Source organism: Euphorbia lathyris, chromosome 5 (genome assembly GCF_963576675.1).
Source record: "Euphorbia lathyris chromosome 5, ddEupLath1.1, whole genome shotgun sequence".
Lineage (NCBI taxonomy): Eukaryota > Viridiplantae > Streptophyta > Magnoliopsida > Malpighiales > Euphorbiaceae > Euphorbia > Euphorbia lathyris.
Genome location: NC_088914.1, coordinates 9,619,202 through 9,691,290, shown reverse-complemented (window position 1 = coordinate 9,691,290; position 72,089 = coordinate 9,619,202). Strand labels below are relative to the sequence as shown.

Below are 72,089 nucleotides of genomic sequence, written 5' to 3'. Positions count from 1 at the left end.
CATTGGACAATTTTGCCCTTGGCATAAAAATTTTGTCAAAATTAAAAAAAAAAAATTGAGAGAAAATTTAGCCTAAACGGATGCGGCATACCATTCCCACCATGGTGGGAACGGATGCGGCATCTGTTCCCGCCATGGGTCGGGCGGTACGCCGCATCCATTCCCGCCATGGGTCGGGTGGTATGCCGCATCCATTTAGGCCAAATTTTGAAATATGCAAAATCGTAAAAAATTTAGTGATGAAAAATACTAGATCATTCAATTTTTTGTGACGGAAAATTAAAAATTATCCTATTTTTTGTGACGAAAAATGCAAAATCGTCATGAAAAATATGTATTATTTTCATGAGTTCTTTGATAAAAAGATGTAAATCTTAATGTTTCCGACTCGTAATCATCCATTTTCGGGGTTCGGATTGTCACACATCAATTATTTTCATAATTTCAATTATTGTTGTTCGGGTTTATGATTTTGGAAAGAGAATTTTCAGTTTTTGATCAAAATTATGAGAAGGGCAAAAAAGTCCAAAAGAGGCGGTGAAAAGGAATTTGATAGCGGTATTTAGCAGCTCACTTAATTAATCGGTTTTTTAAAATAATTATATAGTTTCTAAATTTTGTTTGTCGTCAACTATATAATCTTTCCGTTAGAACTAATGGTCAAATTAGACTAAATAAAATTTAAAATGAAAAAATTATTGTTTACACTATTTTGCAATGATATAATATTGGGTCAATTACATGAATATCATAATTAAGTACAAAATTACAACTAAGTCATATCACCAAATTTAATTCTTAATATGTCATTATTCTTTATATATTATGATTTTACACTATAATTTAAAAATTCCAGACTCTAATTCATATATCATAAACTCTAAAAAATATATTCTAGACTTCTAATTGATAAATTCCAATTCTTAAAATATATTAAAAATACTGATTTTACTAGCTTGATATAATCTAAAATTATGACTTGACATAGTTGTAAATAGTTTTTAAAACATGAATTTCTGTGTAATTTTCCCATGAGGAAATTACACACAAAATCATATTTAATTTTTTTTTTACAATTAACTATGTTGTTTTTTTTTCTATTATCATAGGAAGGTTTATTAATTTTGAAATATCAGATTCTGAACAAATATTTCTTATTTTGTCAAAATTACAGTTATCAAACATTGATTATTTAATTTTAAAAATTTAAATTCATAACCAACTCCTACTTCAAAGGTTGTGACGTATAAAAATAGTTTAAATTTTAAAAACTATGATAATTTTAGAATTTTGTTTATAAGTTTTATACATGTGTAATAAAAGCACTAATTCTTGTCAAATGTGTAGCTTTACCCAGGGAAAATTACACAGAAACTCATTTTTCAAAAACTATTTACAACTATATCAAGTTATAATTTTTGATTATATCAAACTAGTAAAATCAGTACTTTTAATATATTTTAAAGATTATCATTTATAAATTAGAAGTCTAGAATATATTTTCTAAGGTTTATGATTTATGAATTGGAGTCTAGAGTTTTTAAATTATGGTGTAAAATCATAATATATAGAGAATAATGATATTTTAAGAATTAAGTTTGATGATATGACTTAGTTGTAATTTTGTACTTAATTATGATATTCATGTATTTGACCCTATAATATTCATCTTTTCTATTTTCTTTTTTTTTCTCACATAATCTTAAATCTCTCCAATTATTATATTGATTTATTAATTTTTGTAGGATTGTAAAACTTTAATTTAACCGCGTAAAAATTATTTTATTAAAAAAAAATGAAAAATATTTTAAAAATTATACCATCAACAATAGAGCTATAACTATGAAATTGATTACCTCATAACACAAAGGTTTTATGATTTGATACTTTCAACTAAAACATTCCTCTCTAATCTCCGAACAAATCATTAGAGATTTCAGAAACGTGCTAATCTTTGTGCCTTTGACAGGATGCTCGAGGTTCGTAATCATTGAAGGTTTTACTTCACGATATCGCTTTCGCTGAAGTTTCAATGAACAATTGTATGTGTTTGCTCTAGATTTATAAAGAGAAAATTACATGGAAAAACATATCTCATAAATAATTTATAGTTATGACAAATTTTATTTCTAATTTTGTCAATTAGGAAGTTACCAATAATTAGTTAATTTGAAGAAGGTTATCCAGGTTTAAATTTAAAAACAAAAACTGTTTTTCTCTGACATTTTCAAAATAAAAATTACAAATATGATCTATTTCATATAAAAGTTAATCATTTGACTAAAAACAAAATATTATTTTCAGTATGATTATTGTGTAATTTACCCCACTTTTGCCAAATAGGATTGGAGCCCATGTGTCGATGTCTAATTACTGGAAAGTTTGGGCTTCTTAATTGAATCCATCAGACAGTTTATAAAAGTGTAGTCTTATATTGTTGAAGTTTTTCTTTTTATAGTGTTTTGATTCCTAATCAATTTTATAGATAAAAAAAATACAATTTTAAAAAATATCAAAATTTATAATAATGTTCAATATTAGTTTAAAAGTTTTTAAAAAATAAATAAATAATAGACCTTTTTATACTAATATGTACAAATATAAAAATGTTGGTATATATATCATTACAAATATGTTTATTAAATTTAAAAACTAAAAAATTATGTTTTCTATTTATATAACTAATGGTAATTTTGCATTTTCATATAAAAAACAAATAAAATGACTAAAAGTTAATCATGACAAATGAATTATTTATTTTCATAAATAAGAACACAGACTAATAAATTATTTAGTTTTTTTAGAATAGAGTTGTGAAAATACAATTTATGAATGAAATAAACAAGCTACAAGAAATATAACTAAAATATAATCTAAATAGTAAATCCCTTGAACTCTTCTGAATAAACAAGTCTGGATCGATCTTATTAAAATCTCACGAACTAACAATTTACGATGCATTAACCATGAGTAGTCATATTCTAAAAACATTAAAGGTAAAACATTTTCTTACGAAGAAATTAGACATATTATTAAGATTTTACATGCATTTAGAGGTATGAAGCATGAAAATAGGAGAAAAACGGAGGAAAGACAATAGAGAAGATGAGTTAAATAATGTTGGTTAAAATGGAAATTTGGAGTTATTTCATCTATGTTCAATGGATATGGATCTTATCGTCTGAAAAGTTTAGTTTTATTGTTCTTTGACAAGTTTCTTCTTTTCTTTTCAATTCTTACATCAAAATTTTTATTTTTCCATCCATAGCATAATCAAGTAATCAGTCTGTAGAATGCATTCTAGCTAAGATGGAAGCTTTTTAAGGAAATCTTAGTCCTCAGCTAGCTGAGACCATGACTATCAAATAAGCTTTAAATTAAATTAAGATGCATCGGCCCAGTGAGAAAATTCGAATTCAGTCGGATTGTCTCGTCATAACCAAGGCAATTCAAATGGATTTAGAAGATCCTTCGTATTTAATTGACATTATTCCTGATCATATTAATTTATATTCGGGGTGAGTGGCCATGTCCACCACCATTTCTTAGCAATATTCTTTCATCTGATTTAAGTTAATAAAACTTAGCATTATTTCAAAAAAAAAAAAAAAAAAAAAAAAAACCATGAATAGTCTTAATGATTCGCTTCAGTTCATGCTAAACATGGAAATAAATAAATTTAAAATGTTGTCAAAGACAGCTTCAAATCCAATGAGTAGAAAACTAAAGGATACAGATTTCAAGCAAAGTAAATTAAAAAAACATAGGGGAGAATAATATATAGGAGGAAGAGTCTAATAATGTGTTTATACCATGTTTAAATTGTAAAGTTTATTAAACACTAAATTGTACAAAATCAGGTAATAATTTATAAATAAAATGGATTTTCACCATCAAAAATGAAAAAATGGTGTTCCATCAACTCTGGAAATTTCATTTTTATTCAAGTATGGTTAAAAATGTTTTGTATTAATGCCTAAAAGAGGAAATAATTGGTTGAAAGAGGAACAGTGGTGGCAGCAGCACAAGTCAAAACCTCACCATCTGCTGTAACTGTATATGTTTCTGGATCAACTTTGATATCTGGAAGAGCATCATTTAACTTCATGTCCAGTTTTGTTAGTTTCCTAACATTCCCCACTGCTTCTACTCTTTTATCGAGTCGGTACTCCGCTTTTACTCCATTATCTGCAGCTACCTGTTCGCAGTAAAACAAAGCATGCTAAGATTAGACCTGTTCACTGACCCGGATCCGTCCGGGTTCATCATAAAAAGTTCGAATTTGAACAACATTTTTATGTTGTCAATCTGGCCCCATACTGAAAACACAACACACATATGGTAGTTTATCATCTATGAAGGCGGTGTCGGACTCTCCAGACACGGGGACTCGCCAGGGACACGGCCGCACTCACACCCAACACGGAAAAACCCTCGTCAAAGGGGTACAAACGCTCTCTCAACAACTGTTTTCGCCTTATAAAAGACTGGAACGTGACACTTTGCTTAACTGGAACGTAACACTTTGCTTAACGGAAAGGAGCTCCTAACAGCTCTAACCAATAACTTGGTGTTATATGACAAATATACTAGTGCTTTAATTTTAGAATTCTTATATCAAAATACATAAAGTTTTTTAAAGAAAAAATAGGGATAAGGATCAATTTAGACTCTAAAGTTTTTGAAGAAGTTTAGATTTAGCCCTAACGTATGAAAATATGCAAATTTAACCCTAACTTTTCCAAGCAAGATCAGTTTTAGTCATACATTACTGAAAATTTAATAATACTGGTTTGACTGTTATTTAACTGTCACACTAACACATTAAACATTTTAGTGACTTTGACAAAAAAAAGTTGTGGCAGACTTAATTATTAGCATTTTAACACGTTTTTTGTAATCGTGTTAGTAGCACATCAAATATCTTAGACATAGATGTGACAGATAAATAACAGTCAAACCAATATTTTCAAATTTTCGGTAACAGGCTAAAATTGATCTTACTTGAAAAAACGTATCGTTTTGTAAGTTAGGGCTAAATCTGCACTTCACTAAAAACGTTAGTGTCAAATTTGGCTCTTATCCCATAAAAATATCATATAGGTGGATTAGATATATAGACTTGCATAGCAGGGCTGAGCAGGGCCTACTACCAAGCATTTTATGAAAACTCGCCCGCTCAAAACTCAGCCAATCCAGCCCATGAATAAGTCTAACTAAAATAAATGCACACACAAACATTAGAGAAAAAGAGAGATGAGGGAAAATTCTGAATGATCTCGGTCCATATGAAGCCGACCAATGAAAAGTGGACACATACTCATATTGCTTACATGTCCTGTCCATTTTTCATTGGTTTTGTCCATGTAAATCGGAGCCATTGCAGAATTTCTATGAGAGAGAGAGAGATCATGCCTTGCTGACAAAAGCAATGGAGTTAGCACTTCCAGCCTTGCCAAATGCTCCAAACATAGGCCTTGAAATCACCTGCAGCAGCAGCAGCAGCTCATATGTTTAACTGAAGTTGAAGATAATGCTCTTAAGTTTTGCATTTTCATGTAAAAGAAATATGCGAAACTCCATATCTCGTCATGATCCACAGAAGAATTAAAATTTAGGTTTAATATATCAAAAGCCCCCTATACTTGGCTAAATAATCCGATATTGCCCCCTGAACATTGGAGATATCTCATTAGCCCTTTGAACTTGTTTAAAATGACCTATTAGTCCTGAACTTGCATGAAATGATATTCGCTTCAGCTTAAAATCTCCACTTTGCTCTTCCACATAGGACTTGGGGGGTTCATCATGTTACTTTAAACAAGTTTAGGGACCAATCAGATTATTTGGCCAAGTACAGAGGCCCTTTGGCTTAATATATCAGGAGCTCCTGAACTTACAGAGTGTCTCATTAGCCCCTGAACTTACTTAAAGTGAGATGATTAACTCCCTATGTTTACGTGCCAGAACAAGAGTGGATTTTGATAAATTGAAAAGTATACCACTTTATGCAAGTTCAGGGGCGAATAATATATCACTGTAAGCAATTTCTATAGGCCAATTAGACATTTTAAACAAATTCAGGCGCAGGTCACTTTAAGCAAGTTTAAAGGGTTAACAAGACACTAAGTAAGTTCATGCTGCTTTTTGGACCAAGTTGAAGGGGCTCAAGATGCATTAAGCGTAAAATTTAAGAGAAACTAAGAACTATCCTGATGAGTTTTTAACAAAGCCAAATGGGGAATAGTAAATTACCGGTTCAGGTGTGGGGATGCTTGCATTTGGATCACCCATGTCTGCCCAAGCAATTACACCACCTTTAATCACCAATTCTGGTTTTGCCCCAAAGAAAGCTGGCTTCCATATTACAAGATCAGCAAATTTTCCTTCCTGTAGGAGTTCATATATTAAAACAAAGCAAGATGCCAAATCGGTTTTTGTGTCAGTTATAAAGTTTGATGAATTAGACATTAGTAGCTTCTCAATGCTATTATGAAGGCCAGAAATACAGACTGTCCCCAAATTTTCGAGGTTCGTTTCATTACTGTCACTATCACATAGTAAGATGAGTGTGTGTTGTACATGCGTCAAGTGCGTCCAAAAAGCTCTTCAACTTCAATTAAATTTCACAAAAACTAAATTCGGCTAATTCCAGTCAATTACTCTCAACTACTGACCTGTCATTCTATTTCTAATAAACGTTGACACTCCAATTAGTCCGAATTTGAACTTCAGCATTCTCAGCTAGTGGTTCTTAGGCTTTAAGTATCTTCATTAGTACGCCAAGTCAGCAATCTGATGAGGAATTGACCGAAGTTAGACACATTTAGTTTTTGTGAAATTTCAAAATTTTTGTTGCGTGACCTGAAATTTTGAGGCTAACAATCGATGCTTTTAAGTCGCACTTTTAAGAATTTTAATCAGATAAACCGAGGCACAAAAACAATGAACGTCGGACAGTGGCATACCTCAACTGAACCAATCAAGTTGGCAAACCCATTTGCTAATGCTGGGTTTATAGTGTACTTAGAAATGTACCGTTTGATCCGGAAGTTGTCATTATCTGATTCTCCAATGCCAATTGTTCCCCTTTGTGATTTCATCTTATGAGCAGTTTGCCAAGTTCTGCATATGACCTGGTAAGGAAAGAAGGCCTTAGTCCTGAATAACTACTGAAATATAAAAAATAAAAACAATAAAAGTTAGAAGATGGAGATTAAGAAATGCTCTAATTTCACCTCTCCAATGCGGCCCATAGCTTGTGAATCAGAGGAAATGATACTGATTGCCCCCATATCATGCAATATGTCCTCTGCAGCAATCGTTTCCGCCCTTATCCGTGACTCTGCAAAAGCTACATCTTCTGGAATGTCTTTATCAAGATGATGACAGACCATCTGCAAGCATCAACCTAAATAGATTGAGAAAAACAATATATGTATTGTCAGAGATTAATATAAGATCTATGATTGGGCCATAACTATCAGCTTGAGCTTTTAGTTCAATTGGTTCCATGACATGGTATCAGAGCCTCTAGGATCAAACGGTCGAGGGTTCAAGTCCTGACAACCTCATTAATGTGTTATGAGCCTGTGTTGTGCACCCTACAAGCCCAAGGGGCATTTGCGTGTGGGGGTGTGTCAGAGATTAATATAAGATCTATGATTGGGCCATAACTATCAGCTTGAGCTTTTAGTTCAATTGGTTCCATGACATGTATAGATTATAAAGCATCATGTGTCATACATTTGGGATCGTACTTTACCAGCATATCAAGATGTTCATCAATTGTATTGGAAGTAAAAGGCCGAGTAGGATTTGTTGATGACGGTATGACATTTTTTACACCACATACTCTGATAATATCTGGAGCATGACCACCTCCGGCACCTTCACTGCCAAATAAGGCACCAATTTTAACAGCAAATAACAATGAGATTAAAAAATTTCCCTAGAAAGGGAAGTAAGTACAGATACTTCAGCTAATCATATTGGCAAGTTATGACAAAAATTCAACAATATTTAGTTGGCAAGACATGTTATTAGGTCCTGAAAATTTTCGCATTTTGATGATTGAGCCTATGTATTCTTATTTTTATTGATTGAGCACCTTCCACAGATGAAAGTATACTAATAGTAAAATAAAAATGAGCTTATATACTTCAAAATAGACCAATTCAAAGTGAGTGATATTACCTGTGATAAGTATGTATAGTTCTCTCTTTAAATGCAGCAATTGTGTGTTCCACAAATCCGGATTCATTCAAGGTGTCAGTGTGGATATTAACCTGCCAAAATCAAACAACGAAAACAAAGATATATCAAAGCTTCAAGTGTTCAATCAGACTATCCGTTTTCCTTTTCAAGTAACAGACCTGCACGTCGTATTCTTCTGCAACATTTAAACAGTTGTCTATTGCAGCAGGAGTAGTTCCCCAGTCCTCATGCAGTTTTAGCCCCATTGCCCCAGCCTTGATTATTTCATATAGCTCATCAGGTTTGGAAGCATTGCCCTATAAACAAAAAGATAAGTATAGCAAATTAGGTACGAGGAGGTAGGGTCTATTCAATTCACAACTTCAGCCGTTCGGCAAAATTGCAATGTCCACATAAGATACCCATTTGTAATACTAATAATGAAGGAAATTATACAGATGAAAACATGTAAGCATACTTTTCCAGTGAACCCAAAATTTAGAGGCAGGTCATCAGTAGATTGCAGCATCAATTTCATGTGTGATGGAGAAGGAGTACAGGTAGTTGCACGTGTCCCATGAGAAGGTCCTGTTCCGCCTCCCACAAGTGTTGTAATGCCTACATTTGTACGAAAGCTTTGGAATAAATATGTGCTACATATTTGTTATAGTATACATAGCTAGCCGTAATAGAGGAATTCTAAGGAGCAATTATAGGATTGGTATATTTGTCCATTTCCTACCCTCATTCTCATATATAAACTTTTTACCTTTCAATACATAAAATGGAGCAGTTTTCTCCCAAAATAACATGCTATCGGAGCCTAGTTGAGCTTCTGGGTTTCGTTGTCTGAGTTGAGTTTCTCATATTAAATATGTTTTTCCTATATTTTTTTTTTCTTTTTTTTGGGGGGGAGGGGGGTTCTACCCCCAGAGAGCAGGCACTTTTGGGTCTTCCCTAGAAAGAAGGCACATTCGGGTGTGCCACATTCACGTAGCCAGTTTCAGGTTACCCTAGAGAACAGCCACACTAACTCTACTTTTTCTAGAGATGGTGTTTAGTCTCTCACCACATCTCAGCCTTCAGTCATTTTTGGTCTCGTCTCTGGATTCCTAGTGTTAATCTCCAGTTACTTCATTTGGTCTCATCTCACCTAACAACTAGTTCATGTCTTTACCAAAGCTTTGTCGGGTTACCTATATCTAACCTGTGACAAGCTAGACATGATTGTTGTCTATACTCCAACTTGAGGATGAGTTTTATAGGATGAACATATGTGAACATAGCTAGCTGTAATAGAAGAAATTTAAGGAGCAATTATAGGATTAGTATATTTCCTATTCTCATTCTTGTATATAAACTCTTTATCTTTCAATATATGAGATGGAAAAAATTTCTCCCAAAATAGCAATATTTTAGTGTATATGTTAAATTATATCTGACCCGTGCAACTTGTTAAAAGGTTGTTTTGTTTACAAGTAAAAGTGGTAAAAAGTACTTCAAGTTCTGCAGCTCACCACTTGATATTGCCTCATAAGCCAGTTGAGGGCATATGAAGTGCACGTGACAATCGATAGCCCCTGCCGTCACAATCATTCCTTCACTAGCAATAACCTCAGTGTTGACCTAATTGCACGTATATCTCATTAACTCAATGTTAACCCAATAATAAAAAGAAGACGACGAAGCATGTTCAAAATGCACTAATAATTTAACATTCAAACTACCCCAATAATCATATCAGCATTCATGATATCTGGGTTTCCTGCTTTTCCAATGGCAGCAATATAACCACCTTTGATACCTATATCTGCCTTGTAGATTCCGCTATAATCAATGATCACAGCATTTGTAATGACAGTATCAAGAGATTCGCCCGGTCGGTGTCCGCTCGACTGGCCCATTCCATCCCTAATAACTTTCCCACCTCCAAAAACGCACTCGTCCCCATATATAGCAAAATCTTTTTCAACTTCAGCATAGAGATTGGTATCACCTAGCTTAATTTTGTCACCAGTAGTAGGGCCATATATGTTAGCATATGCCTCCCGAGAAACAACAGTGGTAAAAGCAGGATCTTCTCCAGCTACACCCTCTCTGCAAAAGATCAGTTCTAAAATTACACTGATTGATGAAGTATCCAAAATCCTCTTCATGACACATGATAAGATTGATGAATTTTTTATTTGAACCTAGCATTTTCTTCTTCCTGATGCCCAAATCTTCTCACGTCTATAGTTTCTGCTACTGCTGTATGATTGGCGGGATCAACTGGACCATCAACTATGCCATTTCCTCCCCTGATCACCTTTTTTCCTCCAATACTTACAAGGATAACACTTTTGCATTCTCCGGGCTGCAAAAAAAATGGATATGTTGACAAGAAGGTAATGTACTAAAATGCAATCTACTAACGTTACTACTCGATATACCATCTTACGAAACCAGAATCATATTTTACTTCTTTGCTGGCACCAGAATCTAATATATCGAGATATATAATATCTAATATAATAGCAGGCTAGTAAAGAAAAACCGGTGCGACACATACGTACAACATGATGGAACAATTGCACTTGAGTGGGAATCAAGAAAATGCTATAATTAGTAAGGTTATAGAGTTCAACCTCAAATCGTGTAGCTGTTCCTGCTGGTATGTTCAGGCGCATGCCATATGCTTTCATTCTATCAAAATGCAGAGAAGGGTTTGTTTCAATGAAATGATAGTGGCTGCCTACCTGAAACAATGCTAGATTATAAAAACAACAAATTAAGAAGGGGCCATTAAAGCCACACATAACAGTTATTGTGTATAAGAAGGATTTTCAGGAAAAAAAAAAGAAAAAAAAAAGAAGAATGCTCAAATTAACAAGTTAAAAAATAATAATAATAATAATAATAAAAAGAACACCTGAATTGGTCTGTCTCCCTTGTTAATGACTTTCAGAATTACTGCCTTCCTTCCGCGATTAAGTATAATATCTCCATTTCCAAAGATAATGACACCTGGAATTTCATTGTCTTGTATTCGAGAAAACTTGTCGAGTGAAGGAACTGCAAAATTTATTGATTCCCATCATTTTTTGTTGGATGCTCTGTTTAAAAGACTTCCTTATATTTCTTACTTTATCCAACCTTCATGCAAGAGGTGAACTAATATACCATACCATAGAAATGTAATGCCCTAACATTGCAACCTAAGGTAAACACTTACTAGGAAGAAAGGAACCATGTAAAGCTAGCTCCAAGTTTCCATTTTCACTGGCAATGGCGTCATGAACCGTGATCAACTTGGTCCCATCAGGAAATGTCCCTTCAACCTACATATAATTTCAAATGATAAATCAATTGCAAAACCTTTTGTGTTAAAAAAGAGAATTGTTAGAAATTGGATCGATGTTGACTATAACAAGCTTGACATGTGATAGAGAATGTGATTGATAATGTGAACATGAGAATTAAGGGCAATAATGGAATAGAAGTGATACATAGACTAGGGTTAGCTGGAGTTTGTTATATTAGAAGCTTATATATAGATCAGTTAGGAAGTGGAAGGGTATTCAGGAATTCAGTTTAGGAATCGGCATTTGGCTTGGGAGGAGAGGTTCTCTCCTTAGGCTAGTACAGGAGAGAGTTCTTTTGTATTAGATCATCCTTTTCATTGTTCTTTAGTTATCAATTTCTCTATTATCAATAATATAAATTCTTATTTCTTCATATTAGTGTTTATTGATCTGAGTTTGTGTTTGAGTTTCCATTTACATGTGGAACATCAAATCAGACATGAAATCACAAGAACAAGAGATTTATGTGGTTCGACTATTTTTGCCTACATTCACGGGCGAGAAGGAGCACATTATTCATTAGTAATCGGCAAATTGGTACACCAATAAAGAAATCTCATCATTTACCCAAGTCCCTAACTCCCAAATCCATGAGACCTGACAATACCCGAAAGCTCACACATATGCATATCCCAAGAGCACAAACTCCAAAACTCTCACCGCAAAAAAAAAAAAAAAAATTTAAAATAAGCAAACAACCCTTGCTTATATTGCCCTAAAGTTATAAACCTTTTCCAATTACGATTCACTTTAAAGAGCAAATTTTCAATTCCTATTCTAATTAGGAAAATCAAACTAAATAGGATTCTAATCATACCTTTAATTGTGTACTTTTACAGTAGTCTGCAAATGGTATAGGTGTGTTCCCCAAAGTGTCATCCACTTTTTGGTTATAGTTTATACTTGAATTGGAAAAAAAGGAAAAGAAACGAAAAACACAGGAATTTAGCCTCTTCGAAGTAAATTCTACATCAATCTAGCACTTCCTATTCACATATCTATGCTTAAAACAATTTAATATTAGCATTATACATAAAAGGAACTGCTGAGTTAATAACAGGGATTCCATACTAGCTACAATAACTAACTTATAAAGCTTATTATACCTGCACAGTATCCAAAAGGTGCCGAACGGCTGGAAGAACTTGTCTCCTGCCAATGAAAGCAGCCAGTTATTTTAAGAAAACTATAAGCTAGCAATTCCGATACTCCTCCCATCAATTCAACATAGAAACAGAAATGCAGAATAATTCGATTAAGCACATACTCATTGTAATCCAATCATTTCAAAAACATAAACAGCATTAAATTCATCCAAGTTACATCATCATATAAAATCTGTACCTTCCGAGAAACTGTTTCCCAATATTCATCAATTCTGCCACTGATTTATCACCATCACGAACGAACTCCAAAATCTAGATCAAAATAAGCAAAGATTAAGTACAATCCCTAAACGTTAAGATGAAAAACCACAAATCTATGACAAGAAAGCTAACCTGAGTCGCAATAAGAGCAATAGATTCAGTGTAATTGAGCTTGAGTCCACGAGCGAGACGCTTCTGGGCAAGAAAACCAGCGTTGTGGAGACCTAATTTCTCCACCTCTCTCGGTGCTAATTTCATTTTTTTTTTTCAAATCTTCTGAGCTTTTAAGTCTCGCTCTTTCAAATCAAGTCAAAGGAACTATGACATTCACTAATACTGAAATCGATCAAAATGATTGATCGGAAAGGATGGAGAACAGAGGAAGGGAAACTGGAGATAGTAATGAAGATGAGAGCTTATACTGTGTTTGTGTCTATGGAAGTTGGAATCCACGATTCAGATACTTCATAATTTATGAAGTCACTGTACTAACAACTTTTGTCTTTCTCTCTTAAAACATATTTTATTGGGAAAATTACAAAATTGGGTAAAATGTGAGAACCATTTACATATTTAGACCATTTTTCCAATCAATTATCTATCTAGACTATATTTTATAACTTTCCTAAAATACCCCAATCTTTCATTTTTCCCTTCCCCTTCATCTTCCAAATCCACGATTTCTCTTCCCCTACCAGACCCGTTAACGATTCAATCTCGGTTTTACCAGTATCAGCTCGATACCCATTTCGCTCCTATACGCAGCAGGTTGCACATCAGTATCAGCAAAAACAGCAGATAAATTTTCAGGCAGGATTAGTGGATCCGAAACAGAGAAAAGGAACAATACCAGGAACAACATACTTCCTTGGAGTCTATTCCGTAAGGCTCGAACTTGTAGAAAGCTTCTAGTTTGAAAATGAAAGAAAGTAGAAAGCGGAGCAGTTGCAGTAATGCTTTCACCATTGTTATGATCTGAATGTTACATCTCACTTCGCATATTGTGCAATATGCGAAGCATATTGCGAATTTGCGAAGTAAAATCATTCGCATATTGTGCAATATGCGAAGCATATTGCGAATTTGCGAAGTAAAATTATTCTTCTAATTAGCATATTGCGAATTTGCGAAGTAAAATCGATTTTGCTAATTAGCATATTGCGAATTCGCGAAGTAAAAGTCATATATGCGAAGTCATACGGAATAGAAAATGAAAAAGACTAAAAATTTTCTAAGTGTCATATATACATGAAGGGTATTTTTGGAAAGTTACAAAATATAGTCTAGATAGGTAATGGATTGAAAAAATGGTCTAAATATGTAAATGGGTCTCCCATTTTACCCAATTTTGTAATTTTCCCTATTTTATTTTATTAATAAATTGGAGTAAATTACATCCATAGCCACTTAACTTTACACATTTTAACATTGTGGCACTGAACTTCAATTTTTAATGATATAGTCAGATTCATTATGCTCAAACATGAGCCGATCGTTCGTTAGGGACGGTTTATAGATCATAAAATTCCCACAAATGGAATGAGAAGTGGGTATTTTTTAACACCAGTGGTCATTCAACGTCTCAAAATAAAGAATTCAATGAGTTAATAATATTCTAAGAAATTTTGATTTTTAAAAAATTTTGTTTTAAACACATTTACTATGAAACTACATTTTTTATTTTCCAAAATCATAATTTTTTGCAGTTTTCCCTCTAAAAATTTACTTTATTTTCTAACCAAACAACATCTAAATAACTTTAAAACAAAAAATTTCAAGAATTAAAGTTCTTTAGAATATCATTAACTCTTTGAATTCTTTATTTTGAAACGTTGAGTGGCCACCGGTGTTAAAAACTGTAAAAATCAGTGGTAATACTGTTAAGAAATAAAATTCAGTGGTCATAATGTTTTTTTTTATAGTAATACTAATATTTCATTAAATCATAACATTGGAAGTACATAAGAGACCAGTAAGGAATAAAACCTTACATACATATAGGCTAAGCCTAATACAAAGTCCACGTGGGCAAGAAAATGACTATTAAAAGCAAAAAAATGACTATTAAAAGCAAAAGAAGCCATTAAAGGTACATTAAAAACAACCAACATTTGAACCATACATAGATCGTAACTCCAAATTCGCTGCAAAGCAACTGTAGTCCAATCTCCAGTCTTTGAACCATTCTGAAACTTCGGATCTAAGTCATTTCTTTTGCAACCACGTAGATCCAGTGATCTACGGATAAAATCTACCGTTTCTGTCCTTGCTAAAACAGAAAAGGTTACAAAAACAAAGAGATTAGCCAAAAGACGCAGTTCAAACGGATTCAGATCTACGATAAACTATATAAGATCCAACTAAACAAACTGACACAAACAAAAGAAAAATAACAACGAGAACAGAAAATAAAACACGGTGGGAGGAGGAAGAAGGAAGACAATCTTCCTTCTTCCTCCTCAACGAGACAGCAGCGGAGAGGAAGGTAGACGAGGTGACGGCGGTTTAAGAAGGGTGGGGGAGAAGAAGAAACAGAAAGTGGAGGAGGAGGGAGGCGAGATCTGGAAAAGAGAAAGGAAAGGAGCGTGTTCAGTGGTCATAATGTTAAAATGAATAAAGCTTAGTGGTCATGGATATAATTTACCCTAATAAGTTGAATCCTCGGTAAAATTGTTTTCATGGACTCTGGAATTGTACGACTAGGATAGTGTAATGTTTTGGACGAAGTGGAAATTCTAATAAATTGATTAAATTTAATTTTAATATTTTCAAGTAAAATATGGAAAATTTGAAAAAAAAGTAATTGAATAATCATTATATGGACCTTTTAGTATGTTTTACTTATTGTTTGTTATTTTGAGTTGGAAAAAACTGTTTTTCAAATACTACTTTTCAAATGTAAAAAGCAAACAGCAGGTCACTTACCAAACACTTAAAACTTTCTTTTTTAAAGTGAAAAATGTAAACAACATCATGAAAAAGAGCAACCAACCCTCCTAAATTAAATAAACTCAAATCAGATTTTCAAATTTTCGATAATATAAGATTAAAGTTGATTTTATTTAGGTTCCTATAGTCTATACAAACCCTCCAACCGGTGGTGGTTCGCGTAGGTATTAATTCACCTTCGTCATTCCTTACAACAGTTATGCCTCCCTTTTTAGGTACACAATGGATTGGACTAACCCATTCACTATCCGAGATCGGATAAATGATTCCATTGTCTAAAAGTTTAGTAATCTCATTTTTGACTACTTCTTTCATGTTGGGATTTAAACGTCTTTGCCTATCCGCTTTAGGTGGCTTATCTTCTTCTAAGTGAATTCTATGCATTATGATGCTAGGATTAATTCCTTTTAAGTCTGAAATTTGTCAACCCATACTTCCTATCCTATTTCTAACAACTTCTTTCAATTTTTCTTCTTGATCATTTGTTAATTTGTTAGAGATAATTATAGATAGAGAATCGCCTTCGCCTAAGAAAGCGTACCTCAAATGACTGGGTAATTCTTTAAGTTCTAATTTAGGGGGTATTACAATCGAAGGCGGAACTGGTCCATTTTCTCGAATCAAAGGCTCTGGGTCCTTATCTTCTAATTCCTCACCCATTATAGGTTCTATTATTTCGTCATTTTGAATAACGTCATTGACACATTCTTCAACTAAATCAAGTTTCATACAAGTGAATTCCTCCATAGGATATTTCATCGCTTTGTTCATATCAAACTCGATCTTATCTTCTCCTATCCTCAAAACTACTTTCCCTTCCGACACATCAACTAGAGCACGTCCTGTGTTCATAAACGGTCTACCAAAAATTAGTGGACAATTAACGTCATATGCAAAATCTAATATAACAAAATCGGTAGGAAAAATAAATTTATTGACTTTAACTAAAACATCCTCAATTATACCATATGGTCTCTTAGTGGTTTGATCCGCTAATTGCAAAACCATATTGGTACGTTTGATATCTTCTTCTAAACCTAACTTGTTAAAAATAGACAACGGCATTAAATTTATACTTGCTCCTAAATCACAAAGACAACTTGGGAATTCAATATCTCCCAACTTACACGGAATGGTAAAACATCCGGGATCTTTGAATTTAGTGGGCAAATTACTTGACACAATTGAACTACAATCTTCAGTTAGCGAAATAGATGAAATTCCTTCCCAATTGATTTTCTTTGAAATTAAATCCTTTAAAAACTTACCATAGTTAGGAATTTGCGCGATTGCATCCATGAATGTCAAGTTAATGTGCAAATTTTTAAGTTTATCCAAAAACATTAAAAGTTGTTTGTCATAGTCCTTATTTCGGACTTTGTGCGGAAAAGGTGGTTTGGGTACAAAAGTTTTTGTACTTAAGTCAATTGGTGAACTTTTTGTGTTTAAGATATCTTCTCTGGACTTTGGTAAATCAGTTCCTGGTAATGTTGCATCTCCGGGCATTTCCGGACCTAGATAATTTTTCCCTGAACGAAGAGTGATAGCCTTTACCTGCTCTTTCGGATTTTCTTCCGTACGGCTGGAAAGACTTCCCTCTTTTCGGAATGGAATTGATTTAGCAAGTTGACCAATTTGGACCTCCAAATTATGGATGCTAGATGAGTGGTTTTTAATAAGTTGATCGAATTTATTTTCGATCCGTTTAAAACCATCGTCGTGATTACTTATTTTTCCACTGATAGCATCTATGAATTTGTCAATTTTAGAAGATAAAGTGCTAATCGTATCTCTTGACTGATTTTGATAATTACTTGTACGATTTTGATTAGCACTTGCATTATTATTATCTTTCCAGTTAAAGTTAGGATGATTCCTCCATCCAGAATTATAAGTATTAGAATAAGAATTATTAGTTTGGTTTTGCCCTTGGACAAAATTTACATGTTCGATCTCACTCATATTTTCATAATCCACATCCGTTTGGATTGGATTACCATTTGTATCGCATGGTGCCATAAACCTATCAATTTTGTGCGACAAAGCAGAAAATAGGGCTTGTAACATCGCGACTGGATCAAGTTCCACTATACCTTTAACTGATGATGAGGCTGAGGATGATGGTTTCGCCACCGGTATATGTCCATGTTCCGCGGGCCACATACTGCTGTTGATTGCCATTTCCTCCAAAAGTTCTCTTGCTTGGGCTGATGTCTTCTTCATAAATAGCCCTCCCGACATAGCATCTAATGAACCTCTAGTTGTAGGGTTTGGTCCATTGTAAAATGTTTGCATTAAAATTTCAGCGGGTAATTGGTGGTGTGGGCATAAACGTTGAAGTTCTTTGAAACGTTCCCAAGATCTTATAAAGAGTTTCATTATCATTTTGAGAAAAAGATGTTAACTCTTTTATGACTCTTGCAGTTTTTGCTAAAGGAAAATATTTTGATAAAAAAAAGCTTGGGCTAATTGTTCCCAAGTTGCAAACGTTGCGCCTGGCATCGAAGTTAACCACTCTTTGGCTCTATCCTTCAAAGTGAAAGGAAAAAGTCGAAGTTTGATTGCTTCGGCAATCACATCTGGGATTTTAAAAGTGTCACAAATTTCAAGGAAATTTGTCAAATGGGTGTTAGGATTTTCGTTAGGTAACCCGTAAAATGTTACATTATTTTGCAACATATTAAGCAAAGCTGGCTTAATTTCAATTTGGTTTGCGGTGATTCTGGGTCTAACGATACTATTGGTTACACCGGCCACACCTGGCCTAGCGTAATCCATAAGTGTTGGTGGATCTGCCATTTTTTCCGGCTCGGTATGTGTTTTTGATGGAGTTTGTTTTTGTTTTTCTTGTTTTTCTTGTTCTTTCTAATGGTTTTTTCAATTTCTGGGTCTATAGGGTCTGGTACAATGCCTGAACTTCAAGAACTGCACATGAACTTGAAATCTTGCACGAACCGAAACTACCTACAAAACAGAATTTGAAAAATAAATAAATTAGTAAATTAAAATTAATAAATTACAAAAGTTAAAATAAGTATGTTTAAACCTAGATTCGAAATAAAACACGAAAAATCTAAAATTTTGTTAAAAATTTTGACGTTCCCCGGCAACGGCGCCAAAAACTTGTTGAGCGATTTCCGCAAGTGCACGGTATACGCTTGTAGTAATAAAAGATATCGAACCCATAGGGAACGCTTTTTAACTAAAAACTTATTTAATTCAGTTTTATTCACGTCTTTAGGTTTAACTAAAGAAAATCGTTTAATTGGTTGTATTGGTTTGGATAAATTAGGATTAGATGAGAATATTATATTGAACTTTAGAGAACAATTCTGTCTTGAGATTTTGATTACAAGACAGACGTTTTCGTATTTGGAATAAATCAAAAGTATAAAACTTATTTTCACTAAGCAAAGAAAGCAACTATAACTTTGGTAAGATTATGAACATGTAATAATACAAGAATTTATGCAATTAAATGGCTTTGAACCGTAGAAATCTCTCTGGGTCGGAGCAGATTTCTACCTAAATCAAATTAGTATTTTATATCTGATAAGCCGCAGTCACAATTGTTGGTCCCTTATAACGTGACAAGTTAGTTCCAAGGGGGGGACAGGAACTATTTAAAAATTTGTCCGTTGAGGCTGACTTCTTTTTCTATGAAAAGGTTTGCACAGCGTTACTAAGTAGATTCAAGACACAAGCTTAGTCAACTTGTGACTAAGTCTGCTTCTTTACTTGAGTCAGGAAATAGCACTTAGAGTCTATTCCTGAACTCAGCTTCTTAGTAAACTTAACTCAGCGTGAGTTCTTTACTTAGTCAGTTTTATAGCAAGCAATGTATATCAAAGGAGTTTAAGGGTTAGAAAGATATTACTCAGCAGACTTATCCTGGTTTGGCCTCTCCGCCTATGTCCAGTCTCCGGAACTCGTTCCGAGCTTTTTGAATTCTCTACTGAGCTCTTTAAAGGTAGAGCATGAAACCTTTTACAAATAGAAGCTGAGTATAACAAGAGTACCTTCCTCTATACCTCTACTCACTCCTATATCTACGCTGAGTACTATAACCGAGTACTCAGCCTCTCCTTTCTATTCTTCTAGAAATGATAAAGTGTTTGTCCTAAACAACGATTGCTAAGACACTTTAGATGATTGGAAATCACTCTAGACTTTTACACAATAATATGGAAATTGGTGTAAGGTATTTGCTTTGCTTTTCTCACAGAATCTTCGAGTATGAATTTGGTCAGCGTTTTGACAACTTGAAGTTCTGTGTTGATTGAAGCAAATGGATGGCCTTTATATAGATACACTTGAGGCACCTGGTCATTTCGAATTTCGAAATAACCGTTGGAGGGAAACGGCTTCATGTCGTTGTCACTCTGGGCGTGCTCAGCGTCGTTGGCCAATAGGATTCTTGCATCTTCTGTCTTCGTCAGTCTTTGGCAGAATGTTTCGCCATTTAAGGAAAAGTCCACGAGACAGCTTTCTGCGCCTTCTGAACTTTTTCCAAAGTAGAAATACTTTGTCAAGAAGTTGAACATTGTCTGACGCTGTCCAGACTGCTTTGTCGTCCAACTCAGCAACTTCTCCTTGAAGCTTTTGCCACGAAGGCTTCTCGATCCTTCTCTTGCTGAGTCGTCGTTTTAGTTGATACGGCTTCGTTTTGAACTCTTAAGCTGAATGGTGTTGATGTGTTGACTTGGGCTTGACTTCCACTTTATGGGCCTTTGGGCTTTTTAATCTCAATGTCTTATACACAATTAAACTCAACATTGAACAAACACATTAGTGTAAATAAATCAAAGCATTTTAAATTTAATGTGTTAGAATATTTTTATCATTACTTAAATAATTTTGTCAAATCAAAATCATGTGGAAAGGTGTTTCAACAAACTCCCCCATTTTGATGTTGGCAAAAATATTCAGTCGAAGAACTCAGTGTTGAGTTCCCCCATGATAGTTGACCTTAGTTTATCAAATAACTCCCCCGTAAGGTTGAGCTACTGACTTAGTTTTACTCTAAACATTTCAAGGTTTAATTGAGTAAGTCTGAGGTCAGTTTTCAGAGATAGGTCAGCTCATGGAACATATTCTATTTAACTCAGTTTTACGCGGAAGGTTTAAATATCAGAGAGCGCTGAGTATGCTTTGTTCAATGAGTTTTAGTCAACATGCATGATCAACACAACAAACATATCATCAATTAATATAGGCAGTAAAGCATAGTTGATTGAATGAAGATGCGTTTTAACAAATTATATCAATCACTTAAGTAAGCATCGCACAAAAGTAGTCAGTATGAATGAGATAGAGATGCATATAATTTGTTTTGAATTTAAAGTCAGCACAATACAAAAAGAAATAGATATAAGGGTTCAGCAACAAAAGCTATCCTAGACAGTAAAAGTTAAGCTACTTTTGTTTCCCCTTGCCCTTGTGTTGCTGCTGACTAACTGAGGCTTGTTGAGTTCTTGGGGCTTGTTCTTTCTCCCCCGTTTTGCCATCATCAGGTTTGGGAATGAAAGTGGCTTCAATTGCAGCTTGAGTGAGGCGCTGAGAAAATGCCTTAAGCTTTTTCGTGCTCTCATTCATTCCATCGAAGATAGGAACACCATCATCCACAATGGATCGAGGAATTCCAATAGATGCAGCACTCAGCATACTCAAGACAACGGCTTGAGACTTGCCAATCCAGTGCATGGTTTCAGTGAGCATGGCAAAGGCTTGATGAAACATCTTGAGCAATGAGGAGTCATAATACTCACGCTGATCATTGATTTTGCGCACATTGCTGAAAGTTGCTCGAGAATACTTGAGCATCTCGTTAGTTTTAAGCTCGTCAGTTGCCATCTCTTGTCTGTTTAAGTTCAGCAGACGCACAGCTTCACTGATTTGCTCAATGGAGCATTGAGAGGAGTTGGAAAGCTGGTGATTGGTTTTCTCTTGCTCGATGTGAAGCTGGCTGAAGAGATTATGTACTTCGGCGGAAGTGGCATATGCCGAGTTCGCAGCTGACAGTTGATGAAACTCCCTTTGTAGTGAGTTTATATGGTTGACCATGGTCAGCTGGAGTTCGGCCAGCTTCAGTATAGAGTCCTGCCTGGGCTGTTGAGATTGTAGTGTAGTCATGACACTCAGAAGATCCTTCATACCTTTGATTTCTGTAAGAAGCTGAATGATAGACGAAAATGGAGTTGTCTCAACAGAGGTAGATTCAGCGGCATTGGCACTTTGTTGATGGAGGTCCTGGATGAGAGCATGAGCTGAGCCAACAATTCTTCGACCAGACTCAGAGGCAATGAGATAGCTAAAGGATCCATCCTGTGTTGGTCCAGATGCCGAAGGTGGAGTAGAACCGGATAAGGGCAATGTTTGGTTCTGCTCATTATTGGAAGGCCCAGCATTGTCAGCGGCTGGCCTGGTATTAGTATTGTCAGTGGAAACTGACTGAATTTGAGTCTACTCATTTAGATAGGGAAGTGAAGGATCGGCAGAAAGAGTTGCTTGCTCAGTGTCAGGCTGAAGCTGAGTAGGTGATGGAAGGTTTGGAAGTTCAGTGTCCACCTGAGCAGGAAATTCCTTAGCTTGCTCAACAGTTTGAGGAGCGGAATCTTCGAGCACTTGCTCGGTATTGCTTTGGTCGGCATGTTCCTTTCGAGAAACAGAGTCTTGATTTTCTTCAGACTCTGGTTGAGACACAGGTGTGTTGGAGAAGTATTTGAGTTGGACATCTGTAAGATCGGGAATCTCATCCCTCAGTGGTGAGTCACCCATGATGTCAATGACGGGTGGTTTGAAGGCTTTCTTCTTTCTCAATCTCCTAAGCTTCGGAGGAGTAGGGTCACACGGAATGGACTCAATGGAGTCAGTGGGTGAGGCATCCCTTTGAACAGCATGAGCATTTTCTTGGTGCTCAGTTTCTTCTTCATCATCAACCAACTTAGTGTTGATTGGTTCAAGATGCTCATCATCTGCTGGTTCCTTAGTGTCATCCTGACCACTTTCTTCTTCTTCAGACTCATCATCCAGTTCTTCTTCTTCTAACCGGCCATCCAACTCTTCCTCATCAAACTGACCACCTAATTGGTCCTGGTATTGTTCTTCCTCAGCCTGTTGCTCAGCGTCAATCCCTTGACTCTGTGCATAGTGTGAGTTAGGAGGAACGACGATATCTGTCGGCATGGCCTCAATAGGTCTTAACTCAAAGTTGAGCTTCTTCTTCTTCTTCTTTAATGGTTGGTCATCAACCTCTCTTTCTTCTGTTTCAGGCTCAGCTTGCCTAGGTCTTTTCGAAGCTGACCTGGATCCACCCGGACTTTGCTGAGTTTGCTTTGTTCCTTTACACACAACTTTGATCCTCTTTGGAGTAGAGGCAGCTCCTTTAGACGTGCTTTGCACAGTTTTTCTCTTCCTTTGTGTTCTGCCCTTTTTAGGTACTGCCCCCTCGACGTTTTGGACAGCTTCCCCTTTTCCTTCCTTCGACACAATTGGTAGGTCATATGCCAAACCGAATAGGGCAGCAGCTATGATTTCGGTTCCGTGAACTTGGATTTCCGAAACTGTGTCCACTTTGTGATCCTGGAGGATTCACGTGATGAAGGAGCCCAGCCTAAGGGTTCCTGTACTTCGTAGAAACCCACCGATGATGAAGACAGACATATTAATCGGCGTGTAGGTCAGCATGTGCCATATAAAGCACTGCTCGAAGTTGGTTACTGAGTTGGTACAGTTAATTTTGGGCCATCTTTTGATGCTGACCCGTGGAAGTGCTTGAAATTTCACCTACATGACCCTCAGGTTTGCAGAAGGTCTTAACGTAGTTGATTTTGTCATGGTCACCTGACTTACGAAGTATAGCCCCTTCGTTTTTCAGCTTGAACAGTGAGGCTAGGTATGCTGGGTTGATGGAGATGTTCTTTCCTCGAACATTAGTTGCTATGTAGTTCCTGTTGTCATTGGCGACTCTCAGGTTGGCATAGAATTCTCGTACCAACTCAGGGTAAGTGGGATCCCGAACTGAGAACAGCTCGGTCCATCCATTGTTCTTGATCAACTCACAGAAAGGTTGCTCGGCCTCCACAAATCCTTTTGAGAACCACCGCGAGTGGTCAATCTTCCACCCCTCACACTCTCGAAGACTTGAGTGTAGGTGCGTTCAACTACTTTCTTACCCTTATCCTTTTGCTGCTGTTTCCCTTTGGAAGAAGTAGCTTGGACAGTTTGAGCTTTATTGCTCGGCATAGTAGCTCCAGCGGAATTGCGCTGAGTAGGAGAAGTGGGATTGTCATCGGAGCGGTTATGGGAAAGACCGGCACTGGAGATGTTTAGAGAAACTCTTGTCATATTCTCAGAGAAGTTTTGGGAATTTTGGGAATTTTTGAGAGAGAGTATAAATGCCAAAGATTTCTAAGCGTAAAGAAATAAATGTGGGAATTCATCCACTATTTATAGCGATGTTGAGTTAATCCAAGGCGTTGGGTAGTCCGTTTTGTCTCGAGATTCTCAATCGACAAAGATTCTGGCATTTATGACACATACGGCACGTGTGTTTTCTAATTATAGCCTATACGTCATCCTAGGTGGCTATTTAATTCGCGTGCTTTGCATTTAAGGTTTGCAACGGCTCTTTACTCAGTGTTAAGAATTTCAAGCGTTTAAAATTCTGAGTAGTCAGTGTTATGCAAAGGAATAGATATAATGCGTAGAAGCTCAGCTTGAGGTAAATACTCAGCATATATATTTACCTACTCAACATGCAATATCACAAATCATTCATCATGGAAATTCACTCAGCATGCATACTATACTTGGAATTTATTGAAGAGGATTAAACATACCAATGGCTTCTCTAAGTATGTTGAATTGCTCACGAGCCAGTGGCTTTGTGAAGATATCAGCAAGCTGCTCATCCATTGGGACATAGGTCAGCTTGATCTCACCTTTGAGTACATGGTCTCTAATGAAGTGATGTCTGATGCTGACATGCTTCATCCTGCTGTGCTGGATTGGGTTCTTTGATAGATCAATTGCACTTTTGTTGTCACATTTGACTTCAATTGTTTTAGTCTGAACACCATAATCTTCAAGCTGTTGCTTAATCCATAGGACTTGAGCAACACAGCTTCCAGCAGCAATGTACTCAGCTTCAGTGGTTGACAGGGCTACCGACGCCTGCTTCTTGCTGAACCAGGACACAAGACAGCTCCCAAGGAAGTGGCATCCTCCTGAGGTGCTTTTTCGTTCAAGCTTGTCTCGTCCGTAGTCAGCGTCAGTGTATCCAAGAAGTGTGAAATCTGAAGTATTGGGATACCATAAACCTGCATTCACTGAGCCTTGTAAATATCTAAGGATTCTTTTTACAGCTATGTAATGAGATTCCTTAGGGTTAGATTGTTATCTAGCACAATAACATACTGAGAACTGAATGTCCGATCTACTCGTTGTTAAGTAAAGTAGAGAGCCTATCATACCTCGATACAATCTGCTGTCTACCGACTTACCATTCTCATCAGCACAGAGGACAGTGTCAGTGCCCATTGGAGTAGATATTGGCTTACAATTTTCAAGTTCATATTTCTTCAATATCTCCGTAGCGTACTTAGTTTGACTTATGAAGATGCCATTTTTCCATTGTTTGATTTGAAGTCCAATGAAGAAGTTGAGTTCTCCCATCATTGACATTTCAAACTCAGTTTGCATCTGCTTGCTAAATTTCTTGCACATCGACTCGTTAGTGGCACCAAAAATAATGTCATCAACATATATCTGAGCCAGCAGGGTATCTTTACCCTTCCTCTTAATGAATAAGGTTGTATCAGCTTTACCTCTAACATAATTTCTAGTCAGCAGGAAACTGGTCAGCCTCTCATACCAAGCACGTGGTGCTTGCTTGAGGCCATACAGAGCCTTTTTGAGTTTATAAACGTGGTTTGGGAACTTAGGGTCCTCAAACCCTGGAGGCTGATTAACATAAACTTCCTCGTTTATAACTCCATTAAGGAATGCACTCTTAACATCCATTTGAAACAATTTAAAGTTTATGCATATGCACACAAAATTCTTATAGCCTCTAGCCTTGCCACTGGGGCAAAGGTCTCACCGTAGTCAATACCTTCTTGCTGACTGTAGCCCTGAGCTACAAGTCTTGCTTTGTTTCTGACCACGTTCCCTTGTTCATCCAGCTTGTTGCGGAAGACCCATCTTGTTCCTATGGTCTTCTGGCTTCTTGGTTTTGGCACTAGATCCTATACTTCATTTCGTCTGAACTGATCAAGTTCTTCTTGCATTGCATTCATCCAGAATTCGTCATACTCAGCTTCAGCGAAATTCTTTGGTTCCTGGATTGAGACGAATGCTACGTTGCTGAGGTATCTCCTGAGTTCATTTCTCGTCATCAGGGTATTCTCAGCGGCATCAAGAATGACACTTTCTGAGTGACCTCTTGGTATCCTAATCTCCTTTAGTAGATTGATGTCTTGCGTTGGTTATGTTTCAACAATCTCTGCAGATGTAGATTGGTCAGTGAAAGTAATTTGAGTTTCACTTTTACCTTTGGTCAGCCCTTGAGGAAATGACTCAGCGGCTGTTTCTTGGTCAGCGGGTGTTGAGTGTGGATCATCCTCGGTCAGTGGATGGTATCTTCCTACAAGGTTAGTTTCATCGAACTCAACATGTACTGACTCTTCTAAGAATTGAGTTCGTTTATTGAAAACTCTGTATGCTTTGCTGTTTGTTGAGTAGCCCAAAAAGATAGCTTCATCAGCTTTTGAGTCAAACTTAGCTAGGCTATCTTTGGTATTTAAGATAAAACATTTACAGCCAAAGGCACGAAAGTATCCAATGTTGGGCTTTCGTCCTTTCCAAAGTTCGTAGGGAGTTTTCTTTAGTATAGGTCTAACAAGAGCCCTATTAAGAATATAGCACGCTGTGTTGACAGCTTCTCCCCAAAAGTACTTTGGAAGTCTATGCTCACTTAGCATTGTCCTGGCTATTTCAACCAAGGTTCTGTTTTTCCTTTCAACAACCCCATTTTGTTGAGGCGTTCTAGGAGCAGAGAAATTATGGTCAATGTCGTTGGTTTCACAGAATTCAACAAACTGTTGGTTCTTGAATTCTCCACCATTATCACTTCGGATGTGAGCTAACTTAAGGTCTTTATCATTTTCAAGTTTTCTTACCAAATTTGAAAATGTCTCAAAGGTTTCATCCTTGCTACTCAGCAAGATGATCCAAGTGTACCGAGAAAAGTCACCTACAATGACCAAGGAAAATCTTCTTCCACCCAAGCTCAGCGGCTGTACTGGACCGAAGAGATCCAAGTGTAGTAACTCTAATGGACGCTTAGTTGAGACAATGTTTTTACTATGAAAAGATTGTTTGGTTTGTTTTCCAGCTTGGCAAGCGTGGCATAGTTGATCTTTTTCAAATTTAAGTTCTGGCAGACCCTCAACCAATTGCTTTCTTGCTAATTTGGCCAGGAGGTCCATGCTTACATGACCAAGTCTCCTGTGTCATAGCCAGGAATTTTCTTCCTTTTAACCCTTCCAAACCCACCAAATTGGAGGGCTGAAAATTGGATGGAATTTCTTAAAAAGAAACCCTTCAAACCCCCTCCAAACCCTTACCCTTCTAATTTTTGTGTGTTCCAAACATGGGTTTGTAGAAACCCTTACTAACCCTTCCCCCTCTCAAACAAGGGTTTCTATCAACCCTTACTAACCCTTCCCTTATTAACCCCTCTAAACCCTCTATCCAATCAAGCCCAAGATGGTGGTGGAGAGATAGAGTCATACGCATGGAAATTATCGAAGAGAGGAAGGGTAAATTACTCTATGGCCACTGAACTTTACCCATTTTAACACTGTGGCCACTGAATTCAATTCTTAACATCATGATCACTGAATTTTATACTTTTTAATATCGTTGGTCACTCAACTTTAGCTAATTCTCTCAAAATGACCATTAACAACCTCAAAATGAAAATATTCAAAAATTAAAGTTGTTCAGAGCGACATTTACCATGAAACCACTTTTTTTATGAAATGTTTTTTATGTTTCAAAATCACTTTTTTTGGAGCTTTCTCTCTCTAAAAATTCACTTTTTCTCTTGTAACCAACCAATACATAAATGACCTCAAATTAAAAATTTTCAAGAATTAAAATTCCTTGGAATATCATTAACTCTTTGAATTTTTTATTTTGAGACCGTCAACGGTCGTTTTGAGGTGTTGAGTGGCCACCGGTGTTAAAAGTATAAAGTTCAATGGTTATGCCATTAAAAATTGAAATTCAGTGACTATAATATTAAAACGGATAAAAATTAAGGGAAATGTATAAAAATAAATTTTGTGGTTTGACCGATTGGCAAAGATAGCCCTTAAGATTTAAAAGTTTGCCAACATGGGTCTGTATTTTATGAATTTTGCAGTTAAAGGATATGTGAGTTAATATTTCGGCCAAATAATACTTAGGGTTTAGTTTACAAAGTTAGACCTTGAATTTTGGTTAATTTGCAAAGTTAGGTTTTTTAATTGCTCCAAATCACTCCTTTTTGGGATAAATAGTCACAAAAACAATTTTTGAAAGAATGACTGAGTTTGTAAATTGCAAAAAAAATATTGTTGGCGATATTTTCAAAATATCCCAATTTTCAATCTTGATATGCGAGTGTGGGGATTAAAAATGGTAAAAATAATGCAGGCATACTAGAGAAGCTAGTTCTTAAATAGTAAAATAGTAATTGAATAAAATAAATAAAATGCGCTTAAATGACATAAATTTTAAATGAAAAGCGATTGACAACGGTTAGAATGACTGAAAATAAAAACAACGGTCTTGGACCCCGACGTTACTTGACAAGTCGGTCGGAAAAATAATTTTTTAAGATAAGTACCAAAAATAAAAGCAATAAAACGACACAACGATATAAATTTTTTAATTTTCTTTCATATTTTTTATTGATTTTGAAGATATTTTTCAATGTTTTTGTATTACAAATAAGCATAACGCATGAAAATTAAAACTTAAAAAAACAATAACTTTAAAACTATAAATATAAATAAGTCATAGAAAACGATATGTACAAAGTTAAATAAAATTAACCGATCTCTTTGACGTTGTTGGGATGCTTGAAAATGAGGACTGGAACTTCGAAAGGCTGTTGCGTTGTCCGGGTAATTCTGGGCAAATTTAGAGCAATTCAGAGATTTCAGGTACTTGATCAATAATTTACCATTCAAGTCAGCAACAATCATGAGACATAAATGATGATCTTGTGGGACTTTGGGGATTGATTTTGGAGGCTATAAAGGTCGGATTGGAGCGAACCGAAGGTTGATATTTAAAGTTCGTGTGCAAAGAAAGGGTCTGGAACTTGAATTTCAGAAAAATACTCAAGTAACTGAGTCAGAATAAATTATTGAAAATGGATCTGACAAAATAGTTGTTTGATGGTTGAAAAGCTTGATTCTGTTTCATTGAGGGTACTTCAAGGGCGATTTTGGAGGCTGTAAGAGGTTGTTTTTTACGAAATAAAAATTGGGAGTTCCGGATCTGATGTAACTAAAGAGATTAAAATTAATTTTGGGATGAAATGATAGACTAACGAACTTGAAATAAATTTTGGAAAATGGCTCCCGAGAAAAGTTGTTTGATGAATTCTTCAATAATGAAAAATTCAAAAGCTTGTTTCTAAACATGATTTAGAATATGTGTGTAAACTAAGAATGACTCGGAAATGGGGTTTCGATTATCGCGGTTTCACGAAAAATGCTTAAATCTTTGAGGAAGATGACAATCGTGAAATTTGTTCTAGACTAAGAGAGCTTGAATTGAGGATTGGGCAATGACTTACTAACTTAACTAAGAGATTGCAAAAAACAGTTTGGGAATTGATTGAGTAAACTAAGAGAATTTCGAACTTGAAGTTTCTGAAAATTGGAAGCTTTGTTGAAGAACTTGAGATTGAAGAATGAATTCTGGAAATTGAGAGCTTGTTTAAACTAATTAGATGATAAAGAATGATTTCTAAGAACCTAAAGATTGATAAAGTGACCGAATTTGGCAAGAGATTTGATAGATAAATTGATTTGAAGATTGATTTGTTGTGTTATTTTTTTTGAGTTGAGTGGGGTATAAGAACGAAGAAATTGAGCTCCATTTATAGATTTTTTAGCAATAAATGTCCTGTAAATGGTCCTTAAAATTCTCCTCCATGATTCACATTATCTTCCCATTAGTTAAGGGAAGAACATGGGTGAGTTATGAGCTAGAAAAGTGGAGTTGAGGCCATGAAACACGTTCTAGAAAGTTGTAGAAAAGTTCAACCCGTTTTTCAACACTAATGATCTTTGAAAAATTTCATCGGCTTCGTTACAACTATATTTTGCTTTGTTTTTTAATTCTGGCACCCAAAATTTCTGAGAAAAATACTAGTCGTCCGATATTTCACTGTTTCGGGGTCCTTTTTGGTCGTCGAAGTTGCTCGACGAGTTGCTGAAAAAATTGTGCAACTTTTCCCCTGCTTTTTATTATTTCTTTTTCTTTTTCTTTTTTATTTCTGTTTTATTTTTTTGATAATAATCTTTGATATTATTTATTATTTTTATCACATTTTTATCTTGTTGCAAAATAAATTTACAGTAAAAATTATAACCTATGTTAAAAACACAAAAATTAAATTACCCCTCAACATTTGCCCCCTTATTTTATGTGTAAAGGATTTGGAAAAGAATTTTTGCACATAAAATAAGTCTTTAAAAATTAAACCCTCAACTTTCTAATTTCAAAAATTTGGCCACAAATTCTTCAACATTTTCACTTAAACCTTTCCTTCTCTAAATAGAACTCTTCCACCTAACTACCTCCTCTTCTTCTCTTTTCACTCAAATGCGTCTCTCTCTTGCCCCCAAACCCAGCAAATCGAAAAACTCATCTAACCTCTAGGCAAGACGATTTTAACCTTCAAGACCAAGAATCAATCATAAATGGGTAAGTTCTTCTTCTTTTGCCTCTTTATTTACTTATTTTCCATGAAACTTCATAGTTTGAGAAACTTGAACTTGTGAAAAAGATGGCTATGGATACCCATTTCGGGTTTTGATAATCTCTTTACTTTTTCTTATGGAAATCTGTGATTAGGCTTATAGGATCATAGTGGGAAGCTAGAAATTGGATTTGCATGTGTGATTGTTGGTTTTTGGCTTCAATATTTGCGAAAAAATGGAGATTCAGGTATGGCTGTTTTGAGTTCGTGAAATCCGAATTTGAAGGTGTTGGTGGTGTTTATGTTATGTATATGACTTTAGGAACTGATTTGGAACAAAATGATTTGAAAAAATTGATATTGTCGATTTCCTCCATTGATGGCAGGAACTCGACCAACATTCCTCAGTTTTCACTTTTTTTATTCTCTAATTCTTGCTTGAATCCTCTCTCGTAATGATTTTATAAACTTGATGATAATCATTTAGTAAAAACCGCAAATGAATGAGGTTGCAAGCCGCATTTTGCCGAGTTTGATCATATTCGTAACAACTTCCTCATCGCGTGCTTGTATGATTTCTTTCGGCTCATGGCTTTGCAAGAGGATAAAACTCACCAGGGTAAAATTCGTATGAACATTGATGTTGCAAATTTGCAAATTGTGTGATTGAAGTTTTTTTTCTTTCGATACTCTATTGAAACTTCTTTTTCCAATTTGCAGGACATGCTTATGTCGTGTGGACCCACGGCTGAGTCTGATACACTGCTGCCTCCTCCGTTTCCACTTGCAAGTGATTAGGATTTGGCTTTAAACGCCAATACTCGAGAGCTCCATCCAACCAAGAAGTCCCTCGTTTTTCCTCGCTACTTTAAAGAGTGGAATAATCTCATTAAGAGGATCGAAGGTACTTATTCAACCACTTGGGAACGTATGGGAATATCCGGTCTCGTTTATTTATCGCTTCATGAGATTACCATAACTGCCACAGTATTGGAGGGGGCTCTGAATTTTTGGTTGTCTCATTGCAACTCTTTGATTTTACCTCTCAGGCCTATGTCTATTACCTTGAGAGATATGGTGGCAATTACTGGGCTGCCGATTTTTGGCGATGAAGTTCCATGTAGGGTTACATGTGGAGCTTTCCCGAATGTGACAGGAAAGGGTTCGAGAACCTATGTGGCCATGATAACCAATCTTGTAAATAAGGAAAATTTTACTGAAGATGATCACCTGGTTTTTATTTGGATTCTCTTGAGCCAATGGGTTTTTGAGCACATAGGATGTTCTCCGACTTTGGAAGTGCTCGTGATTATTAAAGCCTTGGCGATGGGGCAGAAACTCGCCTTAGGAATGATGCTACTGGCAAACACTTATCATCGTTTGTCCATTGCGGTGACAAATCATCCATTTTCTAAGTTGAAATGCGGCTTGTGGCTCTTCCAGCTTTGGCTCTATGCTTATTTCCCTCATTTGTCAATAGGAAATTACAGGCCTGAGTCACAATTTCTCGGGATTGACATGTGCTACCACTCCTCTAACTTGAGTTTGAAAGAAGTGTTGTGCTATTTCCGAACTAGGATCCCTTCACTCTCAACGACTTTCTTATTTGCTCAACTCGGGATTATTCATACTCGCCCCGTGTGTCAGGACTTTCTTTCATGCTGCTGGTTAAGAAGATTACCAGTGATGGAAACTATTTTGCTTGACACGAAAGCTGCATCACGGCACATCTAAGACTCGAAGTTCAAGAACACTGGCTACTAAGATGGTCTTATATGCTCATTGTTTATGGGATCGACAGTTTGGCTTATTCCAAGGCATTCCTGGGCCTTTTCCATTTCCTTCTAGTCAAGAGAGGCACGGTGCAAGCGAGGATGACATCTCGGCTTCTCTTGCAGAGGCTGAGACGGGTGTGGAGAGATCCCACAGGATAATTTTTCTTTATTCGGATCATCCAAGCTTTGATTCTTGGTGGAGCATTGTTTTTAACTCGTGTATGCCTCCCATTTGTGAACTTTTAAACTCTTAAGCTCTTTTTATTTTCCTTATTTTGTTTCTTGCTTTTAATTTTCTCTTTTTATCATTTTTTCTTTTTTGACTTTTTCAATTTTTCAATTTCATCCTTCTCTTCTAAATTTTTTCTTTTATTTGCTTTTGGTAGATGGAAGTGGAAGTTCGGGAGAGGTATTGAGGACTTCATGGCCTGTAATGACAAAATTTTCCAATCCCGCAGACCAAATTACAAAGGTGACATCGGGTGGGCCGATTTACGATAGGAATACAAGGCGCTCGGGATGAAACCATAGGGTTGGTCTTGGTTTCCATAACACCGACACCAATCCTATCGGCATGACTGAAGATGAGCCGACTCCTAAAGGTAATAGAGTGAAAATGACCCCTAGGACCTTGATCAACGAGGAAGAAATGCTAATCGATTTTCCGGTGATTTATGCTCATATGAATGAGGAATGTGAGGATGAAGAGGAGGTGGAAAGTGATGAACGGGTGGAAGAAAAGGTCAATGAAGGAGAGGGGATCGAAGGAGCTGACCCCGGGATTCCTAAGATGGAAAACGAACCAAGTGAGGGTTCATTTTTGGTTTATGATGATGGGTGTCTCATGAAGATGCAGAAAGGAGAAAAAAATGAAGATGTTGATATCAAAGGAGTCTCGAGCCTCAGTGACATCAACACATTGTCGACTTCTCCGACCTTCACTTTCAGTTCTATTGCTGCTGATTCCTCACTGATGCAACCCCCGACAAGGACTCTTCTTTCGAGTTCTTCCTCGCTAAATATTTTGCTCAACTCACATCCTTCACAAGTTGGTCCTTTGTTTTTAGTGTTTCTAAATTTTTGACTTCATCTTCTCACTCACTTCTTCTTAAGCTTATTAGACAGCATTGTTGGTCGTGTTGATTGAATTAAAATTTGCTGTTGATATTTCCTGATGCTCTTGATTTTTAATCCATAATTTTTTTTATTTGTTGTGAAAAAATACTGGCATTGGCAATGTTGATGAAGCTACGCTCATATGCTTTCGTCAGATTTTATTTGTGACACGAAAACTACCCGAACTAAACTTGCATATGCCGAAATCTGCTTTATTTTTTATGATGTCATGTTTATGCAAGTTTCGGCTTAGATAAAAAATGCTCTGTGATGCTGAAATTTTGTTGATTGTGTTGTGCTTGTTGATGCCGAAAAAACGTTTATGTCTGGTATTTGTTTTTTCAACTTAAGCTGAATTTTTTGCAGTCAGATTTTTGCTGCTTCAACTAGGCATAGTTGCTGCTATTTTTATTTGCATTACGATTGATCCGAATTGCAAAATTGATTTGGCTCATCTTTCTTGAAAAATAAAGATTTGCATCCAAAAAATGCTGCTGAAAATTTAAGACCGTTAGCAGATTTGCAACTCTATATTCGATGTTAATTTAAGCTGCTCATTGTTGGATTTAATTGAATTGCCATTTTTTCTTCAGGAATCGTGTTTGATCGATGTTCGTCTTGATCCGATTGAGCTTCAAATCGAGAATCCATTTGATAATATGGATCTCTCGTTTATGACAAAACATGCCCCCCCGATGTCTTTGAGTTTGGGTACCATCTGTGACGCTTACGATGTTATCTCGGATTTGATGGCGATTTGGTTGAGCAGTTGGAAGGGAGATCAAATGGAGAGGGCCACGACTAGCTTTTTCGTGTTGATCTCGGCGAGCACCGATCCAGTTGAGGCTGCTACTTTGACCACTTTCAAGGATAAGATGATTTCTGCTTTCGGTTATTATTCCGAGAGAAACAGGTTGGCAGCTCAATTATCTTTTCAAAGCAAAACTGGTTTAGCTGAAGTTAATAAGTACAAGGAGCAATATGCCAAGCTTCAAGAAGATCAAACACAGGATCAAGAGTGGATAGAGGCTCTTCGGGTCAAGAGGACTCGATTGGCAGAATTGGAGCAAGAAATGGTTGTGATAAGAGCCGAGTGTGATGAGTTGGTGAGGTCCGAGGTTGATTATAGGAACACTTTGAGGCAGATTCAAGTCGAAATGCGAAAAGAAAAGGATCAATTGACTAGTCAAGTGGCTTTGATGTGGACTTGGCACGAGGAGGGCGAGGCGCACCGCCGGGCAACCATGGCCATTTGTGATGAGTGGCACCGTGAATCTCGAGCCGACATCACTTCATTGTTATCTTCTCCCCTAGCACCTTGATTTATTTTTACTTATTCCCGGTATATTTTCATCGCGTGTTTTAGCGATTGCTTTATTATTATTATTTTTTTCACAGCTCTTTTATCATTACACTTCTATATTTTTATTTTTAGTAAATGCTTGGATTATATTCTAGCATACTAATTATGCCAATGATGCTAAATAATGTCAACAAGAAAAACTAACAGTAAAAAAAATGATGATAACAAAAAAAAAAAAAAATAGTACTTAGTACCTCATCGAATGTCATGTCCAGTTTCGTGCATTTTTATGTGTTATTCGTTCCCACATTCACTATGTCCCTCATTGTTTGAAAATACTTTTTCAAGTATCTCCCATCAATGTATCTCCGATGAGGCTCACTGTCTAGGCCTTTTAGCCAATACACATTGCCCGATAAGACTTTATGAACTTGGAACGGTCCTTCCCAATTAGGTGACCACTTGCCTAACTTTAGATCTTTAGCCCCAATTGGTAAAACCAATTTTCATATCAAATCACCTTATTGGAAAGTTTTGTTTTTTACCTTTTTATTATAAACATCCGAAACCATGTGGACATTTAATTACGTGAATTTGTTTTGCCAAACCATAAAGTTTATTTAGTATTTTTTTTAATTGATAGTCAGACAGATATGGTTTTACCGGTTAGGTTCGCTTTATCAACAGGAACCTCGCCCCGACCCGAGTCCCCACGTCCGCTCTTTCTCCGCCCGCAACCCAAGAATCATAATTTTCAATATTTCCTGTTTCCGTTCAATATTGGAATTGAATACTGGTGCATATGAATTTGGAGCCTTTTTTTTATGTTTAATTGAGTTGTTAAACGAGTTTGAGCTCAGAAAATAAATAAATATATATTATGAATTTAAATAGAGATGAAGAGAGAAAGGATGAAATGAATAAATTCGCAAAAGGGAAGTACATAGACAATGAATAAATCATAACTCTCTCATATCCCACATCGTATAAAAACTAAAGTAGCAGGCCACAAGCTACCTATAAAAAAGTGAGTGAATAACTTCAAACATCACGCAGCCGCGCGGTGAGCACAAAGCGAACTATTCTTTCGCCTTTTACTAAAGAATACCGTGTGCTCGCCGCAGATAGTGGCATACGCCTATTTTTGGAGGGCCCTCTTCTTTCTGGGGATGGTCCACACTAAGTCTAGTTTAAATTTATTTTGGTCTACAATGGTAGTTGAATTTCATTTTCTGCTAATGAATTGAATCATGCGACTTCGCAAAATTATAGATTGGTGCCTGTTCACTTGGAAAATCAGAACGATTTTAATTAATTAAAGCCTAATTTTTTTTTAATAATAAAATTTTGGTTATGTTTGGAAAGGAGCCTAATTCTATATAATGCAACTAACTAAACTTAATTGATTTGAGTAAATTGGTTTATGTGCTTAAAGGTTTGATTACACGATCTGATTACACGAAATCGATGTAGATTTGTGTTGATACGAAATTGACACACAACATTTTTTTTGGTTAAGCATGCTAATTCGAAAATGATATGAAGTGACATAAATATATAAGTCTTAAAGCACTATTTGGTCCCTGATCTATCCAAAATTTTATCATTTGACTCATGCCCTATTATTTGGTCATATTTGGCCACTGATCTATCCCAAATTGGCGAACTTTTACCCAATTTGGACTCAAACTTAACCGAATCATTATCTCATTGATAAGCAGCGATATTTTGACACTTGAACTTAATAGATTTTAGCTTAAGATTTGTTTTTCTTTTTTTCTTTTTTTCATCTAATTAATTATTTCCACATAATGTGGAAAATAAAACTCTAAGAAATATCACGTTTCAAGTTTAAGTGTCAAAATATCGTTACTTATCAATGAGATAACGATTCCATTAAGTATTCATACAATTTGGGTGAAATTTCACTAAATGGAATAAGTCAAGGGCCAAATGTGACCAAATAATAGGTTAAGGGCTAAATGACACAATTTTGGATAGGTCATGGGCCAAATAATGCTTTAAGCTTTAAAATAATTATTATATTCTCTTTTGTTTTTACGGTCATCTCTAGACTCTAATAAAGATAGTAAAATAAAATGTGTCATGTAAACACATTACATGACCGACAATATGATAGTATCAGACTTTTGGATAATTAGTGTTAAAATACTAATCCAAAAATAACATTAAATCTTATTATATCCTTATATATATATTTTTTTTTGAAAGATATCCTCTTATATTTTTAAAAGTCACTATTAACATATGTACATAATAAATATGTGATCCGAAAATACGAGATGCGATAGTAACCCAATTAAGTTAACAAGTTTACGATACGAAAGTTTTTGGATGGGTTAGAATTAATTCATTTGACACTAATCCGAAAATTAACTCGACACAAATACAACAAACACGAACCCAATAATTCCTGACATAAAAGCTCGAGTTTCTCTTTAGTTTTTCTAACATTGCTTTGAAATTGAAACTTTTAGTGAAATATAGCTCTTGTTCCTGTGAGCATTGGGATCCTTCACTTTTATGTACAATTGAGATGGGGCAAATAAAATTCTATTTTAATACTCAATTGTATAAATGATGAAAATAATATTCAAAACAACGTTAATTATTGAACTTTTTAATTTTGAGGTTATTTAGATATTGTTTAGTTAAGAAAGATAAAATGACTATGTAGAGAGAAAACTCTGAAAATGATAATTTATAATTTTCGAAAACGCGGTTCCATAGTAAGGGCTAGTTTGATATTGATGTGACCAACAAAATTTACTGTGGAAAAAAATGTTGCCGAAAAAGCTAATAATTTTTTTTGATAAACACATATCAAAGTTTTAAAAATCAGGATTAAAAAATAAAAAAAAAATATACATATTCGATTATATATAGGGGTATTTTTGTCTAAATTTTTTTAATATCAGTTTTACTAATAAGTTGTGAAAGTTATTTTCACCAAAAGCTACTGAAACAGCTTTTCCAGTTTTAGGGATTGAGAAAGCAATGTCAAACGTGTTTTAAATGTGGTTCTAAACAACTTTAATTCTTACGGTTTTGTATTTTGAAATCCTCAGTAATTATTTTGGATGTCTTTTACTTTTACAAATAACCATAATAAAAGTAAAGTTGAGTGACTTGTATGTTAGGTTTTGAATCGAGTAACCATAATATAATAATAACAAAGTTAAGTCTCTATGAGTGTAAATTTACCCAATTGGGATGTTAAATAATTGAAGTTAAAGAGAGAAGAAAATTGATTACAATTTTAAATTGCTATAAGAATATGATAGAATGATAGTAGTAGAGGTGTGAATAAATAAGCCTTGGGACGGGATTGAATCAGCAAAAAGCTAGAGGCACAAAACATAAAGATAAAGGTAGAAGCGTTTAGATCTCCAACATCCCACATCGGGAAAATGAAACGCGAGCAGTGAACAAGTGACTATAAAACAGCAAAGTGAAAGACTTGAAGAAGCACGCAGCCGCGCGGTGAGCACAAAGCGAACTATTCTTTCGCCTTTTACTAAAGAATACCGTGTGCGCGCCGCAAATAGCGGCATACGCCTATTTTTGGAGGGCTTTCCTCCCTTTGGGGATTGTCCACACCAGTTCAGTTCTAAATTAAGTTGTCTTTCATACTGATTTGTTTGATTCTGCCTCTTGTTTGAGTTCCTTTTTTCCTTGCGGGGAATTTTTTTTGATATATTTAGTACAATAATTTTTTTTAAAAAAATTCACTTTAAAAGAAAAGAAATTTGAGTTATTTGATTAATAAGAATAAATTTTAAAACTTTCTAATAAAAAATATATATATATTTTTAAAAATTTGCGTGCGTTTACATTAAAGAAGAAGAAATCTCCACTAGTTCCGGATGTGATTCGAAATCATGACCTCCACAATGTGATTCGAAATCATGACCTCCACAATGCGCTTACATTAAAAAAGAAAGAAAAATCCCCATTAGTTCCGAATGTGATTCGAACGAAAAATCCCCATTAGTCCCGAATGTGATTCGAACTCATAACCTCTTAGGACATAGGTAAGCTTTCAACCACTAGGCTAAGAGTTTCACCATAATAAAAAATATATTTTTATAAATTATATAAAAATTAACTTTTACAAATATATATGTAATTAAAAGTGTTAATGTATATTTTTTAGTTTTTCCATCTAAAAGATGTACCAAAAATTGGTACTATTGGGGTTTTCCAACTGTATATATAATTCATTAGTTATAAGATGTCACTAAATAAATAAATTGAGAACGTGACAGAATATGAAAAACATACAATAAAAACTACATGTAGGATCAATTAAGGTTTATTTGAGTGATTAAGGGCCATAAGTCGTTTAATCTAAGATTCCGAGTTTAAGTCCTGACATATATAACTAAAGTTTTAATTGGAAGATGATTAATTTAAAGAGTGACTGACGAGTCTCGAATCAAGAAATCGGACAAACTATAAATGATTAAGGGGTCACAAGTTGCTTAATCTAGATTTCGAGTTCAAGTCCTAGAGTACACAACTAAAGTTTTAATTGGAAGATGATTTATCTAAAAGTGCCCAACGAATCTTGAACCAAAAATTCGGATAAACTATATATAGCACAATGGCAAGTTTGCTCAAATTTTATACAATAAAATATTAATTTTAATAACCCCTAAGTATTAGCAATCCACATACATGGAGATGGTCTAATATAATGAGAAATTTTACAGTACTCCCGGAGTAATACACCCGACCAATGAAAATCGTTTTACCTACCATTATATGGAAGATGATTGGTGTAATGGAAAAAATATATATATGCGACGTGGATTGATTGGTAGGGAGTATTACTACAAGGTTAATGTAAATTTTTTCCTAATATAATATGTTTGATACATTCATTATTTTTGTTAGTATCTATATTTTATATGTATATACGAGTGTTAAATTAGGTAGAATGTCTATATAGACCTGTTTTTATGGGCATATGCATGTCCAATCCGTCTTGAATAGATCCAAATTAGACATGTGTATTTAAGGTTTGACCGGGTCTACACAAGCCCGTAATATAAAATGGTCTGCATAAATCATATGATCTTTTTTGCAAATCCAATTTTATGGCATGGTAATGTTCCCGAAGGCCCATGGTCAAATTTGGTTGGAGCATCTTTGGCCGAAAAAATGCCTTCTCTTTCATGGTTCTAGAAGAGACTTTTCATGAGATCGATACTCCTCTCGAGCTTTTCTAGCGAAACCCCCTCCAAGTCAAGTTCTTGAACTTGACTCTCTAAAAACGGGTGCCTATTGTCACGGACACAGCCTCTTGACTATCTGTCGACCGTGCGGCACTAGTAATTTCTCCCCTATTACTAGTTCAGCCTTACCCTCGATTGCTAGCTCGTACGCTAGGCAAATTATCGCAGCGAAAAATCAGGATCTTGCACAAATGCTAAGTGAGGAAAACACTCTTTATTAAGAAAGAATGCCTTACAAAGGATTGATCACAAAGAAGCACTCACACTTGCTTACACTCTTGTGTCTTGTGTCATGTGTTATGTACAAATGAACCCCCCTTCCCCCTATTTATAGGCAACCTAGGAAGGTTCTAGAATACTTTACACAATAAAAATCCTAGAAAAATCTAGAATAAGAACAAATAAGAAAGATAAAGAAGAGTTGGGACATTTCTCCATTGTCCCTAGAAGCTTCACGGACCATTCCCGCACATTCCGGAATATTTTCCGTACCTTCCGAGCTATTCCGACACGTTCCGGCACGTTTCGACACCTTCCGCACGAATCTGGCACGTTCCGGATGATTCTGGCCCGTTCTGGCACGCTCTGGGCCCGTCTGGAATTTTCTAGGCCCGTAGCTCCGCAAACTGAAGTTCAATGGGGGAAGTCTCTCGCAGCTCCTTGCAGTCCCTGGGTCTGCTTCCTGCTTGCCCCGCACGAACAGAGGTTAAGTGTGCCTGCTGGCACGCACACGAGCCCGACGGCTCCAGCTCAAGCCCGTACTTTTCCACCATGGCAATTTTTCTTGCCATTAATATTTGTCCCGCACTTCCTTGTGCACATAACTCCATAAAGATCCCAAGGAACCATATACCAAATATGAAGACATTTGGAATCGTCTAGACATACCTTAGGAAAACATGTGGTGTGTGGAGCTTGGCAATGTCCACCGATAGTCTGTCTCAAGTTGGTATAAGACACACTATAGGGGGGAACATCTCTTGGCCAAATTGGCCCCCGGCAGGCACGGGCCCGCTGCCCGGCTGTCTTGTGCACCGCTGCACATAAGATTGGCCCGATGTCCTTGGTGTCCACCGGCATGTCCCGCAATGTCCCGATGAACAGGAAAATGACCGTTTTGCCCCTGGCTCTTTTCTCTTAGCCCTTTGGGCATCTGGCTCGGGCCTTCCCTCGGATGGTTTTAGGCGGGCCGTGACACTATGCATTCGCTTCCCAAATGAGGTGAGATAGTCCTCAAGTTTGCTTTTAGCTTCGGCAGGAGCTCGGGGTTCGGGAAATGAGTTAGCCATTCTTTACCCTTTTATCGCTTCGTGGGGTTGAAATAAATTTATTATGGAGAAGATTGGTGTCGTAGAATCAGTTGCATCTAGTGAAATATATGCCCATTCTGGGTGAGGAGAAGTTAAGAAGAAAAGAGATTTTCCCTTCCTTAGTTGGGTTGTTGCCAAGTATATACACACACATCAAGATTTGCAATTATTTTGCTGTATTTTTATTATTCACAACTATATTTTAAATTTATTTTTTTTAATGTAAATGTATTATTTTGATGTGCTAGATTTGGAATTCGTTTCCTTAACTTGGTCGACTCCAACTGTGATATAAATATATTATAAGTTCGGCTTGGACAAGATAAATTAGTCTAAAATTTGATTAAATCGGATCCAACCCATAAACAAGTCTTATTAAGTAGTGAAAGATTATCTTATGTTCAGAAAAGAACAACAATTACAAATATTGGTGTTGATATCACAAGGTATTTGGGACATAAAAAGCTGTTGGGGTTCCCTTTATTTTTCACCATTACTTCAAAATAGAAGCCAGGTCCTTGATGAAGAATCGAATTAAGAGTCAAAATACTCCTTAAATTAACAGACATAATCAGTTTAACCGAAATCGAAATTTAGATATTAATTCAGCTCGGGAATCAGTACTATTTGATAAATTAACCTAAATATAACCAGTTTTAATATCTGAACATGTCAAATTTGAACTATTTTATTAAATATTCTAACTTTAAGGTTGAGTTGATATCTAAATTTCGATTTGAAGTAAATTAATTTTTGTTACCAACTTTTTTCACTTTTATGATTAATTTAGATGTTAAATAGTTGAAGTTCAGAAATAGTGGAAGGTGAGATCTGGGTGAGCAAAATAACCGGTAACCAATTACCAAACCGAAATTTTAGTTTGGTTCGATTATTTTAACATTCTGGTTCGGTTCGGTTTTAATTTTACCCTAATTTGGTAATCGGTTATCGGTTCGGTTATTGAAAAAATATATCGGTGTAACCGATAACTGAACCGAACTTCATATATACATATAAAAATATATAATTTTATCTTTATATATATATAAATAAAAAGTCCAACCCTAAAAAATACACTTTTATCTTTGTATATATATATTCTGGTTTAGTAGCCTTTAATTTATTCAATTGTAACTTTTGTACAAGAATATTATTTGAAAACTAATTAACCGAACCGAACCGAAATTTTTCGGTTAAATCAAATTCGGTTACTAAACTTATTCGGTTCGGTTATGAAAATATAGCAAATTTCGGCTCGGTTAATCGACAGTTCGGTTCGGTTTGTAACCGAACCGATGCTCACCCTGAGATCCCACATCGAATAAAATAAACATTAGCAGTCCAACATTTGAGTATAAACCAGCGAGTGAATGATTTACTGAAGCACGCAGCCGCGCGGTGAGCACAAAGCGAACTATTCTTTCGCCTTTTACTAAAGAATACCGTGTGCGCGCCGCAAATAGCGGCATACGCCTATTTTTGTAGGGCCTTCCTCTTTCTGGGGTTGGTCCACACTAAATATAGTTCAAATTTGTCTATTCTGCCCTCTATTCGCTTGCTTTCTTCTCAGTAGAATAAATTATATCCATTGTCAAATTAATTATTGGGTTAGTATAGATTATAAAAAAAAAATTATTGGGTTGGTATTAATTTTGGATTAGATTCTCAGTAAACTATTTGTTTTAAAAATATATGTTTAATGTTTGAAAATATTGAAGGATATTGTATATTTATTTTTGGATGAATTTTACCCTAATATTGGCATCCACAATTTTACTTATACCGGTTGCCAATTTTACTTCTACCTCTAACATCTAGAATTGTGCAATTTTACCGTTTAAAATGGTGTAATTTTATCTTAACGTTGGCAGCTAAGAGCCATTTTACCCATAACGTTGTCAAGTTGGATCAATTTTAGACGTTATTATAAAACACAAATATTTTGTTTTTTATTCTGCACTAATTGCATATCAGTTTCTTTAAAAAAATGTCATTTTCTGTGATTCAATAATAGAATTGGAGGTTAATATTTATTAATTCAGCGAAATTTTTTAATTTTTTTTGTCTCACTCGTAAAATAGACAGTATATTTTTTTTATAATTTTTTTAACCTTTTTTTCACGTTTAGTCATATGTTTATGATCTGTCACTAATAAGTGATAAAATGTGCTGATGACAAGTTTCATGGCCGAAAAGACAGTTTGATTAATTATTTCTAAAATTGACCAAACTTGACAACGTCAGGGGTAAAATTGCTCTCCACTGTCAATGTTAGGGGTAAAACTGCACCATTTTAAACGTTAGGGGTAAAATTACCCATGACTGTAAACATTAGGGGTATTTTTGCACCTCATCCCTTTAATTTTAATATTTTATCAGTTCTAGATTAATATATTAACAATAATAATATTATGTTGGAGGGTTATGTAATTTGTGTTTGTAAATGATTAATGTGTTGTGTCCAAATAACAAATATAGAAGTTTCGAGTCGTTTGCAAATGATTAATGTGTTTATAACAATATAAAAAAGTGGAGTTAAATGCACAATTGGTCACTGAACTTGCATTGTTGTCTTAAAATGGTCACTCAACTTCAATTTGTCTCAATCAAATCACTCAACTTTGAGTTTTGTCTCAATTAGGTCACTCCGTCGATTTCAATGGTTAAAAACATCGAAATAATGACATTGGTGACACGTCAATATGAGTCAACTCAGATCTCAGACCAAAACGAAACGTGATAGCCACATGTTGGTTATTTTTATGAAAAAAAAGCTAAATTTTATTTTTTTTTCATAAAAATAACCAACACGTAATAGCCAAGTGGCGTATACGTGGATGTCATGTGTCGTTTCAGTCAGAGATCTAAGTTCGTTCATGCTGATGCGTCACTTATTTCATCAATTTGAATGTTTTTTAATCATTGAAATTACTAAAGTGACCTAATTGAGACAAAACTCAAAGTTAAGTGATTTTATTGAGACAAATTGAAGTTTAGTGACAATTTTGAGATAACCATATAAATTCAGTGACCAATGATGCATTTAACCCTAAAAAAGTGATAACAATAATTTTGTAGCAATTTTGATCACATGCACCTTAATGAGCATGTAGAATTTGCTCATTCACCGTTAGATCTAGGCTTATTAGCATCTTAAGGTGGAGAGTCAAAGCATCTTGAGACTTAGATTTAATACGCCTATATCTAACAGTGAATGAGCAAATTCACTTGCTCATTAAGGTGCATGTGAGAATTCCTAATTCTATAGAGTTTGCAAATGATTAATGTGTTCATAACAATATAGGAAAGTGACATGTAAAAACATAAGATAATAATTTTTTTTTTTAAATATTCGTGTCATTTTTGGGTTAACATGGAGAATAATTTAGTTTCAATAATGAGAATAACAAAATTATGATTTATTGATCCCTCAAGTTATAAAATATAAGTGAGAATAAAAAACAGAGTTTTTAAGAGAGTTGGAAAAAGAGGAAGTCATTTAGTGCTTATTTTCCAGTATCACGTTTTTGGGGATTTGATTTTTCGAACTGGAAGATGAAAGATTCATGATGAGCTATGTTGGAGTCCTGGTTTCTTAGCTTGTTATGAGTGTAGAGACTACTTATGGAGCCAAAACGGAATTGTATTAAAGGAGATATGCACATTTTTCTAACAAATGTGCACAAGGTTGCAAAAAACGTGTCTATTTGAAAATTATTTTTTCAACAGCCCTAACTGACTCCAACCCACATTCTAAGGTTGAATCTTGGTTCCTCAAGAGGAGGAGGACATGCCATAAAAATTTCAAGCAAAATTTCTGGAGGCCATGCTTCTAACGGAGTTGTGCTAGCAATATCTATAAAAAAGACTTAGTTTTTACTCGAAGATTTACAATACAACAACATAACAAAACCCAAAAAATAAAAACTGTGTAGATTCCCATTTTGTTCGGGATAAATTATCATGTTTTTTCTGATTTCACCAGTTTAAGCCAATTTATTTCGTGAATATTTTTTATTGTGGATAGTTACTTAATAAATTAATGTTTTGCAAAAGGAAACTGAAATTATGTATATAATCCCTATAATCGGTTAAATGTTCATGTTATAAAGATTAAACCGATTAATTAGGATGTTCATTATTAATTAAAGGAATGTTATTTCTTTGATTAAATATGAATGAAATAATGTTTAATTGTATTAATAGAGTTATAGCAAAAATATGAAATAATCAAGTTGTAAGATAGTAATTAATTTTTAGTCGTAAATTCTTGGTTGAGTAATTCAAGACGGAATAAAATCTATATACTAAATGTTTACGTGATGAACACTTAATGGAAGAATAATAAAGATGAATAAAAAAAAGAGGTCATTTAGGAAAAATGCAGCTTCTTCTTTCTTGCTGATCTTCCAAAAAGGTAAGATCACCATTTCCTTTTTTATTCATTTGTCAACCCACTTTCTATTACATTTATTATTGTACATTTCCCTTTTTGTTTTTTTGTCAACCTACTTCATCTCTTCTTGTGATATTTATTACTGCTTTTTTTTCCAAAAGCAGAAATTCTTGACCATTAAAACCTTAATGGTTCTGTCTCTAGGTTCTAAAGACAAAACCATTAAGGTTTCCATTAATGGTCTCAGATCTATGTCCTTAATAAAAAAAAGGAGGAAGCTTTAATGTCTAAACATCAAGGGAAGGGCATTTAAAGACCTTTTTCTGGTTTCCAGGTTCTGGAAACCAAACAAAAGGCCTCAAAAATGCAAAAGATCTAAGAGATCTGGAAAATACACCTATTTTCCAGATTTGAAAGAACCCTTTAAGATGTCTAAACACTAAAGTTTCCTCCTTTCACTTTTTACACCACTCTGGAATCTTTAACTAAACCATGGAAAAAAACAGAAATTTATGAAAAATGGACTTTTTTTGTTACAGTGGAAAATAGGATCCTGAAAGCATGAATAAAGGCAGAAGCTTTATAAAAAAATGATCTTTTTATTACAGTGAAAACCCTAAGACCCCAAAACCACCTATAAAGACAAAAGCTTTATAATAAAAATGACATTTTTATTACAGTGAAAACCCTAAAACTCCAAAAACCAAGGATAGCAACACCAACTTTATAAAAAAAGGAGACCCTTTTTTACAATAACACCAGATTCAGTGAACCATAGACAAAAAATGAATTACAAACTAACAAGGAGACGGATTTCTTCATTAATAAATCTGGAAAACCCCATAAATGTCATCAGGATACAAGTTGAGCACAACATTCGTAACAAAAAAAAATGCAAGCAACCATCCCTGCGTCTTCTGGTCCGTAACAAATTAATAAGTCACCAAGATCTGCATCCCGAGCTCCAGGAACTCAGAAAAAACACGAGAAAAAGTTAAGAAACGGGGAAGGAACGAACATAAACAAAAAAAATATATCTCAGACCCGATTTACCTTAGGAGAAACCAGATCGGGGGTGGATCGGACCTTTTAGGTATGTCGGAAGCGCCAAGTGACGGCTGTCCGCTCTCCGGGGGCGTCAAGTCGCCTATAAACCCCTTAAACAGGACGGATCGGAAGCGGTTCAGCTTCGTTTCACCTGCAAACGCCAGAGAAAAGTGGCCATCAGAACCACATGCTGGAAACTGAGAAAAGAAGAGGGGGAATAGGGGGAAAAGGCGAAGACTTACCATGGATTGGCCGCGGATGGACGGATCGGAGCGAATCTGCGCAAAACGCGAAGGAGGAGAGAGATCCGGTGCTCGGCTGCGAAACAGGAGACGGAGAGAAAGAGGGACGCTCCGGCGCTGTCGGGACGACGGAAACTCCACGGTCGGCAGAGCAAGGAGGCGGCGGAGCAAGCTGGGGCGGAGATCGCAATTCTTTGCGCAAGAGAAAAGAGAAAGAGAAGGGGGGAAGCCACACGATAACAATGGAGAAAAAACCCTAAAATGCCGAATATATACCCTATTATTTTAGATTCCCAAATTACCCTTGCAAAATCCCACATTGCTCCTTTCTTTTTTCTATAATTTGTGAATTCGGCCCCATCATTCTAACTGTTTAGATCAAGTCCCTCCGTATTGCATTTTGACCCCTCCTAATTACATTTCGCCCCCTCCCTGTTTATTTAGTTCTCCAATTTGACTCTTTTCATTTTTGTTTGTTTCAATTCGACCCCTCCTAATTACATTTCGCCCCCTCCCTGTTTATTTAGTTCACCAATTTGACTCTTTTTATTTTTTATTCTTCAATTTAACTCCCCCCATGTTACCTTTAATTTCCTTTGTTAATCCAAATTGTAATTAAATCCCTCATGTTTTCATTAAGTCCCTGATTATTTGAGTTAAGCTAGATTAGGCCCTCTTTTAATTGTCTAAAATTCTAATTTAACCTTCCAACCCCTTTTAATTCATTTCTAATTTGGACCATTCACTACTTAATTTCATATTACTTACATCGTTCAACCAATTTATTTTCACGTAACACATGTGTTATATCATTAGTAAAATATCATTTGTTTTCATATGGTTAAATTTAATCTACCTTTTTCTTTTTACGAAAAAATTAAACGACTTGATTTATAGCTCTATGTCATAGGGATATAAACCAAACGTGTACACTATAAAGTTAAGATGAATCGATTTATATCTTTATGTCATAGAGGTATGAAAACGATAATAAAAAAATTAAAACTTAATTAACGCGGAATGTTTCCATTTATATGTATGTGCTACAAGGGTATAAAAAAATGAAAAAAAAGTAACGGGATAGTTCGTTGTTCTATGTTATAGAAATAAGGATTAAACGGTACTAAATAAACAAAAACTGAACGAGTTAATTCACAGTTCTATGTTATAGGAATATGAATTAACCGTTACCCTAATTATATAAAATTAAACGTGTTAATTCGTAGTTATATGTTATATAAATGCGAATTAAATGTTGTCCAAATTATAAAATTAAAAGGATACAATTAATGATTTAACGTTACATAAATATTAAATACCTACGACATTAATCATGTAATTAAATTATATGCCTTTATTATATTATGAAAGTACAAATAAAATTGAGATAAATCAAACAAATTTAACACAAAAACCACACCTTTTTAGTATCAATATTTGGGCGGGGTAGGGTGATTAATCAAGTTTTTCTTCCCTACACGTAACCGACAAACGAACCAAAAATCTCTATTTCGCAGACCCCCTTATCCATTAAAATTCAACCATTTCCGGTGTCCAATCACGCCTTAATTCTGATTGGTGGCGACTCTAAAAAATAGTTAGTTTTAACCAGAAAAAAACGATTAAACGATTTAGCTTCCGGCGTTCGTGCTCGAAAAATCCGGTAGCGACAAACTGTTTTCCTTCTTTTTTTCTTCTTCCTTTTCTTCTCTGTCTTCTTCTTCCTATATTCTCAAAGTTTTCCACGTTCACATGAAGCTTCCGATTTGTTAACTCAAGTTTCGGTTCAAGCTTACATCAATTTCCACAAGCTTATTCAAGTTCTTTTCAATATTTACAAGATTCCAATTCAATTTGCTCAAGTTTTAAATTTGTTAAATACAATATTTTTACGAATTATCAAATTTCTTTCGTAATTTCCAACATCTTTCTGCTATTCTCTTTATTTTTGAACATTACTTCAAAATAGAAGTAGGGTCCGTTTGTTTTATCTGCTGTTTGCTGTTTTCTGTTACTGTTTGCTGTTTGAAAAGGCTGCTGTTCCAAAAGCAATGAGTCCCTGCTTTTATAAAAAGCTACTTTTCGGCTACAATAGGCAAACATGGGGTGTCTAACCAAACACCTTAAACTCTCATTTTCAAAGTGAAAAGGCAAACATGAGGTCGAAAAGCAGCCACCAAACACCCCCGTAGTGTCTTTGATGAAGAATCGAATTAAGAGTCAAAATACTCTTTAAATTAACATATATAATCAGTTTAGCCGAATCGAAGTTTAGATATTAATTCAGTCTTGGAATTAGTACTGTTTGACAAATTAATCCAAATTTAATCCGTTTTAATACGTGAACATATGTCAAATTTGAACTAATTTATCAAATATTCTAACTTCAAGATTGAATTGATACTTGAATTTCGATTTGGTCTAAATTAATTATTTTACCAACTTTTTTTCACCTTTATACCTTTATGATTAATTTAGATGTTAAATAGTTGAAGTTCAGAAAAGAACTTCAAATTAATTTCTATGAGAGAGAGAGAGGTGAACAAATAAGACTTGGGATGGATTGAATCAGCAAAAGAAAAACTAGAGGCAAAAGGACAGAAATAGTGGAAGGAGCGTTTTAAGATTCTAAAATCCCACATCGGAAACTATAACCGTGAGCAGTCCAACATTTGAGTATAAAAGAGCGAGTGAAAGGCTTAATAAAGCACGCAGCCGCGCGGTGAGCACAAAGCGAACTATTCTTTCGCCTTTTACTAAAGAATACCGTGTGCGCGTCGCAAACAGCGGCATACGCCTATTTTTAGAGGGCCTTCCTCTTTCTGGGGATGGTCCACACTAAATGTAGTTTAAATTTGTCTAACTTGCCTGCTACTTGTTTTTTTTTTTTTTTGCTGCTGTGGAATAAATTGATTAATTATCTGAATTGTACTTCAACTATTAAAATGTTTCTTGAGTACAAGTTGTTCCTTCTATTTCATAATAGATCACATGTTTTTTAGAATTTGTAAAAAAGTATTCCTTTGTTCCATTATTCACCATAGATGTTTTTTAGGCCTACTACAAAAATAACCTGATGAACTTGTCCAAATATTGTAACCGTTCCCGAACTTTCAATTATAACAACTTACTCCTAAAATTGTCCAATTGTAAAATATAACCCCTCAAACTTGTCCAATTGTAAACATAACCTCAAATTGCCGATATGGATATTGTCCAATTGTAAAATATAACCCCTCAAACTTGTCCAATTGTAAACATAACTCCAAATTGCCGATATGGATTGCAATTGAAGAAACACAAATATTGTAACTGTTCCCCGAACTTTCAATTATAACAACTTACTCCTCAAACTGTCCAATTGTAAAATATAACCCCTCAAACTTGTCCAATTGTAAACATAACCCCAAATTGCCGATATGGATTGCAATTGAAGAAACACGTCCAATTGTAAAACATAACCCCAAATTGCTGACATGGATTGCAATTGAAGAAACACGTGAAATACAAAAGCTGCAACACTCGTGGAGTGTGATAATCAAATCTTTGGCGTGATACGAATCCGAAGAAATGTTTTTACGGTTGCTTTAAGTAAGGGGTAAAAAAAATCCCAATTTGGGGTTATGTTTTACAATTGGACAAGTTTAAGAGGTAAGTTGTTACAATTGAAAGTTGGAGGGGGTAGTTGCAACATTTGGACAAATTCAGAGGGTTATTTGTGCATTAGGCCTTTTTTTTATTACGTGAGGTTCTGAAGTTCTGATTCACTCTTTCAGTGGTGAATACAAGATTGTTCGTTTGAGGGGGCCGATTTTACACGTGGTGTGTAAATTTTTTTTTTTTGCTAAATCGGTTTCTAGTAGAAAAAAATTGGATTTAGAAAAGGCCTAATAGATTAGAAATTTAGATTTAAGGACGGACAAAAAAAATTAGAATTTTAGATTTAATGATAGTCTAACGGACCATAAAAATTAGAAAATTGGATTGACAAAAAAATGGAGTTTCGGATTTAGGGAGGACCTAACTGGATCCGAACCAATTTTGCGGTGCTAATTCAACACTCAATCTAAATTTCTTAGAAACTGGGGGTGGAACGACAATTTGTAGAGACATGAGGATCCGAATTACCCATGGTCATGGTGGTTCCGGTGGCTGGAGGGACCCAGATCCCCCGAGCCCCTGCACTCTTTAATATTAGATAAAAAATTAATTAGCAAGTGCAACCAATAACAAAAACTTTTAATTAAAATTAAATATATTTTTTAATTTTTATAATATAGGTGCCCGCTATGGTTACTTTGTTTTTTACAAAGTACCGTTACTTGGTGTGGTTTTCACCATTAGATGATAGAGCATAAAATTAATCCAATGGTAAAAACCACACCAAGTAACGATACTTTGTAAAAAACAAAGTAACCATAGCGAACACCTTATATTTTAACCTTAAAAATGTATTATGAAGCTGTTAACATCATGGTCAATTATTATTAATTATTGGGTTAGTATTAATTTCGGGTTAGTTTCTCCAATATACTTGGATCTACTCCGAAGCTTTTAACATCATGGTCAATTATTATTAATTATTGGGTTAGTATTAATTTCGGGTTACTTCTCCAAAAATTATCATAATGCGATTATGTTTTTTTTTGTTTTCGGTTGCATATTTTATTTTATGTCATTTTTGGATTAATATGTTAATACTAATATTATGTTGGAGGGTCATATAATGCATTTACAACTATATGCGAGTTTTGACTCATGTTTACAAAATAATAATTGAATTTTATTATCAAAGGTGTATATGAAAAGCCGAAAAAACATAATAATAATTTTAAATATTTGTGTCATTTATAGGTAACATGTTAGGATATAATTTTAAAAATTATATTTTAGTTTAGTTTCAATAATGGGATTAACAAAATTATGATTTATTGATCCCTAAGATCATAAAATATAAGTGAGAATAAAAAACCTAGTTTTTAAGAGCGTTGGAAGAAAGAACAAGTCATTTAGTGCTTATTTTTCATCATCAAGTTCTTTTTGGGGATTTAATTTTTTGAACTGGAAATTGGAAGAGTCATGATGACTACATTAAAATCGTGGTTTCTTAGTTCGTTACGAGTTCATAAACTACTTATAGAGCCAAAATAGAGTAGTATTAAGTAAGATATAAATATTTTTCTAACAAGTGTGCATAGAGTCGCGAAAAACGTGTCTGTTTAGAAATTAATTTTTAACAGCTCTAACTGACTCCAATCCACGTTCTAAGGTTGAATCCCTAATTCCCCAAGAGGAGGAAGACGTGCCATAAAATTTTCAGCCAAAATATCGAGAGACCTGCTTCCAATGGATTTGTGCTAGCAGTAACTATAAAAAGCTTAGTTTTTCACTCGAAGACTTACAAAACAACAACGTATCAAAACACAAAAAAAGCCAAACTGTTTTTTTCCAGCATTTTTGTTCCTTTTATTCTCTGTCTTATTCTTCTTCCTCTATTCTCCAAGTTTTTCACATTCACACCAAAATTTCGGTTCGTTAATTCAAGTTTCGATCCAAGATTACATCAATTTCTACTCAAGTTCTTTTCATTGTTTGCAAGTTTCTAATTCAATTTGCTTAAATTTTAAATTTGTTAAATACAATTTATTTACAGATTATCAAATTTCTTTCGTAATTTTCAACAGTTTTCTGATATTTCCGTTCTTATACTCAAAACATTTCAAACATAAACAAAAATAAAACAATTCAATTCATTGAGTTGATTTACTTTTATTAGTCCTTGCAAAGCTAGTAAAGCTTTCTGGAGTGGAACTAAAAACATTTAAAGGATTTTTTCATCCCTTGATCCTCTTCACAATTGTTTGGTTAGAAGTCAGTTAGTTAATAATTTTCAATTTTGAGAATCTGCTTTTCTAGGACGCTTTCAAAATTCACAAAAGTCAATGTTGAAATTACCCGGTGATACGGTATCATTTTATTGGACCGTAAGTCAAAAGGCTTGGTCTCATTCCGAAATAAGCACTTAGGTCTAGCCCAATTAAGGCATATAAGCGAACCTAGCTTCAGTCAAAGCACTGACTTTCAATTAAATATCTTCTCTTCAGGAGCTGCCTAAAGGGGACATGTGGACCAATAAGAATGCTAGACTTCAAAGGTAGGCTCTCCAAGTTCACATATATTTCAGAACGGAAATATAGGGTTCGAGGACCAATCCAGTAACGCCACATGTCCAGATATACAAACATTCTGCCTATAAATAGCTTAGAACTTAGCTATCTCATGTACATTACTTCTTAACTAAACTCTTTACGGTGTTGCCTCACGTTAGTCTAGTAATTCTTCCAATACCTACTAACTTTAGCATCAGAGAGGGTTCGCCGAATTCCTGTTCCCTTTCTGACGATTGTTCATTAATTCAGGTTATCAGAAGTCATCAGAGAGCAAATTATAGAAAGAAATATATCAGCCGGTAATTTCAAACAAAAAATCGTTGCTAACACATGTCAATCCTAACCTAACCTAAAAATTTGCGTGTTAATTTCGTGTCAACAAAAAATGATACATTACCTATTAAGATATGTTAGAGATAATTATCCGTACTTATCTCTTACCAATCCTCAAATACTAACACAACCATTGCACATAATTAGAATAATTTATCATATCTATTATGATAATAACTAGAGTTTATATTTGTCTATAATATGTGTTAATTATCTTGGTTAAACTCAAACTTATTATAATCCCTTAATCTTAATTCTTTAAACCTAATTATCTTTTCTATCTCCTTCTTACATTCAACATGGTATCGGTTGCTACCGCTTTCGCTTCGTCTGCTGACCTGCTTGCGTCAGACCTTTCTCCAATGGTACCCGCGTCTTTTGCATACAATCCGACCTCCATGCCGTCAATCCGGTAAGTAAACGGCGCTGCTGTCCTTCCTCCCCCCTTCACGTATGTGACTGAATCGACTTTTTCACTCCAACCCTCGTCCGGATGGAGATTTGATTCTCCGTTCAACATTGCCTCGGGTCCTGCCACCGCAAATTTGCCTGCTGCCGCAAATCGGACTACTGCCGCCTATAGTAGCAACGTTGCTGCCCCGCAGTCGCTATCAGACCTTTCTCCAATGGTACCCGCGTCTTTTGCATACAATCCGACCTCCATGCCGTCAATCCGGTAAGTAAACGGCGCTGCTGTCCTTCCTCCCTCCTTCACGTATGTGACTGAATCGACTTTTTCACTCCAACCCTCGTCCGGATGGAGATTTGATTCTCCGTTCAACATTGCCTCGGGTCCTGCCACCGCAAATTTGCCTGCTGCCGCAAATCGGACTACTGCCGCCTATAGTAGCAACGTTGCTGCCCCGCAGTCGCTATTCATCGACAGTAATACCGCTGCCCTGTCGTCCCACTTCCTCATTGATCAACAGCCCATCGATCATCATACGAATCAGATCACTAAAAGTATGTCAAATTTGAACTAATCTATCAATGATTCTAACTTTAAGGTTGAGTTGATATCTAAATTTGGATTTGGAAATTAATTATTGTTACCAACTTTTATCACTTTTATGATTAATTAAGATGTTAAATAGTTGAAGTTCAGAAAAGAACTTCAAATTAATTTCTATGAGAATGCGAGAGAGGTGAACAAATAAAGATTTGGGATTGGATTGAATCAGCAAAAAAAACTAGAGGCAGAAAGAAATAGTGGAAGGTGATATCCCACATCGAATAAAATAAACGTCAGAAGTCCAACATGCGAGTATAAAACAGCAAGTGAATGGAGTTATGAATCACGCAGCCGCGCGGTGAGCACATAGCGAACTATTCTTTCGCCTTTTACTAAAGAATACCGTGTGCGCGCCGCAAAGAGCGGCATACGCCTATTTTTGGAGGGCCTTCCTTTTCTGGGATTGGTCCACACTAAATGTAGTTAAAATTTGTCTATTCTGCCTGCTATTTGTTTTCTTTCGTCTCAGTAAAATAAATTATATACACTGTCAAATTAATTATTAATTATTGTGATAGTATTAATTTCGGGTTAGCTTGAGTAAACTATTTCGTTTTAAAGAATATAGGGGTATGGTTTGAAATGGGTCAAGGTAAATACCTCTACCTTTAATGTTGGAAACGAAAAACAATTTTATCCACAACGTTGATAAATTTGAGAAATAATTCATCAAACTGTCTTCTCGATCATTAATCTTGTCATCTACATATGTCAATTTGAGAAATAATTATTAATCTGTCTTCTTGGTCATTAATTTTATTATCTACAATTTACATGTGCGTCATTTATCAGTAACAAATAATAAATATATGTTGGGATGTGAAAAAAATAAAAATATACGTACAAATTGGACAAAAAAATTCAAAAAATTCACTGAATTTATAAATATTAATCTCCAATTCTATTATTAAATTATAAAAAACACGAAATCCTTTTTTATAATAGGAACAAAAATATTTGTGTTTTATAATTGATGTGAGCGTACGGCTAGGTAGAGCTTACGAAATATATATTATGATAAATGCGTTACGACTATGGATGTGATCTTCCTAAATGCTCTATCTCTACTAGACGCTACTACTTAGAGGCAAGTGTACCCCATCGTATCAAGTAATAATCCGGTTAAGACCGGGTATCGAATCCACGGGATTTATAACTACAAGTATTAAACGACTCGGTTTTATACGTTATCTAAGCGGTGAATACTTTGAGTTGATTCGGAGAACAACTACAAACTACTCCTAGCTACAAGTGAGACAAATTTATATAACAAAAACTCTACGAAATGATACGGATGGTGATAACTTATAAATATGATAAACAATGACTCCCAATATATATACGGTTAATGATTTACTCTTGCAATGACGACTACATGTAGTGTGACCGACCCGTGAAGTACTTAGACTACGTGGTTCCTAGTCAAGACGTGTCTAATGCTTGAGATCAGAAATTAGGGCCCGTAAGTTCCGTGGTTTGTCAATTCCTACGGTTTCCGGAGCGTCACTTCCGGTAAGGCAACACCTATATGAATCCCTAAAGATAGCCCGAATGGCGTCGGAAATCGCGTTCCCCTACACAATAATCAATTACAAATATCAAAACAAGTTGTTGAAACACCTTTCCACATAATTTTGATTTGACAAAATTGTTTAAGTGTAATTAAAAGAATATTCTAAACACACTAAGTTTAAATGCTTTGATTTATTCTACTAATGTGTTTGTTCAATGTTGAGTTAAATTGTTTATAAGACACAAAGATTAAAAGGCCCAAAGCCCAATACGGAAGTCAAAGCCCAAGTCAAACAGTTTAAGGCAACTCGGCCCGCGTATGTCAAAACGCTGTCGTTATGTGCAAAACGCAACTCAGCGGAAGAAGGATCTAGAAGACCTTCGTGGAACAACTTCGGGACGAAGCTGCTGAGTTGATTCGACAAAGAGTACAAGACAGCAGCTGAGCAAGAACAACTTCCAGACAAAGTGTTTCCACTTTGGGTAAAGTTCAGAAGACACAGAATGCTGTCTAGTTGACCTTACCATAAATGGAGAGACATTCTGCCACACTGACCAAAAGCTGACCGAGGACAGAAGATACTTAAATCTGATTGGCCGAGAGCTCTGGGCAAGACAGGATGACAACGACAGGAAGCCGTTTCCCTCCAACGGTTATTTCGAAATTCGAAATGAGAGATGCCTCAGACGTCTCTATAAATAGAGCCCTTCAGTTGCTTCATTCCATACAGAACTTGATCAAGCCATTACGCTGACCAAAATTCTACGCAAAGTTCTGCAAGAAAAAGCAAAGCAATCTTACACTAAATTTCATATCTTTTGTGTAAAAGTCTAGAGTGATTATTCAATCATCTAAGGTGTCTTAGCAATCGTTGTTTAGGACAAACACTTATCATTTCTAGAATTAGAAAGGAGAGGCTGAGTATTCGGTTATAGTACTCAGCGAGAGATTAGGATTGAGTAGAGGTATAGAGGAAGGTACTCTTGTTATACTCAGTTTCTAAGATTGTAAAAGGTTTGATGCTCTACCGTTAAAGAGCTCAGTAGAGAATTCGAAAGCTCGGAATGTGTTCCGGGGACAGGACGTAGGCTTAGAGGCCGAACCTGGATAAATCTGCTGAGTAACATATTTCTAACCTTAAACTCCTTTATATATTTATTGCTTGCTTAAACAAAAACTGACCAAGTAAAGAGGTCAAGCTGAGTTGTGCGCATTGAATATCTGAGCTCAGGAATAGACTCTAAGTGCTATCTCATGACTCAAGTAAAGAAACTGACCTAGTCACCAGTTGACTAAGCCAGTATCCTGCTATTCACTCAGCGCCGCTGTTAAAACCTTTTTCTCACGAAAAAGAAGTCTGCCCTAATTAAATTTTTTTAAATAGTTCCTAACCCCCCCTTGGAACTATACTTGTAACATTATAAGGGACCAACAAGTGGTATCAGAGCTTAAAAGCTCACTGTAAAAGGTTTAACCACCTTGAGCTGATCCCCACTATGGGCGAAAACAGCACTCGGTTTCTCTCAGGAAACCAAACAACTCAGATCTTACCTGAGGGGCTGTCCATTACTCGGCCTCCCCTATTCTTCGGGTCTAACTATACCTTCTGGAAGAATAGGATGAAAAATTTCATCCAGGCTACAAATATGAGTGTCTGGCTATCCATAGTCCAAGGTCCATTTGTACCTGTCGAAGTTGTGGCTAGCCTAACAGTTGTTAAAGCTGAGGCCAAATGGACAGAGGATGATCTCAAGAAGCTACAAAATCATGCTTCGGCTATAAACATGCTTCACTGTGCGCTCGATGCTGCAGAATATAATAAAATTTCAGGTTGTGAGTCTGCACAAGAGATCTGGAAGAAGCTGGAGGTCACCTATAAAGGAACCAATAAAGTAAAGGAGTCTAAGGTGAACCAGCAGATGAGACTGTACGAGCTGTTCGAAATGAACAATGATGAGGGAATATCTGACATGAATGCAAGGTTTACGAACATAAAAAATGAGCTCAAGAGACTTGGGAAGATCTTCACTGAGGAAGAACAAATCAAGAAGATTCTCAGGAGTCTTCCTAAAGACTGGCAAGCAAAGAAGACCGCTCTTGTCATGAAAGCTGACTCCACTGATGGGAGCTCAACAGATGATGAAGAAATGGCTATGTTCACAAGGAAGATGAAAAGGTTGTTCAGAAAGAATGACAAATATTCTAAGAAGCCTTACAGAAAGTTTGATAAGTATAAAGCTGAGTCCAGCGACAGCAAATACAAGGACAACTCAAAGCCCATTACATGCTTTGAATGTCATCAAAACAGTGGGGCAGAAATGTAATTTCTGCCCCCTTTTAGGGGGTCTCGGCGAGACCACCCAAGGTGAGACCAGTTCCTGGAACTAAGTTCCAGGAGCTGCCGAGCGATGGTCTCGGCAAGACCATTTAATGTCTCGCTGAGACCATCCTGGAATCCCAAAGTGGGATTCCAGCAAACACAACCCCCCTCTTTTTTTCATTCCCCCCCCCCCTTTCTTTTCTTTCTCTTGCACTCTCTCTCTCACCTCACTCCCCTTCATTCGACCCACTCCTCCTCTATCTCTCCTAATCCCACTTCCTTCTATCACCAAATTGCATTAATCCCCCCAAATTCTCCTCCTTTCTCCCCCAATCCTTTCCTTTACTCATTATTTCCACTTTCACCTCCCAAATTCTAACTCCATCTCTCCAAATTCCTAATTTATTTTGGTTTCTTTTGAACTTCCATAAACTACTTTCTCACTCTACAACTCCATCAATCATCCTTCAATTTCTTCCAACTCCTTCCAATTTCCGCCCATTTCTTCCTCCACTTACCATTTCCCTTCTACTTTCACCATTATTCTTCACATTTTCCCCCCCATTTGACCTTCTTCCCCAATTTTCCATCACATAGAATTCTAGGTTTTTGTTCTTCTTTCCCCAATTTCACCCAATTTCACCAAACCACTCCTCAATTTCTTCAATTCTCACTTCACCCACTTCTCCCATTCTCTCAATTTTACGTCAATTTGACTCCTTTCATCATTTCTCCACAACTTACATTTTTACACATTTGGCATTGTTGAAGTTTTTCTTTTCATTTTTGCTTGTGTTGTTGTTCTTCCATTATCACTAACACATTTTGCAGATGTCAACTCGAAGTAGCAAGCGATTCAAAAAGCCGGCAAAGAAACCCTCATCTTCCAGACCGACTGCTCCAAGCTCGGATTCCGACAATCCCCCGGTTCGTGCTCCCACCACCCGTGACCCAAGCACGGGACGTGTCTGCCCACTTGCTGAACGTTGTCTCTCCAGGTACCACTGATACTGCTATGCCTGATGCCGGTCCTAGTGCGCCCACTGTTGACCCTGCCCCTAATTCTGATGCCCCCGACATCCGTCGACGATTGGACGGGCTTGAGCGTATTGCCAACCAACACACCGAGGCATTAGCCCGCTTGGAGCGGCTTCACCTGCAAACGCAAGCTGACAATGACCGTTACAATGCTCGCTTCGATAGCTTCATGACACATTACGCCATCGAGCGTAATTGGCACCTTCCCGATTGAGTTGGTATTTCCTCTCTTTTACTTTTTCTTTACTACTGTTTTACGCCTTTTGGAATTCGGCTTAAACTTAGTAGGGAGGGGGGATAAAAGATAGGAAATGGAGCAAACATGTGTATTTATGTGTTAGTTGTGTGTTTAGTGTCATATTTGTTGTTTTTAATTACATACGTTGTGTGTTTATTGCTTGTATCCTTTTTGTGCAATTGTTACTTTTTGTGTTGGCAACACTACCCAAACCCTATAACTCAAGCATGTTCAAAAGCATCAATTATGTCCCGAAACAAACTATAAAACCAAGTTTCGAATAGCCTTAACTTGTGATAGGATAAACCTTCAATTAACAATTCTAAAATTCTGAAATTAAATCATCGAGTCATTAATAAAAACTTGAATAGCTCTTTTTGAACTTATACTCATTATTAGACATTCACCTATAGTTGAAACACTACTTGTAGCACGAAACTCACCCACGGAGAGATATTTTGAGCCACGAGCACATTAAATAGCTCGATTACTTTTCTTTGATGTGGGATCCACACTTGTTTTTAACTATAGGGCTTGCATCAAATACTAACCGAAACCACACGCACCGAATTAGGAATTTGATATGATTAAGGCCTTCTTTCATTTCGCCACCACATAAAACCATTAACCTACCCAAAGTCAACTTCCCTTGTTCACCCCGTTGAGCTTTACCCTTCTTTCGCCACCACATTACAAACCAATACCGTCACTCTCCAACCAAAATTCCCGGAATCTTTTGAGTTTCTAACCAACCCCTTAAGGGTACCATGAATTCAAAAATAAAAAGAGCACCCAAGCAAAACATATACATTCTTTAGCTCATACACATCAAACCCCCCCAATGTAACGTTCATATGCCACAAACTCCAAGTTTATACGTGTTAGAAAAAGGGGGAGAAAAAGAAAATAGTAAAAAAAAATGAATAAATACACTCAAGCACCCATGCACACCTCAATACATTAGAAACTCAACAAGATTCTTAAAACCACATTTCCATCACAATCACACCCGTCCTAAACCCTCATTACAACCCTTAATAAGTCCTTTTGATCAAATCCTAGTAAGGAAGCATAGTGGTAGAGGTTGGATGACCATGCAAGCCCACGGTAGTTATTACTTGTGTCGGGAAGTTGAGAGAAAACACCTTACCCTAAACACTTGAGCGTAAAGAGCGAATCCCTTGTGAGGTGTTTTAACGAGTTCATTATGCATCAACTATTTGAAGAATGTCTCACTAATGGCCAAAGTATAAATTCAAAAATCATTGAGTTGTTTAAGATGTTTATCATGATTCAGATGGTTTGAAATTAGGATCTTCCATGTTGTTGATTGAAATAAATCATGTCTCTTTGTTAACCTATTTGAATGATTGGTCTTCTAGCTTTGTTTTCGGATTTAGTTTGCTCGAGGACAAGCAAAAGCTTAAAGTTTGGGGATGTTGTTGCCGCCCGTTTTCATAGTAAAATCGAGTCATAATTTGGTTTATTTTGTCGTCCTTATCATCAATTTAGTGTTAATTTGTGTTAAAATCCACTTTAATTCACAATTTCACACACCGTCACGTAATTTTAATTTAATTCACGAGTTTTTAATTAATTTTTACACCCTCACACACCCTCACGAGATTGGCAATTTACCCAAGCGAGTTACAGGGCAAGAACGAGGAAACGTCATGTGAAAATACAACAAAATGGTGATTTTTGGACAATCAGGGCCTAATGCAACAGATTCGCGAAAAAGCGTTGCAACAGGCTGGAGAAGAATTGCTGATTTCTGCTCAGAGGCATGTCTCGACGAGACCTCCTGAAATTGGCCTAAAAAGGCCAATTTCAGGGGAAGGTCTCGGCGAGACCTGCCACAGCCCGCAACTTGCACCGAGCGGCTCCTCCTTTCAATGCAAGCCCATATCCTTCAGCCATTTGATTTCTCAAGGCCATTAAATGCATTATTTCAGTAATTTGGAGGCTTTCAATCATCAAAATCAGAATCACACCTTGATTGGAGCAAGATTTGGCCTATAAATAGAAGAAATTTGAAGAATAAAGTTACACCTTTTGCATCCTTAAGCTTAGAAACTCCATTGTTGTTGTAGCCAAGCTTTGGGCATTTGTCATTTCTCTTGTTTTAGTTACTTTTTGTAGTTCTTAAGTATAATTTCTTATTTCAAAGTCATTTCCTTTTAGTTTTGTAAGCTGATTTCACATTTTAATCAAAGTTTGTTCATCTTTCATTTCTTTATCTTCTACTTTCAATGAGTTTCACTTCATTTCACTTTATTTCAAGTTTTGTTTCCCCAATGACCATGAACTAATTCTTCCCTACTAGGGATGAGGGGAATCTTTCTAATGTTTTGAGTCAAGTTAGAAGTCAATTAGATAAACACCCGAAAGGAATTCGATTTCAAAGAACTAAGAACGTAAGCTTAATCCACATTTCAGTTAATCGCTTTTTACTCACCATAGTAATAAGAGGTTAACGGAAAACTACATTCTTAGACTCGATAGCAAGTCGATGTGGTTTCTAGCATTACATTGCTAGGATTTCTCATTGATGCTTAACGCTTTCTTGTCGTATTTAAGTAACCATTGGCCCGGTTAAGTGAATAGGAGTGAAGAAATAGAACGAGGTGGTCTAAGGTCTTAGCACCAAGTTTCTTTTAGAAATCACCATCTTTAAAACCACGAACTTCTCCTCGGTTTCTTATTTCAATTGATTTCATTGGCTCAAACTTAGGAAGTGAACCCGATTCCCTAGTGTTTTACCCCATTGCTTTAACAACAAAAGTTTTTTCGTAGCTATAAACAACTCAAATCTCTTTATTTCAATCGTTTAGACTTCATAAACTTGTGGATAGTTAATGATTGTGCGGAATCTCCGTGGGATCGATCTTTATACGTGAGTATACTGTATTACTTGGTACGATAGAGTGCACTTGCTCTTAAAAAGCACGTATATGTTTTATACGCATCAAGTTTTTGGCGCCGTTGCCGGGGATTCTAGTTGCGACATTAGCGATAATCAAGTTTGACGTTCTAGACACTTTTTCATTTTTTTTATGCTAACGCGGAGCCAATCTTGGCCTATTTTAGTTTTTGATCTAGAAATTGAGCGTACATACCGAAGGAATCGGCGTGAAGTAAGAAACGCCGCCATGGAAGAAAACGGAGAAAGGACAATCATGGACATGCTCACTCCGCATCACCCGCGTATGTCAAAACGCTGTCGTTATGTGCAAAATGCAACTCAGCGGAAGAAGGATCTAGAAGACCTTCGTGGAATAACTTCGGGACGAAGCTGCTGAGTTGATTCGACAAAGAGTACAAGACAGCAGCTGAGCAAGAACAACTTCCAGACAAAGTGTTTCCACTTTGGGTAAAGTTCAGAAGACACAGAATGCTGTCTAGTTGACCTTACCATAAATGGAGAGACATTCTGCCACGCTGACCAAAAGCTGACCGAGGACAGAAGATACTTAAATCTGATTGGCCGAGAGCTCTGGGCAAGATAGGATGACAACGACAGGAAGCCGTTTCCCTCCAACGGTTATTTCGAAATTCGAAATGACCGATGCCTCAGACGTCTCTATAAATAGGGCCCTTCAGTTGCTTCATTCCATACAGAACTTGATCAAGCCATTACGCTGACCAAAATTCTACGCAAAGTTATGCAAGAAAAAGCAAAGCAATCTTACACTAAATTTCATATCTTTTGTGTAAAAGTCTAGAGTGATTATTCAATCATCTAAGGTGTCTTAGCAATCGTTGTTTAGGACAAACACTTATCATTTCTAGAATTAGAAAGGAGAGGCTGAGTACTCGGTTATAGTACTCAGCGAGAGATTAGGATTGAGTAGAGGTATAGAGGAAGGTACTCTTGTTTTACTCAGTTTCTAAGATTGTAAAAGGTTTGATGCTCTACAGTTAAAGAGCTCAGTAGAGAATTCGAAAGCTCGGAACGTGTTCCGGGGACAGGACGTAGGCTTAGAGGCCGAACCTGGATAAATCTGCTGAGTAACATATTTCCAACCTTAAACTCCTTTATATATTTATTGCTTGCTTAAACAAAAACTGACCAAGTAAAGAGGTCAAGCTGAGTTGTGCGCATTGAATATCTGAGCTCAGGAATAGACTCTAAGTGCTATCTCCTGACTCAAGTAAAGAAACTGACCTAGTCACCAGTTGACTAAGCTAGTATCCTGCTATTCACTCAGCGCCGCTGTTAAAACCTTTTTCTCACGAAAAAGAAGTCTGCCCTAATTAAAATTTTTTAAATAGTTCCTAACCCCCCCTTGGAACTATACTTGTAACATTATAAGGGACCAACAAGTGGTATCAGAGCTTAAAAGCTCACTGTAAAAGGTTTAACCACCTTGAGCTGATCCCCACTATGGGCGAAAACAGCACTCGGTTTCTCCCAGGAAACCAAACAACTAAGATCTTACCTGAGGGACTGTCCATTACTCGGCCTCCCCTATTCTTCGGGTCTAACTATACCTTCTGGAAGAATAGGATGAAAAATTTCATTCAGGCTACAAATATGAGTGCCTGGCTATCCATAGTCCAAGGTCCATTTGTACCTATCGAAGTTGTGGCTGGCCTAACAGTTATTAAAGCTGAGGCCAAATGGACAGAGGATGATCTCAAGAAGCTACAAAATCATGCTTCGGCTATAAACATGCTTAACTGTGCGCTCGATGCTACAGAATATAATAAAATTTAAGGTTGTGAGTCGGCACAAGAGATCTGGAAGAAGCTGGAGGTCACCTACGAAGGAACCAATAAAGTAAAGGAGTCCAAGGTGAACCAACAGATGAGACTGTACGAGCTATTCGAAATGAACAATGATGAGGGAATATCTGACATGAATGCAAGGTTTACGAACATCATAAATGAGCTCAAGAGACTTGGAAAGATCTTCACTGAGGAAGAACAAGTCAAGAAGATTCTCAGGAGTCTTCCTAAAGACTGGCAAGCAAAGAAGACCGCTGTTGAGAAAGCTCAGGACTTAACCACCTACAAATATGATGAGCTCATCGGCTCGCTGCTGACCCATGAGATATCAATAAAAAACTTCGAGGTGAAGGAAAAGTCTGAAGATAAGAAGCAGAAGTCTCTTGTCATGAAAGCTGACTCCACTGATGGGAGCTCAACAGATGATGAAGAAATGGCTATGTTCACAAGGAAGATGAAAAGGCTGTTCAAAAAGAATGACAAATATTCCAAGAAGCCTTACAGAAAGTTTGATAAGTATAAAGCTGAGTCCAGCGACAACAAATACAAGAAGGACAACTCAAAGCCCATTACATGCTTTGAATGTCATCAAACTGGCCATATCAAGTCAAGCTGCCCCACGCTGAGGAAAGAAAAGAAGAACGGCAAAAAGTCAATGGTGGCAACATGGAGCGACAATGATGAGTCTTCATCAACAGAAGCTGAGGCCACCGAGTCAGCAAAGATATGCTTCATGGCTGACGAACTTGCTGAGCCGTGCGTCTCTGAGCATGCTGACCCCTCCATTGCATCTGACGATGAGGAGCAATCAAATGAGGTAATATCACTTCCCCAGCTCAGAAACGAAATGGGTAATGCCCTGAGTGACCACTATACACTTGTCAAAAAGTGTAATAAGAAAATTAGAGCACTCAACAGGCGCTGTGACGAGGTTGAAGAGGTCAAGCTAAGTGACCTCAGATTCCTTCTTCAGGACAACTCAACTTTGCATGATAACATGGAGATCATACATAAGTCTGTCTCTGAAGTCCAATCAGATTCAAAGAAACTGAGAAAGGACGTCACAAATATCCAGAACCAACTAAAGGTTCAAAACAAAAGAAATATTCCTCTGAATGCTCAGTACCGAAGTACTGGTCAGCAGAGATGGAATCCCCAGCGAAATGTCCAGTGTGACTTCTGTGGGAAGAAAGGACACACCACAAAGGTGTGCTGGCACGCTCAGCACTGGGGTGCTGACCAGTCAGTGAAAAATCCTAAACGGAAAGTCAGCTGTGACTTCTGTGGAAAGAATGGCCATACTGTCCAAGTATGTCGCCATAAAAATAAATATGATGCTTTACCTATTGAACCTAACAAGCAAGGACCCAAAAAGAATTGGGTACCTAAAAGTAACTAGTTATAATGCAGGTAAGCCTGAGGTGTGCTGAGAAGTCAAAGATGTGGTATATTGACAGCGCATGCTCGAGGCACATGACTGGTGATGAAACTCAGTTCATCACGTTTGAGCGTAAACGAGGAGGAAGTGTAAGTTTTGGAGACAACAAAAAGGGTAAGATAGTAGGGTCAGGAACCATCGGAGGTAATCCTACTATTAAGTCAGTCTCCCGAGTCAGCGGACTCAAATATAACTTACTCAGCGTAGCTCAGCTATGTGACAATGGGAGAAAAGTTATATTTGATGCTACTCGATGTAAAATATACGAGGGAAAAACAAATGAGTTAATTTTAACTGCCCCTCGGATTGATAATGTCTTTATGCTAGACTTAGAGAAAAAGTTTTCAAAAACTGTATGCTTAGTTTCAAAGGAAGAAAATTCATGGCTATGGCACAGGAGACTTGGTCATGTAAGCATGGACCTCCTGGCCAAATTAGCAAGAAAGCAATTGGTTGAGGGACTGCCTGAACTTAGATTTGAAAAAGATCAATTATGCCACGCTTGCCAAGCTGGAAAACAAACCAAACAATCTTTTCATAGTAAAAATGTTGTCTCAACTAAGCGTCCGTTAGAGTTACTACACTTGGATCTCTTCAGTCCAGTCCAGCCGCTGAGTCTGGGTGGAAGAAGATTTTCCTTGGTCATTGTAGATGACTTCTCTCGGTACACTTGGGTCATCTTGCTGAGTAGCAAGGATGAGACCTTTGAGACATTTTCAAATTTGGTTAGAAAACTTGAAAATGACAAAGACCTAAAGTTGGCTCATATCCGAAGTGATAATGGTGGAGAATTCAAAAACCAACAGTTTGTTGAATTCTGTGAAGCCAGCGGCATTGACCATAATTTTTCTGCTCCTAGGATGCCTCAACAAAATGGGGTTGTTGAAAAGAAGAACAGAACCTTGGTTGAAATAGCCAGGACAATGCTGAGTGAGCATAGGCTTCCAAAGTACTTTTGGGGAGAAGCTGTTAACACATCGTGCTATATTCTTAATAGGGCTCTTGTTAGACCTATACTAAAGAAAACCCCCTACGAGCTTTGGAAAAGACGAAAGCCCAACATTGGATACTTTCGTGCCTTTGGCTGTAAATGTTTTATTTTAAACACCAAATATAGCCTAGCTAAATTTGACTCAAAAGCTGATGAAGCTATCTTTTTAGGCTACTCAACAAACAGCAAAGCATATAGAGTTTTCAATAAACGAACTCAAGTTTTAGAAGAGTCAGTACATGTTGAGTTCGACGAAACTAACCCTGCAGGAAGATATCTGCCACTGACCGAGGATGATCCACACTCAGCACCCGCTGATCAAGATACAGCCGCTGAGTCATTCCCTCAAGGGCTGACCAAAGGTAAAAGTGAACCAAATATTGTTTTCACTGACCAGTCTTCACCTGCAGAGATTGTTGAAACACAGACAGCACAAGACATAAATCTACCAAAGGAGATAAGGATACCAAGAGGACACTCAGAGAGTGCTATTCTTGATGCCACTGAAAATACCCTGATGACAAGAAACCAACTCAGGAGATACCTCAGCAATGTAGTCTTCGTCTCAGTTCAGGAAGCTAAGAACTTTGCTGATGCTGAGGAAGATGAATTCTGGATGAGCGCAATGCAAGAGGAACTTGACCAATTCAGAAGAAACGATGTATGGGAGCTAGTGCCACATCCAAGGAGTCAGAAGACCATTGGAACAAGATGGGTCTTCCGCAACAAGCTGGATGAGCAAGGAAATGTAGTCAGGAACAAAGCAAGGCTTGTAGCTCAGGGCTACAGTCAGCAAGAAGGTATTGACTACGGTGAGACCTTTGCCCTAGTGGCAAGGCTAGAGGCTATTAGGATTTTATGCGCTTATGCAAGCTATATGAACTTTAAACTGTTTCAAATGGATGTTAAGAGTGCATTCCTTAATGGAGTTATAAACGAGGAAGTTTATGTTAATCAACCTCCAGGGTTTGAGGATCCTAAATTCCCTAACCACGTTTATAAGCTCAAAAAGGCTCTGTACGGCCTCAAGCAAGCACCACGTGCTTGGTATGAGAGGCTGACCAGTTTCCTACTGACTAGAAACTATGTCAGGGGCAAAGCTGATACAACCTTATTCATTAAAAGAAAGGGTAAAGATACCCTGCTGGCTCAAATATACGTTGATGATATTATTTTCGGTGCTACTAATGAGTCAATGTGCAAGGACTTTAGCAAGCAAATGCAGACTGAGTTTGAAATGTCGATGATGGGAGAACTCAACTTCTTCCTTGGACTTCAAATCAAACAAGGGAAAAATGGCATCTTCATCATCAAGCTAAATATGCCAAGGAGATATTGAAGAAATATGATCTTGAAAATTGCAAGCCAATATCCACTCCTATGGGCACTGACACTGTCCTCTGCGCTGACGAGAATGGTAAGTCGGTAGACAGCAAATTGTATCGAGGTATGATAGGCTCTCTACTTTACTTAACAGCAAGTAGACCGGACATTCAGTTCTCAGTATGCTATTGTGCTAGATATCAATCTAACCCTAAGGAATCTCATTACATAGCTGTAAAAAGAATCCTTAGATATTTGCAAAGCTCAGTGAACGCAGGTTTATGGTATCCCAACACTCATGGCTTTACACTCGTTGGATACACTGACGCTGACTATGGTCGAGACAAGCTAGAACGAAAAAGCACCTCTGGAGGATGTCATTTCTTAGGAAGTTGTCTTGTATCCTAGTTCAGTAAGAAGCAGGCGTCATTAGCCTTGTCTACCACTGAAGCTGAGTACATTGCTGCTGGTCACTGTGTTGCTCAAGTCCTATGGATTAAGCAACATCTTGAAGACTATGGTGTTCAAACAATGACAATTGAGGTCAAATGCGACAACAAAAGTGCAATTGATCTATCAAAGAACCCAATTCAACACAGCAGGATGAAGCATGTCAGCATAAGACATCACTTCATTAGAGACCATGTACTCAATGGTGAGATAAAGCTGACCTACGTCCCAATGGATGAGCAGCTTGCGGATATCTTCACAAAGCCACTGGCTCGTGAACAGTTCTGCATACTAAGAGAAGCCATTGGTATGTTTAATCCTCTTCAGTAAATTCCAGCTCTTAATATAGACTCATGCTGAGTGAATTAACATGCCGAATGATCTATTGTTTGCTAAGTAAATTAATGCATGCTGAGTGTTTAATGTTAAATGAATGAATATCACATACTGAGCAAACATTGGCACCGAGTAGTTATCTCATACTGAGAAATCATCCGTATAAAACTGACCACTCAGAATATAAAACGCTTAGTATTCTAAACGCTGAGTATAAGATCCATGGCATTTAATGCTAGAGCACGCGAATAGCCACCTACGATGACGTATGCGCCGAATGTGTCATAAAAGCCAGGATTATTGTCGGTTCACAATCCCAAGGCAAAATTGACATATGGATTCGATAAGATCCACTTTTCACCGCTATAAATAATGGGCAAATCCCCATTGTTATCTTTTTACATTTACTGAATTCTCTGGCAAAGCATTCTCTCTCTCTAAAAACTCTCAAAGCTTCCCAATCCTGTTCTGAAACTATGACTAGAGTTTCCGTTAACATCTCCGATGCCGGTCACCCTAAGACCAGTTCCGATGAACCCTCCAGGCAAACTACTTCGCCTGAAACCACAAAGGTCACCACGCCGAGCAAAGGCAAAGCTAGCCAAACTACCTCCTCTAAGGGAAAGCCGACCAAGTCCAGGACCTATACCAAGGTATTCGAAGACGTTAGGGAATGGAAAATAGACTTCTCACGATGGTTTTCTGAGGCCTTCGTGACATCCGAGCAACCCTTCTGCGAATGGATATCGAAGAATGGCTGGACCGAGCTGTTCTCCATTAGAGATCACACCTACCCTGACCTAGTAAGGGAGTTCTACCATAATCTCCGAGTTGCTGATGATAACCAGGACTATCTAGTAACTGTGGTAAAGGAAAAGACCATTTTTATAAACCCTACCTATCTTGCTAACTTGCTGAAGTTAAAGCATGAGGGAACAAAACTGAGACAGTCTGGGGATCATGAAGGAACTGGGTACAATACCACCTTCTGTAAACCCTCTGGCCACTCTGGAGAAGTCTCAAGCACCTCAATGGGTCAGCACCAAAAGATGGCTCACTATCTGCTGACCTACTACATTTATCCCAAGATCAACTGCACCACCTCAGCAATGAATTTTGACAAATGCTTCATATGGCATATGCTGACATACAAGCCGATCAACATGCCAGTATTCCTGATTGCTGGCTTCTAAAAGAGCACTGGAACTCTCAAGCTGGGCTCGCTCATCACCAGAATCCTCTTAGATCATCAAATTGATCTATTTGGGGAAACTAAGGCTAGAGGATCTGAGATAACCGCTGCCTCGCTGAGGGCTTTAAAGTTCAATCAGCCAATTAATAAAGGCAAAAATACTGATGAGGCTAATGAGGAGACAACTGTCCCACAGAAGGGCAAGAGGACAAAGGCTCCAGCTGCCCGAAAGAGGAAAGCTGTTGGGGACTCCTTCGAAGAAGGCTGAGCCTATGACTAAGAAGCAGAAGTCAGCTGCTCATCAAGGTCAGGAAAGACCTAAGTCAGCTGAAAAGAGGAGCAGGCAAGATGAGCCTGAAACAGAAGAGCATCCCCTGAAGAAGAATAAGTCTTCAGAGCTGACCCCTATCGATGCACCTCCTGCTGACTTCTTCGTTCCTGATGACTCTCATTTTGCTCTGAGTCAAGGAACCGCTGCTGAACAACAGCAAGAAGATGATGTGGAACTGGATGATCAGTTCATTGCACAAGTTGAGGATGAGTTAGATGGCGATGATGAAGAAGATGATGAACAAGGAGAAGAACATAGTGATGATGCTGACTCCGAGGAGACAGCTAGTGAGGTTAGAGCTGAGCCAACCAATACTGAGTTGGCTGCTGGAGAAGAATAAGAACCTGACCAACCCAATGTTAATCAAGAACAAGAACAAGATGACCAGCTTAATGCTGATAAAAAAGAAACTTCCCCTTCTCACTCCATAGAGTCCATCCAAGCTGACACTCCTCCTCCTCGCAGAAGAAGACTGGTAAAGCCAATTCAACCAACTATCCCTGACCTTGTTATCCAGAAGCCGACCACGGACCCTTCTACACTCAAACTGAAATTTTTCAGAAAACAAACATCTTCTACTCCATCGGCTTCTCTTGAAAAGCAAGCCTCTGTCTCTTCACCAAAGGAACACGCCGACTTGAATGCTTCCGCTAACTCTACAAGCCAAATGGAGAAAATTCCCATCAATGCTATTACTACAAGCACTATGCTGACTCAGGACATTCCTGCTCCAGTCAGCACAGACAGCATTCGGATTACTTCTTCTCCAATCAACACGTCTGCCAATCAATCAGCTCTACCCGAGACTCAAGTGCAGATTGAAAACATACTTCCAGTCACTGACCATGTTATTCCTCTGACTCCTCTTCCAACCGGTCATACTAAGGAAACTAGGCAAGTTTATGAAGGCTCTCTCAGCTACTTGCATGCCACCGAGTCTGGTAAAAGAATCATTGACTCGGTGCAAACATTAATTAAAGACCTTCATCAAACCACTCCACCTGCTGCTGCTACTGTTGAGACAACTCAGCTCTCCCACGTAACTCAGCTTCTTAATGAAGTTAAGGGATTCAAGGATTTGCTGAGTGTCATAGTCTCCATTCAAGCACAGCAACCTAAGTAGGATTCCATCACAAAGCTGGTTGAGCTCCAGCTGACAATAGTTCAACATCTCAATACTCTTCAAGGTCAAGTCCAGACCCTGTCAGCTGCGAACACGCGATATGCAACTTCTAATGAAGTCAAAATGCTTTTTGCTCAGCTTCACACTGAGCAAATCAAGACCAACGAGCAAATGGTCTCCTATTCTCAATGCTCAGTGGAGCAAATTGGAGAGGCCGTTCGATTGCTGAACTTGAACAAACAAGAGATGGACACTGAC

The 72,089-nt window shown here is 36.6% G+C and overlaps 1 protein-coding gene, 1 long non-coding RNA gene and 6 other non-coding genes across 11 annotated transcripts; 6 read left to right on the top strand and 2 right to left on the bottom strand.

Moving 5' to 3' along the window:
• Positions 1 to 3,781: 3,781 nt before the first annotated feature.
• On the bottom strand, positions 3,782 to 13,368 carry LOC136229419 (urease). 4 transcript variants are annotated; one of them, XM_066018185.1, is made up of 18 exons: positions 13,040 to 13,368; positions 12,885 to 12,958; positions 12,647 to 12,692; positions 11,411 to 11,516; positions 11,108 to 11,250; positions 10,824 to 10,934; positions 10,389 to 10,552; positions 9,924 to 10,293; positions 9,714 to 9,822; positions 8,675 to 8,814; positions 8,376 to 8,513; positions 8,197 to 8,288; positions 7,766 to 7,895; positions 7,239 to 7,397; positions 6,969 to 7,136; positions 6,256 to 6,390; positions 5,416 to 5,487; positions 3,782 to 4,198 (listed from the first exon to the last, which is right to left on the bottom strand). In XM_066018185.1, exons 1-18 carry the CDS (start codon positions 13,163 to 13,165, stop codon positions 3,977 to 3,979), a joined length of 2,505 nt encoding a protein of 834 aa, XP_065874257.1. In that variant the 5' UTR covers positions 13,166 to 13,368; the 3' UTR covers positions 3,782 to 3,976. The 4 variants fall into 4 exon arrangements, 1 of the variants encoding a protein (XP_065874257.1); XR_010689104.1 differs by lacking the exons at positions 3,782 to 4,198; positions 5,416 to 5,487 and adding an exon at positions 6,678 to 6,795; XR_010689105.1 differs by lacking the exons at positions 3,782 to 4,198; positions 5,416 to 5,487 and adding an exon at positions 6,678 to 6,795 and having other exon boundaries at positions 7,039 to 7,136.
• A 4,799-nt stretch (positions 13,369 to 18,167) lies between these two features.
• On the top strand, positions 18,168 to 18,275 carry LOC136231643 (small nucleolar RNA R71). Its single transcript, XR_010690012.1, has one exon. It is a non-coding gene; the product is annotated as a small nucleolar RNA R71 (small nucleolar RNA).
• A 17,815-nt stretch (positions 18,276 to 36,090) lies between these two features.
• On the top strand, positions 36,091 to 36,207 carry LOC136231744 (U5 spliceosomal RNA). The gene has a single exon (XR_010690109.1). It is a non-coding gene; the product is annotated as a U5 spliceosomal RNA (small nuclear RNA).
• Positions 36,208 to 38,531: 2,324 nt separating this feature from the next.
• LOC136231750 (U5 spliceosomal RNA) lies at positions 38,532 to 38,649 on the top strand. The gene has a single exon (XR_010690114.1). It is a non-coding gene; the product is annotated as a U5 spliceosomal RNA (small nuclear RNA).
• A 4,347-nt stretch (positions 38,650 to 42,996) lies between these two features.
• On the top strand, positions 42,997 to 43,113 carry LOC136231751 (U5 spliceosomal RNA). Its single transcript, XR_010690115.1, has one exon. It is a non-coding gene; the product is annotated as a U5 spliceosomal RNA (small nuclear RNA).
• A 3,452-nt stretch (positions 43,114 to 46,565) lies between these two features.
• LOC136231154 (uncharacterized) lies at positions 46,566 to 47,527 on the bottom strand. The gene is made up of 2 exons (XR_010689708.1): positions 47,293 to 47,527; positions 46,566 to 47,201 (listed from the first exon to the last, which is right to left on the bottom strand). It is a non-coding gene; the product is annotated as an uncharacterized lncRNA (long non-coding RNA).
• Positions 47,528 to 50,005: 2,478 nt separating this feature from the next.
• On the top strand, positions 50,006 to 50,122 carry LOC136231752 (U5 spliceosomal RNA). The gene has a single exon (XR_010690116.1). It is a non-coding gene; the product is annotated as a U5 spliceosomal RNA (small nuclear RNA).
• A 4,974-nt stretch (positions 50,123 to 55,096) lies between these two features.
• LOC136231748 (U5 spliceosomal RNA) lies at positions 55,097 to 55,211 on the top strand. Its single transcript, XR_010690113.1, has one exon. It is a non-coding gene; the product is annotated as a U5 spliceosomal RNA (small nuclear RNA).
• The last annotated feature ends 16,878 nt before the right edge of the window (positions 55,212 to 72,089 follow it).

Bases quoted from the DNA above. Each gene is read 5' to 3' on its own strand.
- LOC136229419 (XM_066018185.1), bottom strand. From the start codon at position 13,165: ATGAAATTAGCACCGAGAGAGGTGGAGAAATTAGGTCTCCACAACGCT. The intron at 7,896-8,196 runs GTAATATCACTC...CTTATTTGGCAG, and splicing joins ACTATACATACTTATCACAG to TGAAGGTGCCGGAGGTGGTC. The intron at 7,398-7,765 runs GTAAAGTACGAT...TGATGCTTGCAG, and splicing joins ATGAACATCTTGATATGCTG to ATGGTCTGTCATCATCTTGA.